Consider the following 52,645-nt stretch of genomic DNA (forward strand, 5'->3'; position numbering starts at 1 on the left):
ATTTTATTTCTCCTGGTGTTTCACAGAGTCTGTGGTTCCATGTGTCCATGTAAGGATCAGATTAGCTTCTTTTCCTTCTTTTTATGCCAAACTCACCGTGTGTTTGTTATCAAATTCATTTACTTTTGTTACCTTTGACCATGCAACCAGATTATAGAAACAGTGCCAATTTTATATCTAGCTTAAACTTTTGGTTAGATAAAAGACCTTCTTCTGCCATGTGTCCCACCATGTGCTGGGATGTGGTAGCTTAGTGGTTAAGGTGTTGGACTACTGACTAGAAGATTGTGAGTTCAGATCCACCACGCTCCCAGTTCTGGTCCACAACCCTCAACTGCTCACTTGTATGAATGAGATAATATAAGAGATAAATATAATCATGTCAGATTTTAAGCATTTTAAGACATTACCTCACATTTGCCTCGAGTTAAGGCACTCTAGGCTACACCTGCTGGGTTGAACAAGGCCCTTAACCCTCAATTGCTCAGTTGTGTAAAAATGAGATAAAATGTAAAGTTGCTCTGGATAAGGGCATCTGCCAAAATGCCAGAAATGTTAATGTTCCATAGCTTGCTGGCATGAACAGAGTGAGAAATTCTGAATTTGTGACAACAAAATGTTACCAATCTCTAAACCTGATTGTTGGAGAAATTCATGCCCTTCAAGCATCCTCTTTACTGTCCATTTGGGCAGGCAGGTTCTTGTTGACGTGGGCAAAACCACTAATGGATTAATCAATACTCGACACATGAGGTTTATCATAGAGAAGGGAAAATGACAATCGCCTGTGTTCTTTATACAACTGAGATATACTTGGAACAATAATAGTCTGAAATGCAGACATGCGAATGTGCTTCAACAGAGAAGTATTAATCAGCCCTAAGCAGGGAGGGAGTAATGTAGTGGTGGAGGCTTAGTGATATTTGGGACAAAGCCATTGGCTTGGTTTTTACAGCAGATCTGGCGACACCCCACTAATCATACACACAGCTCTTGTGCTGTTTTGTCAAGGCTGTCATTTGTTTGGCAAGTCACAGCCTGTCTGTCACTAGAACACACAGTCTGATTAAAAAGAGACATAAAAATGCAGTAATGTTTCTGGCACTGGTGTTTTTCTCTGAAAGTAGTCTGTTTAAACAAAGAATTATCTGATAATCCAAACAGGACTGTTTACTTCAAGACAAATCTTCCTTTTAACTTTTATGTGTTATTAGGGCCAGAAAATGACAAATTTCACATAATACCAGTGATAAAATGATTAAATTACTTCCTGTGATCTACTTACTTTCGTATTTAGATTAAAGCTGTGATATTCAGAGTTATATTTCCCCTAAAGTATAGTACAGTTTAATCTTTGGAAATGTGAACCATAAAGTTACCATATTTCTTACATTTGTGTACACACACACACACACACACACACACACAGACAGTTGTCTAACCAACCTTGTGAGGACCTTCTAGTTATATAATTATCAATGCAGCTAATTAATGCTATGTCCAAACTTTAATCTAAAATAAATGCCCCTACAAAATGCCCCTACCATATTATTAAGAAAAAAAAATCTATAGTAATGGTGTGGGCCAATAGGACCTAATGTTGTTTATGAATAAGTATAAGATTATCAATGAGACCCCAACAATTTGAAATAATTGCTAATTACCTGATAAAACTTAAGCACAAATCCAGTTTATTCAAAATCAACAAAAGCAGCAATGCCTACAGCTTCCATAAACAGGCAAAGATGATCAGAAAACTCAACATAAAGTGATGACTCAATTTACAGAAGTGTTTCATTTTGTCACTGCTTGCTATTATAATTGCTTGTTTATTTTGCTTTGGCTTGACTAGCTTACGAGGAAAATCACAGTATTTGACATTTGCACAGCTTTTAAACCGTCTGTGTCAACCACTACACTTTCACTTCGTAGATATGAAAGTAATATGATGTACTGAAAGGCTCTTATTTATTACCCTTTTGTCCTGATCTCCTGTGTAATGCACAAGGATAATGCACAGACTGAAACTTAAGCTTGTTTCTGTAAACGCAAAACATTTATATTTCGTCTATATATGAGGACATGACCAATTATCTATGGACATCTGCACATTTTTTTGTCTTGACATTAAATCTGTCGACTAGTCACTAGAATACTCATATGGCTACAGAATTTGAAGTGGGGTGTATTTGAGGAAAATAGTGAGACATGGGAATCGAAGTGCATGTCTGTTATGTCTATCAGATGCACAAATATTACTAGTGTACTGTTATTTAAAAATTTTGGAGCGTGTTTCGCTACTTCCCTCTCTGTCTCTCTGCAGTTTATCAATCCCAGTGAATCAGGCACGTCTTCACCCCTCAAAGTTAAACTGGTCCATTTGTAATACATTAAAAGACATTGAAACAGCACTAAATCAGAACATGCTGAATTACCATCAGCTTTAAATGTAGTTTTTATCCACAGGGTTGTTGATTCTATTGAGATTTAGATTGAGAGGTAGATTTTTCCACTTCACAACGTATAAAACATTCCGTCAGTTAATTATTCCGACTTAACCAAGAGCAGTTTCATTGGATTCCATTTGACTGAAGTCATGGAAAAAGCTGCAATTTCTTAACCCACTTATCTTTGTAGCTTTCTGTGAATCATACGGAGTAAACTCTTTTGATTGATTTGGAGATTTTTTTTTGTTGTTGTTGTTGAGATGGCTCCTGCTCAAGCATCCTCAAACAGAATTTCATCAATAAGTACGTCGCTGTCGTCCACAGGAACCTGTTCACACAGCTGCTCTTTAAAGGCCAGTGCGATGGTGTAGGGTTTGCCTTTAGGATGCTTCATACAGCGCTGAAGGTACAAGTCGTAGAAGCCTTTACCTCGGCCCAAGCGATTGCCATTTTTATCAAAGCCCAGTCCGGGCATCAGGATCAGGTCTAAGCCACCTATATGAGGGTTGGAGAGAAAAGAAAAATCTTTAACATTTAACATAAATATTTATTTATTTAGATTGATTATATTATTGGGAAGTAAATGGCCTCATGTACAGTTTAGTTAATGAAACAAATACACCCCCATAAGTGGAAAAAAACCTGAACTATGAAACTATTTATTATTAACAGCATTAGAAGCATCATTCCAAAGGTCAGATTTCTTAATCCCATGACCATGTTGCCAAGAGAAACATTTGGATCTGTGCTGACTTTTGCAATTTGCAGTTTCTAAAGCCCTCTGCTGTTCACGAAATGTACTGTGATAAAAACATTGGCATGTCCCATCCCTTTCCATCAAAAGCTCCTATCCACTCTTAGAAAAATAGAGTGAGGTATTTGAGGGAATAAAGGTGGCTATTTAAGCAGATGTAAGTGATTTAGGTATAAATTGCGAGACTTAAACCTGACAAAACGCCTAAAACCACACACATAAAAATTAAATAATGTTAATAATCAAGGTCATTGTCTAGTATGAAATATGAATAACACAAAAACGTACACAATATAAATAACTCTCATAAAAACATGTCAAAATGCTTGATGTTGTGATGAAATAAGAATAACCCTAGTGCCAAAAGTCAGTCATAAAATATTTAAAGTTCTATTCCACTTGAGAAATTTCATTTCAGTTTAAACGCCTCTTTTACATTCACTGTTTGCTTTCAGTCTGATCTGGTAACACTTCAGACAGATTCCCTCCCTCTCAGCCAAGGTGTTCTCCTCTCTTCTGTTCCGTTCAGAGTCTGCCAATGTTTACACATAATGCGCACAATATTAGGAGAAGTATACGAGTAAACTGGTTGAAAGTCATAAGAAGACGTTGAGATACTAAGGGCTTTATTACATTTGGGCCTCTATAAAAAGCACTTTATGTAATAACCTGCCCAAATTAGAATTATTATACTTTAAGTTGTTATAGCAGACTTATATCCTGCTAGTGATGAAAGTTATTACATTTTGGACTTTTGTGACCACACCATTATGTAATAAACTGATTGTAATGCGATGCGTTTTGTACATCTGCCTGCTCAGGGGTACGTTATCATGCTTTTGGGAGGCTAAACAAAACCTGTTATGTAATAATCTGCTCAGAATGGACTAAGTCATTGCATTTAAGGTGAGACATTCATCCAGACAACCAACCATCCATCTATGCATCCATCTATGCATCCATCCATCCATGCATCCATCCATGCATCCATCCATGCATCCAGCCAGCCATCCATCCATCTATTTTCTGAACTGGTTATCCTACTCAGGGTGACTGGGGGAACCTGGAGTCTAACCCAGGGGAGTTATTCCACAAGGCATGGGACACACTGGACAGGGTGCTCATCACAATCAGGGTATACAGACAGTGTTTAAAAATCAGTTGATTATTACAATATAAGGACTATACAGTAAATGTACAAAATATTCCTTACTGAGGAAATCTAAAATCAGGGAGCTACCTAATGGATTCTTTGGAAGCTGCCGTGCAAATATTTGAAGGCCAGTTTTACAATAAGCTCTTACAATCCAAGAAATTCACATGCCTATCACACACCACATGCCGATCATTTGTGGTTTTGTAATGGATGATTTTGTGTTTAAGGTGTGAGCCTGATATTGACCAACATCGTTAGCAATTTGTTCATAATGAGATGAATAAATGGGTGACAAAATAAAAGTATGCTATGGGAGCATACTGCAATGATTTACTGCAATGTTTTGTATTTCCTTTTCCTATTAGAAATTTTTCTGATTGATCACCTTTATCTTATGATGAAACATTTCTATTCTGATGACCCCATCCACACGGTACAAGGGTTCACTGAATGGTTTGATAAGAATGAAAATGATCTAAAAATCATATGCTACACCTAGTTACAGTCAGCAGGTCTCAACCCAATCAAACACCTATGAAAGATTCTGGACCAACATATTAAGACAGTTCTCTTAAGCTTCATCTATATACTTTAGAAGAATCGTGTTCATCTGTCCAGTGCAGTTCCAGAGATTTATTTATATAAATCCATGACAAGGTGTATAGAAGCTGTTTTGGTGGCATCAAATTGGCTTAACACTTACACTATATGTTGTGTTTAACTTAAACTTTCTCAAAAAAAAAAAAAAAAAAAAAACCCACACAAATTGTGACCTTCACTCTGATGTAGGCATTTTTGGCAGAAGCATTTGTGCTGCCAGAAAGGAGACACGTCAGGAATATAGCATGAAGACAAATGTCTTCTGGAATTATTTATACTTGTGTCCTTCACAGAGAAGACAATGCCACCATTTAGTTCACTGGATAATCAATAAAGATAAGGGAAAAAATATCACACTATGGTGATGTGGTGTAATGGTTCTGTTTAAGCCATGTATTCTAAAATGATGATATTCCAAATGTTGTGCTATCATAAATGATAAAAGGCCAGACAACTTAATATCAAAGACAATTTAATATCTGTGTTTTCCAAAACACATATGAGAAGATCTGACTAAAGGCATTCATTTGTACTCACGTCTCCCATACCCTGACAATGAAAAATGCACGGCAACATAATTCGCTATGCAGTCAGACTAATTCATCGGTCTCCATCAAACAGCAGGATGACATATGAGTCAAGATTTCAAGGCAACACAACCTCATTAAATATTGATAAACACAAGAACATCATAAAAGCAATGCAATAACGATCAGCAGATGCCCTCACTGGCCCCTTGGTTTAATAATACACTCTACTGTGACATTCATTTATAATGTATAAATGATGAAGGCAGAACCATTATGTATACGTTTTTCGCCCCAAACCAAATGAATAAGTATGGACAATCATGAGACTACAGAAACTTCCTACCTAAACACAGTTTCAACAAAGAAATCACTTATAATGCATGTTGTGAAATAGTTTACAGCATTTGGCAGATGCCCTTGTCCAGCTTATCCTACATTTATCTTATTTATACAAATGAGCAGATGAGGGTTAAGGGCCCAGCAGTGACATTTGGAACTCACAACTTTGTGATCAGTAATCCAACATCTTAAACACTGTGTACTAGTAAATCTTCCCCTCTTCCTGAACTAGGCAATTTATTTACAATGAAATCCTGTTCACTAGTATTTGCCATTATGTTCATAAACTAAAGCAACAGTTTGGTCACTAATTAGCTTCAAAGCACGCAATGTTCACCATTTAAACCAAATAAAACCCTACACTAGCAAGCATCTTTGCTAGTGTTGCTCGTGTCCTTTGTAGCTCGTGTCCTTGTGGTCAGTTTTTTAGAAAACTGTTTACAAAATTACATAGCATAGTGATATTTAAAGTAAGTATATGAAGATTTGTGAATGTATTTCATTCACAGTATACAGAATACAGTGACAAGTGAAGTGAATAACACTGATTATCTCCTCATCATGGCACCTGTTAGTGGGTGGGATATATTTGGCAGCAAGTGAACATATGACGACTGGATCAGAGCATCTCCAAAACTGCAGCTCTTATGGGGTGTGCCCGGTCTGCAGTGGTCAGTATCTATTAAAAGTGGTCCAAAGAAGGAACAGTGGTGAACTGGCAACAGGGTCATGGGCGGCCAAGGCTCATTGATGTACGTGAGGAGTGAAGGCTGGCCTGTGTGGTCTGATCCAACAAGAAGAAGTTAATGCTGGTTCTGATAGAAAGGTGTCAATATACACAGTGCATGTTGGCACAGAATGCCAACAATGGGCATGTGAGTATCAGAACTGGACCATGTAGCAATAGAATTAGCCAGGTGGTCATAATGTTATGCCTGATCGGTGTATATATTTATGTGCATTACACTCAATAAAAAAAGAAGCAAAACATTAGCTACTGAATACAGTGTGGCTGATTAACTATATATTTTGGTGATGGGAACATACACTATATTGCCAAAAGTATTCGCTCACCCATCCAAATAATCAGAATCAGGTGTTCCAATCACCTTCCATGGCCACAGGTGTATAAAATCAAGCACCTAGGCATGCAGACTGTTTTTACAAACATTTGTGTAAGAATGGGTCGCTCTCAGGAGCTCAGTGAATTCCAGTGTGGAACTGTGATAGGATGCCACCTTTGCAACAAATCCAGTCATGAAATTTCCTCGCTCCTAAATATCCCACAGTCAACTGTCAGCTGTATTATAAGAACGTGGAAGTGTTTGGGAACGACAGCAACTCATCCACGAAGTGGTAGGCCACGTAAACTGATGGAGCGGGGTCAGCAGATGCTGAGGCGCATAGTGCGAAGAGGTCGCCAACTTTCTGCAGAGTCAATCGCTACAGACCTCCAAACTTCATGTGGCCTTCAGATTAGCTCAAGAACAGTGCGCAGAGAGCTTGATGGAATGGGTTTCCATGGCCGAGCAGCTGCATCCAAGCCATACATCACCAAGTGCAATGCAAAGCGTCGGATGCAGTGGTGTAAAGCACGCCGCCACTGGACTCTAGAGCAGTGGAGACGCGTTCTCTGGAGTGACGAATCGCGCTTCTCTATCTGGCAATCTGATGGACGAGTCTGGGTTTGGCGGTTGCCAGGAGAACGGTACTTGTCTGACTGCATTGTGCCAAGTGTAAAGTTTGGTGGAGGGGGGATTATGGTGTGGGGTTGTTTTTCAGGAGCTGGGCTTGGCCCCTTAGTTCCAGTGAAAGGAACTCTGAATGCTTCAGCATACCAAGACATTTTGGACAATTCCATGCTCCCAACTTTGTGGGAACAGTTTGGAGCTGGCCCCTTCCTCTTCCAACATGACTGTGCACCAGTGCACAAAGCAAGGTCCATAAAGACATGGATGACAGAGTCTGGTGTGGATGAACTTGACTGGCCTGCACAGAGTCCTGACCTCAACCCGATAGAACACCTTTGGGATGAATTAGAGCGGAGACTGAGAGCCAGGCCTTCTCGTCCAACATCAGTGTGTGACCTCACAAATGCGCTTCTGGAAGAATGGTCAAAAATTCCCATAAACACACTCCTAAACCTTGTGGACAGCCTTCCCAGAAGAGTTGAAGCTGTTATAGCTGCAAAGGGTGGACCGACGTCATATTGAACCCTATGGATTAGGAATGGGATGTCACTTAAGTTCATATGCGAGTCAAGGCAGGTGAGCGAATACTTTTGGCAATATAGTGTATGTAGGGTATATGTTTTTATAATTTCTGCAGAACTGTTCCTTTAACCAAGCCTCTGCATTTAGAACATTCAGTCCTCTCTTTAGTCCTTAGTCCTGTCTTAATCATAGCAAAAGCATCTCCCCAGGGCTATTTACCTGCACAAAATATCTGTGCAGATTTTCTTTAAGTCTGCCTCAATCAAAAATCTGATCCATCCTCCCTGAACATCATCTCCTCTTTCTATGGAGGCGGTTCTCCTACTTTCGATTGTAAGGTGATGAAGAAGAAGGGAAGGCAGCCAGGAACCACTTTGAGAGGCACACAGCAGGTTGCTGATCCAGGATCAGTGTGTAAAAATCGCAGACGCAGTAGGACAGGTGAGCACTTTCACTGTTAACTGAATCTCTATGGTAAAGGCCTTTGCTGCACTACGCAGTATGTGAAAGGAAGCAGTGGTGTCGTGCAGCGCTAGTCACCGTGGGTATTAAATCTGAAATCTGATACATCTTGGATATTCTGCGGCATGTACTAATACGGGTAAGAACTAAAAAATAAATGCTTTACAGCCTGGGGATGAAACAGATATCATATTCATCCATTCCTGGTTGGCTGCATTCACTTTTTAAAAACAGCTAACCAGCTTTGTGTGTGTGTGTGTGTGTGTGTGTGTGTGTGTGTGTGTATATATATGTGTGTGTGTGTGTGTGTGTGTGTGTGTATACATAAAAGAGAGTCATAGCTTCCAATTTACAGAGATGTTACATGCTGTAATAACCAATTTTGCTAATTAGTTTCACATTTAATTGAACACTTAACCACACAATTCAGTGGTAAAAATATACTCAAGACTCTTTGCATGTCCTTGTAAATTTAACAAAAGACAAAATGAAAGAGAAATCTACCAAATTCTTGTTCATTCAAGACATTGAGAACAACTTTTCTATAAAATCTCTTACAATTTCCTTTACATTTTTTCTTTATTTTTTCCTGCATGTGACAGCAGCAAACAATGTCCTGAGGGGAGTATGTGATGAAAATTTAGAAGAATGCCAGACACCAAAAAAAGCAAAGAAATAAACTGCACCACTAAATATACACCATACGTTCAAAGGGTTTGTTCTCAGCTGACCATCACACCCATATGTGGTTCTTCCCCAAACTGTTGCCAAAAAGATAGAAGCAAACAATTGTATAGAATGTGTTTGCTGTAGTATTACAAATCCCCTTCACTGTAAACAAACATTTTCCTGCATCACACTGCCCCTGAGCATAAAGAGAAGTCCATGGAGGCATGAGTTGCCACGATTGGCTTTGTAGAAATGGAAGTCTGCACATAGACCTGACCTCAACCCCAGTGAACACCTATGGTGTGAATGACAGTCCCCAGGTTTTCTAGCACAACATCTGCTGCCTGATCTAGACTAATGCCCTACTGCTATTGTGGCAGTGAATAGGCAAACATTCCAAAATCTAGTGGAAAGCCTTCCTAGAAGAGTGGGATGGTGAAATAACAGCAAAGAGGGGACTAAATCTGGAATGGGATGTTAAAAAACACATATTTACATTTCTGACATATGGCAGACACTCTTATCCAGAGAGACTTACAATTTATCTCATTTTATACAATTGAGGGTTAAGGGCCTTGCTCAGGGGTCCAACAATGGCAGCTTAGTGGACCTGGGATCCGAGCTCACAACCTTCCAATCAGTAGTCCAACACCTTAACCACTAAGCTACAACATCCCCATGTGAATGATAGTGAATCATGGGCCAACAGCTTCCTTTGAGGTAAGTGGAAAATTGTGTACATTTCAATTTTGATGAACACTTCCAAGTGCTAATCTGTACTTCTTTTCATCATTTCATTCATTCATTCATTCATAGGAACTGCATTATTCTTGTCAGCAGCTGGGTGGATCCATAGTTTATCCTAGAAACACTGGGCTGTAATGGGGGCCACTGGTGTGTATGTTTTTTGGAGATAGGAGGACATGCGAAACTCGTATACTCAACCAGGAACCCTAGAATTGTGAAGCTATCCCGCAATACCACCCCAGGGCATGCCATCTTTGACTGGACTGACAGACACAGAATATGTGCAATATATAGGAAGGGTTTTATGCAGGCGCTTGAATATATGTTGAAAATATGCTAATGTTTAGTGTAAATTCTTCCACATGCAGAGCAGATGTTGGTATGTGATGAGTCATATCAGCACGCTGCTGAGAGTCCTGTCTTGTGATTTGTTTTAGTACAGAACAGAGTCTTGTCATTTGGATACAGCCCTGAAAAGGTAATTACAGTTCTTTATTTTCAGAGTGTTTGGTGTTTGTGTGTGGAACAGCTTTCCTCATTTACAGCTTGCTACATAGCTAACCACACATGCCTATTTAGTGAAATGACAAATTGAGCTTCTATGTCCTGTTTCTAGGATAGGTTCTATGAGGAAAGTCTTTAAAAAATGGGACCGTATTAACAAATATGGCCCAAATATCAGCTGGTAGATACTACTAAATCAAAATTGGGGTTCAGCTAAGTCCAGATATTGAAAATGAGAAAGTGGGATTGCTGCATCAGTACATCCCTAAGATACACTCTCAGAGTATGTGATTAGATCCGGACACATACACCGACCAGGCATAACATTATGACCAGCTGGGCACCCTGACTGGTCTGCAGCTATGTAGCTCCACACGCAACAAACTGCGATGCACTGTGTATTTTGACACCTTTTTATTAGAACCAGCATTAACTTCTTCAGCGTTTTGAGCAACAGTAGCTCGTCTGTTGGATCGGATCACAAGGGCCAGCTTTCGCTCCACATGTGCATCAATGAGCCTTGGCCGCCAATGACCCTGTCGGTTCACCACTATTCCTTCCTTGGACCACTTTTGATAGATACTGACCACTGCAGACCGGGAACACCCCAGAAGAGCTGCAGTTTTGGAGATGCTCTGATCCAGTCGTCTAGCCATCACAATTTGGCCCTTGTCAAACTCGCTCAAATCCTTACGCTTGCCCATTTTTCCTGTTTCTAACACATCAACTTTGAGGACAAAATGTTCACTTGCCGCCTAATATATCCCACCCACTAACAGGTGCCATGATGAGGAGATCATCAGTGTTATTCACTTCACCTGTCAATCTCAATGTTATGCCGGATCGGTGTAAAAAGAAATAAGCAACTACACCTTCACTCTCATATACACAATTAGGCAAACACCTCTATGCACATGCTCAAACAAACAAACACCCCTAACTTGTACTAAATACCTAAACTTTTATTTCACTAGTCTAGTCAAAGTCTGCTAACACTGGGGGTACTTAAAGGCAAACTGTTTCAGTGGCACTGAAGCAGATAAACAAGTCAAGCTCAGTGGGAATGTCACACTCAATGTGCTCAATGTGAACACCACAGATGCACTCTCTTACAAATTCCTTCACGGCTACACTCGCTTTTCTTACATCCTGTGGAGCCTGGTAGAGTAAAACTAGCTCATAGGCCACAGTGTTGGTCAATTTATTCTTAAGTGTCTTTTTCTGTTTGTCCTTGTCTGTCCTCTGACCTGAGTCATACTGTTAGCATAAGGAATGTTGGAATATTTGCATGACCATACTACACAGCTTCAAGATAATGTTTCTTGAGGAAAAATGAACTGAGTGTCTGGGAATAACACAGTAGTAAAGTAGTATACTCATGTTTAAAACTGAGCCATCATTAGGAAAGGCCACCCATCCCTCAATGATCATTTTTCTAAACAGTGGATAATGGAGTATGGCTCCCACAGGATGATGACTTGCCTGACTCAAAAGAGTGGAAGAAGAGGTGGAAATACCAAAATTACACCTAAAGGCCATACAACTCAGATTTCCAATTTCTTAGATCTTTTATTATGGGGTCTGTGTATTAAATGACAGTCTTTAGTGAAAGTGGCTGATGAGGTGCCGATGAGGAGATGAGAAGTGATCTTGGCCATTTAAGGAAGAAAGAAGACTTTTCTTTCTTTGGACAAAAGGCACGAAATAGTGGTGGTGGTGGTGGTGGTGGGGGGTCATCGTTCTTTTGGCTGGCACTGAAAAGTGTCTTGTAGGTAATTAAATAATGGTCAGCAAGGATGGCTGTAGCTGACTCCTTTAAGTATGGGTGTTAAAGGAAGGTTTAACATGGTGGGTGACAAGTTGATGAAAATCAGATGGGACCTTGCTTCTCTGGCTGGGCATTGGGATGGAAGCTCTATTTCCTGCATTGGATCAAGAGTCTATAAAGAGATTATGTAGCAGAATCAGAGTGTAGATATCTGAAATACTGTGTGCTGAATGTAGATAGTGAGATCTGACAGAGAGAGACATTGTGGTGGTTCATAGTGCAGGGAGTAGAGAGTACTGCAAGTTGGGGTATATGGGGGGGTTTGGATAATTAGGAGAATGGTTTCAATGAATGAAACAGTAAGGGATGTGTGAAGGATGAGGAATGCGTGTGTGGGAAAAGGAAAATGTTCCATAGAGTTTATCTTACATTGTTATGCCCACACAAGTAATTTTATCACGTCTCAACCTGTCGGAAAAATAAGAAAATGCAAAGCACAAACAACACCTATCAGGTGGGACTTCAAGACTGCTGTGCATTGTTTTTGAGAAGGGTGCTTCTAAACATCTGTCTAATCACATTGTTGAGCAAGACAGTGCATCTGTGATCCATCAAAGAAAGGGCGAGAAAGCGCGCCTGTGATCCTTCAGAGAGAAGACATCTGGGGTTCTTCAGATACAGAGTGAGAGTACATCTGAAATCTTTCTGAGAAAGGCAGAGCTGTGAGCTCCAAGAGACAGGAGGAGCTGCGATCCATGAGAGAGACTGAAAGGGCTCTGAGCACTGAGGGAACAGGAGGGCCTGTAGTACCAATACAGAGGGGCAGACAGAAGGGAGCAGCTGCAAGCTCCAAAAGACAGAAGGGGCAGCAAAGAACAGAATGAAGTGGCCAAAAGAGGGCAAGGTCTATGGCACCAAGACTCAGAGGGGCTACTAGCACCAAGATATTAGATGCTGCAAGAATGAGAAATTTGGGAGTCGGGAAATATGGGGAGGAACGGAAGGGGTTTGCTAGCACCAAGAAGGAGAGAAATTAAAGAAGGGATGGCTTCTAGCACCTAGGGGCCGAGACAGAATTTAATGAAATCATTAAGAAACCTGTTTTATGATTTTGACTTCAGCATAATTTAACAAATCACTTTGAACTGAATGTTTCAAAATATTATTATTACTCATCCTTGCAACATTTTACAGTGATCCATATTTAGGTGCAAACACCACTTTCTGTAGTTGGCTTGAATGTAAAGTAACGAGACAGCACCATCTGGTGGTCTAGGCCACACGGTAACTTGGAAAAAGTAGTTCACTTAGTCATTTTTGGGGAAAATAACACTTTTTCATCTTCCATTAACTTGAAGTTAGAGAATCTACAGGCTTTAAATAGACCTCAAAAAGGCATATAGGTCACATATCTCCAGCTTCACCCACAAAGGTCTAGTGTGAGTGCAAGCAGCAGCTACACCACAATCGATGTTGGACTGCGTTGTTGAACAATTATTTAGCACTTTAATTTTAATTTTAACATTTTAATTTTCCCGTGTACTATAACATATAATGGACATCTTTTATAGTCAAATAAAGATACATAATAAAATTCCACTTTGACTTTAGCTAAAGATCTGTTACTATTGTATTCTTTCTAATTTACATCTCTGGTAAATGAACTTGTTTTAGTTACTTTTAACATGGGTCCTCCAGTAACTAAACTTAAGCAATAAAGAATTTGGAAGTAATGAAACAGGCCATTTTAAGCCATAAACAATAAACAAACAAATAAATAAATTACTCACACCCTATGTGATGCATTTTATATGAAAGTACCTGTTGCGAGAGCTTCCTCTCTCTCTGTGTCATTGTCAGCGGGCTGCCGGATGTTCCAGCTGGTGAGGGGTAGCGAGTTCATGTCCTCCATACTGTTCAGCCGCAGCATGTCCATGTGGTTGCTGTTGCTCTGGTACCTAGGGATGAAACAATCCTTGCCGCTGCTAAACATGTGCCGAAGTATGGCCTCAGTGCAAACTTCATCGTGCATGCTCAGAAACACGGCGACACGATGGCTGCTTGTGTAATTGGGATGTTTGAACAGCTGCAGAAACACAGAAAAGGGTGTGATTGTTTTAGAAATGCAATGCGATGCTGAACTGTATACAGTTAGTTCCTTGTTTCATCCCTCTGTATCTGTCAGTCATAGAGAAAGAGGTGTGACCTCTTCACCTTTCAGTCCCTGAAAAGGACATGAGGCTTCTACACCGTCAGTCCCAATCAAGGAGAAATGTGTCTCCTTTGTGTGAGACAAGGAGGAGTCATGGCACTCTTACTTTTTCCTACACAGCAAAAAGCTGATGGTGCAACAAAAAGTATTGGCCGAATCTGTAAGGATTCATGGCCTGAAAAACTAGAGACAAATGATAGTCTGGATTTGTTTACTTGGGAGCTAAAGGGGCCAATTTCAAAATAAGTAAGGACCTTTGGATTTGCCCAGACAATCAATGCCAGGTCAGTTATGTGAAGCGTTATCCTGTAGATATTGGCAGAAGACAGAGAAGTAAAGAATACTTAAAAAATACTTTTTATAGTATAGTACATTAAACGTTTGTATATAATAGCTTGCAAACAATGGTCCAAGTCTTTCCTTATAGATCACTTAAACTGTTCACAATCTTGGTGATATCTACAATAAACTGTTTTATTTAATACAAACATTCTTATATCAAAACAGATAAAAATGAACAGAGCATGAGTGAGCTTTTTTTTTTTTTTACCAGATTTCATTTTCTATGTTTCATGTTACTATCACACACTGCAAAATAAATACTTTAAAAAAAATAATTAATATTATTAGTATTTGTATTGGCATTACTTGCAGAAAACTGCTATTATGAAATTTTTACAAATTTGGATATAATTTTTGAGGCTTTAGACTATTCTTTTAACAGAAAAAGAAGCCCTCAGTGAAGCCACAATGTTGAAATTCTTCCAAAGCAGCAATTATTCTCTGAGTTTTGGAGAGGTTAAAAACCTTGTGTGACTTAAACGCAGGTCTTAAAGATTAAAAAAATGTTTTTCTGTAAGACGTGTAACACAGATGAATAGAAAAGCTCCAAAAAAGTTTTATCTGCACATCAGCTGGTCTCTAATTGATTACTAAAGATTTTTAGACCCTTTACTATTAATGTCCCTTTTCAAAACAAAGTGGCTGAAGATCTTTAGGCCAATTGAATAAGAATGCAGGAGAATACAAACTGGAAGAATCACTGGTTTCAATCATTAACGGAGGCCAAATATTGAAGATGTAAGGTCTCATCTTACATACAAACTCAGAGAAGGAAGTGTCAATGAAGCTGACGTAAAAGGCCTGAGACATGTGGGAGTGTAAAGTTGCATCATATTAAATCATTAGCTGTAAACTGATGCTCTGTATTCTTGATTATTGTGGCATCATAGCACACACATTGTTTAGCACCCAATAACTCCATGCATGGAAGAAACTGACAAACCCTGAAGAAACCCACATAGAAGAACATGCAAAACTCCACACAGAGAATAACCTGAGCTCGGGATCGAGAACACAACCAGGTAATTGAGTTGTTTTGAAAGATTTTGCAAATGCATTTCACAGCTTCACACATTTGAAGGATCACCTGCCTGTAATTAAAAAATATCCATACATGGATATATAGTATGTGGGCTATTTAAAGTATAGTTACAGCCACTCTGCGGAGCATGTGACAGTAATGTGTATGAGGGGTGTGTGTGTGTGTGTGTGTGTGTTATTCTATAAACACATTGCCCCTATTTACAGAGCATACTGGAGCAGATGTGCAGCGGTGTAAACATCTCTGAGCCACAGCTGCATTTACCTTTTGTGATACAATCTGAGCCTGGCGAAGTTTCTCCTCGTCACTCAGAGCAGCCACTCGCTTCTTGATGTCTTTCCTGAGCGCCTGTTTAGCTGCTCGCAGGGCTGCCATAGCGCTGAAGTGTCTCATGTAAAGAAAAATACAGATGCGTAGCTTTCTATACACTTATTGCGTAACCAATATTTTAGAAGGAGTGTCAGAGTTTAAATATGTTAGATTGTTAATCATTGACCGATGCGCACTTTCCCATTGCCCACATGTCAGCGGCTAAACGCATGCGCAGTCATTACAGCAAACCTATAAGGACTACATTTACCGGCGCGCGCAGCTGAATGAAAGCACTTCCGGTGAACATATTTAAAAGGCAAACAAAATAAGGTGGATTTATTTATTAAAAGAAAGAAAGAAAGAAAGAAAGAAAGAAAGAAAGAAAGAAAGAAAGAAAGAAAGAAAGGTTGTGGTTGTATATAGCGCAATACCAGAATAACCAGAATATTTGCATGACGTGTTTTTTAAACTAAATTTCGTAATATTTTTACTTCGTTTTTCCCCATAAGAAAGGTTTATAAGTTATTTTTTTTCCGCTGGCTGGTGTCGGATCTCTTTATAAAAGTTATTTTAATGCTTTACGAGGTAATGAATGAAAGCTATTAAAAATGATAAGATTTATTAAGCCCGTATCTGGTTCTCTTCCAGATCTAACTGTTGAGGGCCTTTCTATCAGGGATAAAAAAAAATCAACAACCTTTATATTAGGAAAATCTTAACCAAAGGAAAAAAAAGTATTCTTCCTAAGGCGTTGATGAAGTGGAAACAGGATTATCCTTCATTTATTTTTCAGAATCCGTGGTGAATAAATATGTAATTCCTAATAAAGTCAAAGAAACTCATTTTAAAATAATGCATAGATTTGATCCATGCAATGTTTTTATTAGTAAGTTTAAAGAAGGGTTCTCATCATTATCTCTTTACTTAATTTATCAGTTGTAAGTATACCAAATTATTCTGGTCCCAACTTTCTTTGGCTCTTTTTGAATTGTTTCACAAGTTTGTCACTATAACGGGTAATAGTGGTCTTGTTTTTGGATTGTGATACTGGCATTTTGGAAATGGACAATATAATTAAAATTCTTGTTTTATTTGGGGAAATATCACATACACAAATCAAAATGTTTGTTAACTGTACCAAATGATAGACTGTTTTCTATTGATCTTTTAATAGAAATTTTCTACTGAAGTTTTTTTTTGTAACCAATACAGAACAATCGTAAAGACATCTCAACTGTTGAAGAGGATACTCGATGCATCAGACGTATAAGTGATCTTTGATGTAAAATGTGGATTTACTGTAATATTATATCTTTGTACGAAAATTAAAAAATAAATAAATAAATAAAAATGAATGAAAGCGATACATCCGGGAGTGGGCGTCTCCTGCTCGCACTCGCTGACTGCAAATCGGCCAATTAGGAAAAAAGTGGGCGTGGTTTAGTCGAAACATCTTCCGCTGTTTTAGGATAATGAAAGCTGTTAATGTTAAGAGTTCAGACGCTGGAACGCTGGCATGTTGTCTTCTTCTTTTTTTTTTTTTGCTGATGTTGTTGTTGTGATTAATTAATTAATTAATAAATACAGGACTAAATAAGGACGTTCCAAACAAAATGGTTTGGTGACATTCAATATTAGTGTACGATATTGTTGCGGAGGCGCCGCGTTAATAATGCAAATTTAATCAATTAAACATAGACTGATGGCCAATTAAACTTGTAAAGAAAGACATGATTGTGGCGAGGTGTATTACATCACCGCACAGATGACAGCGAGGGGAAGGTGTGACGTCACGTTGGGGGATGGAGAGTGACGAAAATAACAAACAGGCTGTTTCTGGGTGTGGGGGTTGATAACTGAAGGACGAGCTTCGACTCTTACTACATTTATTTAACTTGTGTCCTGTTATTATTATTTTTGGGGGCTTTAAGTTATTATTTCGTGCCTGTTGAGGCTGGGTGAGAAACTTGTCCTGTAATTTCTCGCAACAGAGCTGTGAACTGAGGGGACGGTAAGTTTTTTGGGTTTTTTTTTTTTTTTGTCTCCCCTTCCCTTTAGAGTTAACAGCAAACTAGCCAGGTTTGCTAAGCTAACCAAGTTATCTCGGGGAAAGCAAAACCGAAAAAATAAGCGTGTCTCGGTTTAAAGTCCCTGAAGTGGTGGTAATTTGACGCTAATGTTAACTAGCCATGAGCTAACTCCTTGGAGTCGGCGAAAAACAACTAGTTAGTTCACCAACAGTTAGCTTGCTAGCTCGTTGTTTTCATTTTCATAATGTTGTATTACTTCTTCTTTTGCTAACCTGCTAACTCTTTTTTTTTTGCATATTCTAACTAACCGGGGACTAAGCAAAGAGATTAGCAAACGAGCTAGCTGGGGCACAGAAAGGAAAACAGTGTCTAGTATAATCTGCTTTCAAACTTATCCAAGACTATTCACATTTTAACGTTGATTGATCTGAAATATGGACATGAAAGTCGTCAGGATTTCAGACCTGACTCAAGAATGACGCTTTGATCTGTACTTCCTATTTGTTATTATTATTATTATTATTATTATTATTATTATTATTGTTGTGTAATTTTAGGTTTAACAGAAGAGAAGTGGAGGATTGTAGGGAATAAGCATGATGCAATTTGAATTTCTTATCAGTCTTAATCAGCAAGCCAAAAAGTACTTGTATAGTATCTATCATCATTGATGCTCCTGTTGTCACAGTATGGGGGTATGAAATTAGTTGATACTCTCTTATTTGGTGCAGAATGTGTGTAGAAATATACGGTTCTATATCCTGTGCAACTCGCTGAAAATAAAGAATATAGTTGCCCTAGACTTTAGTCTAATATGTCAGCGGTCAGTCATGGTTCTTATTGTATAAGCTGTTATTTAAAATGGTGGACATTTACAGACAAACGCTGTGCAAATCACCTTGCAATAACGCCTCCACTGCAATTATCTGGTCAGTTACATCAGGTGAGTAAGGAAAACCAGTCAAATGTGAAGGGCATGGGACCACAGGTTGTTCAACATGTGCAGAGGACATACAGTTTTCAGGATTTTTAGGATTAGATGCTAGAAGACGTGCAAGTGTGAACTCTCTAGCTGGTGTAATGTGACAGCTGTCCGAAGAGAATTTACGTGTTGGTATTAGGTCTGACCATCCACCCAAACACTGACCAGCAACACTAACATTTGCCCATCTGTCAAACTATCTATACATAGTCTATCCTGTAACCATCTAACCATCCAGCCGATTATAATCCCACCTGACCATTCATTCATCCACCTATCTAGGTGACCACACAGCCAACCATCCAACCATCTCACTGTCCATCCATCCATCCATCCATCCAATTTATGATTCTTTCTTCTCTCTGTCCATCTATCTGTTCACCCAAGTTCCCATCTATTCATATGACCTTGCCAGCCAACAATCCCTCTATCCACATCCGAAGGTTCATCCAACCACCCATCCACCTCACTATGTAACCATCCATCAGACCATCCAAGCATCCATTTGACCATTCTTCAGAACACTCACTGAACCATCCACGCATCTAACACTTCTATCTATCTGACTACACAAACATCTGTCCGTTCATCCATCAGACCACCCAAAACAACATTCTAACAAATAGTAGTTGATTTCCTAAGCCTTTGATTTGTTTTCCTAGCACTCACACTGTAGTGTGTGAGCATGCAGTTCTTTTCATGCACATGGACATGCACATGGTCACATGGACATGCACATGGACTTAGCTTGTGGTCCAAGAGCTTGTTGTGTTGATCTGTAATCCTTCTTTAACTCCATTCACAGCCAGTGTCATTGTGTGTGTGTGTGTGTGTGTGTGTGCCAAGACATGAATCTTTCCTAAGCCAGTCACAGGACTCCCATGTGAGAGTTTGTAAATTACCTAGGTAGCCTACATACAGGAATACGGTATGACACAGCATAGGGCCAAACTAGGGACTGTAAGAAGGGCTTTGAAACCTTTTACATTTTTGTTATGTGTTATTGAACTAGTCATGCAGTTCCATTAGCCATTAGTGTGACTGTAGTTAGGCTTCAACATTGACCAAACTGCACTAATAAGACTCGTTTTCATGTTAAGTTTTATTGCTGTCTTTATCCCCCAATATATGTAGATGTGGGTATATTTGTGTAAATTTGTTAGGCTAGCTACTCAGTAGACGGATTTCTAAATCTTCACCGATTTTAAAAACATGGGAGACAACAAACATTAGAACAGTTTTAACTGATTTTTAACATTATAATCCTCCGAACACACACATTAAATGATTTGACAACAAGAGACTACACACCTACTGTTTGTAGTAACAGTTTCACGTTGGTGATTCCACGCATTTTCCTTATCGGCCTTATTGTGGTACGTCTTGCACGATACCTTAAGGAGACACTTGTGTTGTTGCCATAATTCAACTCTGGTTATGTTGTGATTTACTGAGATGTTTGTGAGCTGTGAAAGTACACAACATCCTGTTGATGATGCTTCCCATGCTGTTCACTCTCATTGGATACTGTGGAAGCCTTCCCGATCAGGAATTGTAAATATCAAACATGTTTGGCTCCGACTCAATCAGATCAAATAATTGTATTGAAACCACACACATGAAGATTATTTGGACAAATAATCAAGTATGACAAGCCTCAATTTGGGCCATGCCCCAACGATCACTGGAGGTCTAAAGATAATCTGAATCAAACTTAGTTCTAAGGCTTACTCAATAAAATGCGGGAAATGGCTCTACTCCAAAAAAAACCCCTGTTCTGATACAAACAGTAATTTTGCTGATGTGTTGTGCTGATATTAGATCTTTATAGTGTTAATACATTACCATATAACCAGAATGTTGTCTGTATCTGAAGTGGAACACGTGTCTTTGTGGTGTCACCATAACTTGAACACATTACAAGCAGTCCTGTCTGTGTTTGTAGCCTAGGTTAAATTAGCACATAACCAGAGTTTAGCACTAAACACATGCCTTGTGCTTTGGTGTTGATGGATTAACTGTTTTGAGAAATGAGATTTACAAGAACCACAATTATAAATGACGGGCAAAATCAGCAGTTTTGCTTCTTTATATTTGTAGTCCTTCTGCTTAAACACTTCCAACACTCATGAGAAGATTCTTGTGAGCTCATGGGTAATTCCTCAGGAGTCTACCACCTCCATACTTCTCTGGTGGAATGGTTAAAATGGCTTTTTGCTGAAATGCTGCAATATCACAGGAGCAGGAGTGTTGTACCTCATCACCCTATGACCGAATCACAGCCGGAACTAATTGTTGTAAGACTTCCATAAAGCCCAGGTCTGTGGAATAGTTTTAACCGTTTGAGCTCTGGATCACTCCAGCATGCATTAAGGTGTATTTTGACTGTGTTGGAATGAAATAAGCCTTGTAAATAACATCCTGCTAAGGCCAACTTCTTAGGAATTATCTTACTAAAAGAGAAGTTAAGGTTTACGTATTATCAGTAAATTCACCACTGCTAAATTTACCACTTTAACATTTTTCTCCTTATCCACAGAGTCTTGTTTCTTTTCCAGATGTAAATTTTTACTGGCAGTTGTAGCTTGCACAAACACAAATGAAACTTGAGCCAACGTCACTCTGAATTTATCATCCCTCTGCTTCTGTTATCATGACAGATGTATTCAGACATGGAGTGCGTGGGTATGTTTGATAGCACTTTTTTATTTATCGATGATACAGAATACCAGCGTTCAGTGTTTGCGAAAATAAAGTGCGGACCGTTGGGATCTACTTTAGGTTACGTTGGGAGAAGTCAATTCATAGTAATTTAACATGGCCCAAAAATGATAATACATCTTAAGCTCTAGCAATTACTTGGTTAATTATCTGATGTAACAAACTTCATCAAGTCAAAGTCAAAGAAGCTTTATTGTCATTTCAACCATATATAGCTGATGCACTACTCGGTGAAATGAAACAACGTTCCTCCTGGACCAGAGGTGCTACACAGAACAAAACAAAGTACAGGTGATGTGGACAAACATAGAGCTAAACTATACTTAAGGTGCAATTCTTTAAAAACTAAACATACAACATAAGTGCACAGGATGACAAGACAGTGCAGACTAACAAGACGCTTAACACCGACTATGTACAAAAAGGACAGTGTTTGACACTGTTGGACAGTGAGGAAACAGGTTTGGGGACAGTGAATAATAGCAGCAGAGGTTATTTTAGTTATGACAGATACAAATATACAAATACCGATATTTAAAGTGATGTGTGCCTGTACACAAGATCAATGTAAAGTGACGTGTGCATGTAAACATGATCAATTGTGTGTGTGCCCAACTAAGTTCAGTTCAGTTCAGTGTGTGTATGTCTCCACGTCCAACTCAGGGGTGTGTGTGTCTGTGTGTCCAACTCGGTTCAGTTGTCTGTTGAGACACATGATTGCCTAAGGGAAGAAGCTGTTCAACAGTCTTAAGTTGTTTCATTTGATTTCCATTCCTGGTAAAAAGAAGAATCTCTTTTTAGTTTTTGTTAAATTATAATTCATAGCAATTATTTATTGCCTATTTCTCAACTGCTTTATGAAACCAGCTGGACTAATGTCTGTTTTTGGTTCTTAAGGAGAGACATGGCTCAGGAGACAAATCAGACCCAGGGGCCCCTGCTGTGCTCCACTGGCTGTGGTTTCTATGGAAACCCACGCACCAATGGCATGTGCTCCATCTGCTACAAAGACTTCCTGCAGAGGCAAAACACCAACGGCAGGGTCAGTGAGACAGGTGAGACCTGTGTGGTGCTGCCACACCTGTAGAACTGTTGGTCTGAGCTTGTACTACATTTTAGTTCTGTGCATTTCAGGAGTGTTTAGTTTTTGCACATGCACATCGAATTTTTATTTGCACATGTAGAATAGAAATGATTTATGAGCCATTAATAGATGGTGTATGTAAGAACATAGTCAGTAGCTGTGTGATTGTACAGTCTGGGCTAAAAAGAAATATCAAACTTAATATGTACAGTGAGGAAAAGAAAGTGATTTTTTTTTCAGGGCCTAATTATCAACTGTGCTTCCTTATTTATAGACCAACCAGCCATAACATTAAAATCACCTGCCTAATATTGTGTACAGTGAGGGGAAAAATTATTTGATCCCCTGCTGATTTTGTACGTTTGCCCATTGACAAAGAAATGATCAGTCTGTAATTTTAATGGTAGGTGTATTTGAACAGTGAGAGGCAGAATAACAACAAAAAAATCCTGAAAAATACATTTCAGAAAAGTTCTACATTGATTTACATTTTAATGAGTGAAATAAGTATTTGATCCCCTATCACTCAGAAAGATTTCTGGCTCCCAGGTGTCTTTTATACAGGTATCGAGCTGAGATTACAGTAGGGAGTGCTCAGGGAGTGCTCTTAATCTCAGCTTATTAACTGAATGAAAGACACCTGTCCACAATCAATCAGATTCCAAACTCTCCATCATGGCCAAGACCAAAGAGCTGTCCATGGATGTCAGGGACAAGATTGTAGACCTACACAAGGCTGGAATGAGCTACAAGACCATCGCAAGCAGCATGATGAGAAGGTGACAACAGTTGGTGCGATTATTCCCAAATGGAAGAAACGCAAAAGGACTGTCAATTTTCCTCGGTCTGGGGCTCCATACAAGATCTCACCTCATGGAGTTTCAATGATCATGAGTACGGCGAGGAATCAGCCCAGAATTACACTGGAGGATTTTGTCAATGATCTCAAGGCAGCTGGTACCATAGTCACCAAGAAAACAATTGGTAACACACTACGCCGTGAAAGACTGAAATCCAGTAGCACATGTACAGGCTCATCTGAAGTTTGCCAGTGAACATCTGAATGATTCAGAGGAGAACTGGGTGAAAGTGTTGTGGTCAAATGAGACCAAAATCCAGCTCTTTGGCATCAACTCAACTTGCCGTGTTGGAGGAGGAGGAATGCTGCCTATGACTCCAAGAAGACCATCCCCACCGTCAAACATGGAGGTGGAAACATTATGCTTTGGGGGTGTTTTTCTGCTAAGGGGACAGGACAACCGCACTGCATCAAAGGGACGATGGACGGAGCCATGTACTGTCAAATCTTGAGTGAGAACCTCCTTCCCTCAGCCAGGGCATTGAAAATGGGTTGTGGATGGATATTCCAGCCTGACAATGACCCAAAACATATGGCCAAGGCTACAAAGGAGTAATTCAAAAAGAAGCACATTAAGGTCCTGTAGTGGCCTAGCCAGTCTCCAGACCTTAATCCCATAGAAAATCTGTGGAGGGAGCTGAAGGGTCAGCCATAAAACCTTAATGACTTGGAGAGGATCTGCAAAGAGGAGTGGGCCCAAATTCCTTGAGATGTGAGATGTGTGCAAACCTGGTGGCCAACTACAAGAAATGTCTGACGTCTGTGATTGCCAACAAGGGTTTGCCACCAAGTACTAAGTCATGTTTTGCAAAGGGGATCAAATATTTATTTCACTCAATAAAATGCAAATCAATGTAGAACTTTTTTGAAATGTGTTTTTCTGGATTTTTTTTGTTGTTATTCTGTCTCTCACTGTTCACATAAACCTACCATTAAAATTACAGACTGATCATTTCTTTGTCAGTGGGCAAACGTACAAAATCAGCAGGGGATCAAATATTTTTTTCCCTCACTGTAGGTCTCCCTTGTGCTGCCAAATCAGCTCTGAGGCATGGACTTCAGATTACCTATGAAGGTGTTCTGTGGCATCTGGCAGATCCGAGCACATCCTACAGATGCTTGATTAGATTGAGGTCTGGGGAATTTGGAGGCCAAGGCAACACTTTGATCTGTTTATGATGTTCTTCAAACCATTTGTTCACTCTCCATGTGAATAAATTTTGCTGTAGAATGGTGAATTTTAAATTGTTTGGAGATGGCCATCTAACCCTTCCCAGATTGATGAATAGAAACAGTTGCTTTTCTTGGGTCATATCTGATGTTTCTTCTTGGCCTGATTGACACATACGGAAGTACTTCAGAACACTAAACTAGAAAGGGTTTACTTATTTTTTTTTATGTATTGAAATCTGCTGTGGCTTTTGTCCTGTTGTTGATATTGATTGAGATTTGTTTGGTTGTAGAAGTTCTTCTTTCTTATCCCACAACTGTATAATTTTTTTTTGTTTTATTGTTGGTTTCACCAAAGTAAAATTAAGCAATGGGTTAACTTAGTGCGTTAACATTGTTTTAGTATCGGTGCCTGCCGTGTCGCCCAGCCTGAGCAGTTTAGAGGAATCTCTGTCTGCATCGTCCACCTCCGTTACTCCCGAAGTAGTCACACGAGAGGATGAAGCTTCAGGAGCTGCAGTCCAAGAAGAGCCAAAAACACAAGAAGTAACAGGTACACCCCCCCCTTTATTTCCTCAAATACTTTGTACTGACAAGTATGGAACAGTGTTTATAGCAGTTTAGTACACACTCACTCACACAAGTTTAGTACACACACACACACAATGAGAGAGTGAATGATTCAGCTGATAGCCATACAAATGCCTCCCTGTGTTTCCTGTACCCTTTCCCACTCACAATCTTCTGTTTGTTTGGCTTGAGGACAGTCCAACACATGCACAAAGTCCACTAGCAAGCCTCAGAATCCCTCTTTTATCTTTCTGATAAAATTCCCTAGAATTATTGGACCTATTCACAGTAAACCTACACCAATTCAAAACAGTTTATATCAGGCAAATGTTAGGAGGTGATCGTGACTGAATAGTTACTGCCATCTCTGTACTGATGAAATCCGTTGTCACACACTCCGACTCTGCTATTTCTGTCAATCCCAGACGCTTACTCAAGTTTTAAGACCATGCCAGTTAAATAAGTTTCTTATTGCAAGCTACAGCTGTGGTAAATTGAGTGTCGGTGGCACATTAGGACTTGGTTTTTCCATGTACAAATCAGAATTAGAAATAGGCTTATCTCAGCTCAATGTCTCACTTTACCACGACTCATACCCTCCCTGAAATATGACTACAGTTTTGAAGTGAATAAATTTAGCCTAATTGTTGAAGCTCTTCAGTTTCTCGTACTTTCATGTAGAGGGTCAGCTTTCAATTAATTATGAGTTAATGTCTGGCTTCATTCTATGCAGCAATGTTCCATGTATTTTGTACAAGTCGTGCTTCTCCTTAAACCTCAAAATATGTGTACATAGACAAAAATGTTTCTCACACTGGCTGTTTTATTCTTGTCCTCAGCCTCGGGATCAGACACATCCACACAGTCAGCCACCCCCGAGCCAGACAAATCCAAACCCAAAAAGAATCGCTGCTTTACCTGCCACAAGAAAGTTGGCCTGACGGGTAAGCGACATTTATTGTAGCAACTTGTTAAAGCAACAAAATGCTTCTTGTTTCTGAATCAATATTTGGAATTTATATTGTATACATCTCCCGTTTCTCTCCCAAAATATTTTATCCATCAGTGGCATCATCAGCAGACTGATGATTCCTTTTTCGTAAATATATACTGTCTTAAAATATGAAAGCCTGTCAATTAAAGATGAAAAGAAAGAAGAGACGCCAGTTTCATCATTCACACCTTTCATGGGAATACACGTGAGCTAGCTAGGTAGCTAGCAGATGTCCTATAAGTGAGTACGGCTTTTTTGAGATAGCAAAAATAAACATATTTCATATACTGTAAACATATAGTATCTGAAATGTCAGTTACTTCATATTAATTTTCTTTTTATAAAACTGTTGTATAAAATCAATATCACACTTATCATGAATTTATACTGTACCTTTGGCCTCAGGCCAGTATTCAGTATAACCTCACCCTTGCTCCTGCTAGTGTGATATTGCTCAATAGTATCACATCAGTGGTTCCAGATTTCTTGTTGGCAGTAAATGCTGAATCGCCTGGCTGCCACAGAACTACTATTGGGTCCTTGAGCAAGGCCAAACTGTCTCATATGTGTGTGTATGGATGTATGCATACACATATATACACCAATCAAGCATAACATTTATGACTACCAGCCTAATATTGTGTTGGTCCCCTTTTTGCTGCCAAAGCAGCCCTGGCCCGTCGAGGCATGGACTCGATGTTGGCATCGGATCCATTAAGTCCTGTAAGTTGTGAGGTGGGGTCTCCATGTAATGTCCAGCACATCCCACAGATGCTTGATTGGACTGAGATCTGGGGAATTTGGAGGCCAAGTCAACACCTCAATCTTGTTGTGCTCATCAAACCATTCCTAAACCATTTTTGCTTTGTGGCACGGCGCATTATCCTGCTGAAAGAGGCCACAGCCATCAGGGAATACCGTTTCCATGAAAGGGTGTACATGGTCTGCGACAATGCTTAAGTAGGTGCTACGTGTCAAAGTAACATTCAGATGGTGCATCAGTGAGCAGTGGCTGCCCATGACCCTGTCGCTGGTTCACCATTGCTCTTTCCTTGGATCACTTTTGACAGATACTGACCACTGCAGACCGGGAACACCCCACAGGATGCTCTGATCCAGCCCATTTTTCCTGCTTCTAACACATCAACTTTTAAGGACAAAATGTTCACTTGCTGCCTAATATATCCCACCCACTAACAGGTGCCACGATGAGGAGATAATCAGTGTTATTCACTTCCTGTCACTGCTCATAATGTTATGCCTGATCCTTTGTCTCTGTGTACTGCAGGTTTCGACTGCCGTTGTGGAAACATGTTCTGTGGTGTTCACAGATACTCTGACGTCCATAATTGCACCTTCGACTATAAAGCTGATGCTGCTGAGAAAATCAGGAAAGAAAACCCAGTTGTCGTTGGCGCAAAAATCACAAAGATCTAAAACATGGCTCATGGACAACCCTTAGTCATTTTCCCCTACTTCCCTTCTACCTTCACCCCACATTGCACAGTGGACCTCTGAACAATACCAGCACAGACCCTTGAATCGTACATACCACACAGGAGTACTTTTTTTTTTTTCCCCTTTTCTTTTTTTAAGCAAATATGTTTTCCTTTGAATTTATCATTATTGTTTTGTGTGAAAATGTTACAGAAATCTAGATTTATACAATTGTATTATATTTTAATTTCAATGACTAACAGGGCTATGGTGAGACTACTTGAGGGGCGGGTCTTTTCTCAAGTCTATAAACAAAGATTGCATGTTAAACAAGCAAGGATATTTTTCTTTAGATAAAGAATATAAACACGAGTGGCAGATTTAGTTTCACATTAACGGCTTAAAAGCATGCGAGGAACATTTTATCAGCTGGCTTTGCCCTCTAAATTTTGTTAAATGATTTAAGAGTTTATAATCAATAATATAGAAAGTGGCATGAGTGTGTAAGCATGTGTACATGTATACTGAGTTGCCTTTACAGATATAGAGTTAGAGGCTGTATCACATCTGTCAGGCACAATTTGTCAGTTCCCTGATGGTAAGGAACTTGAAGGAACGCTTCATGACCACATCTGATCAGATACTTTTTTTGGGTAGTTGATCCTTCTCAGCACAGCACTGGCATGGTAGCCATACTGGTATGACTGTATTAGATCATCTCCATTGTTGGGGTTTTGAACACTGTTTACATTGATCTTGTCAGTCCATCATACAGAGAGACTGAAGCTAATCCTTTGTGTGTTAACTGTTCAGTGAATGTTGGTTTTTGACCACACTTCCACTGTTTTTTTTTAATTCAGCAGGAATATTGAACAATGCTGATGCACCTGATACACTCATGTCATAGCATGTATATGTATATGAACACACAGATCTGATCAGCAGTGGTCCCGTGGTGGTGTGTTTCCTCTGATGGATGAATCAGAGGGGGCCTGTATACGCAAACTGTGCTTAGTAACAGATCAGGTACAATCTGACTTATATGGTAAATAAAATAGCAACTCATTGTGTGTGTGTGTGTGTGTGTGTGTGATTTTGGTATTATGAAGCTGGAGATGTTAATTAATCTGTATTTACTTTATTAGTGACCGATTGTTTTCCCTTAAAGACTATGACTAATTCAGTTATTATTCAAAATTATTGTAATGTGACCACTGATGATGATGATGATGATGATGATGATGATGATGATGCGTGTTATTTTATTTTCACTTTCTTCAGCCTTGATCTGAATAAAGCAAAACAAACTAAAAAAACTCTGGGTTTATTTGTGCTGAGTCATTTGCAATCTGTTTTAAATTAGAGGCTGAATCCCAAACGGTGTACGTGGTGCACTACACAGTGCAGAAGGCATTATTTTGTACTCTATGGAGTGCCCTTGTGTATGCAGGCCAGAGTCGTTTGGTTTCAGCCAATCAATGAGCTCAATTTGAGTAGGGAGGATGTTCGAGGGAGTCTGTGATTGGCCCGGTACTCTTAGTGCGCTCTGGGTTGCCAGATCACTAAATACTACAGGCGTCTATTTTTTGTAATATCCGTCCGAGATGGATAAATGTCCGTGGGATGGTGTGTGTGTGTGTGTGTGTGTGTGTGTGTGTGTGTGTGTATCATTCTGATTATTCTAGATTTATTTCATGATTTAATTTGAATTGTTTACGGGTTTGTTACTGTGGAAACTCTTGAAAATCGTAAAATCCAACCTGGCAACTTTGTTCAAGGAGGCGGAAACTTCATATGGCTGCTGGCAACATCTGGAAAGCTTTATTAACACTACTGCTTACTTTGAAGAGTGCTCGAGAGTTGAACTGCAGAGCCAACATGTCTTTCATAAAAGTAGATGAAAACTCTGACTTTTCTTTCCACAACCTCCCTTATGGAGTTTTCTCAACCACGGATAATGTAAGTAAGAAATGCTATGTTCTTAAAAAATATTATTATTATTGTTATTATTATTTTGCACAATTAAACTCTATGGAGTGATTAACCGATGATGGATGTTGGATGTTGAGGCTCGGCGGAGGCTCGGAGTTGCTATTGGAGATCAGATCCTGGACCTGAGCGTCATTAAACATCTCTTCACCGGACCGGAACTTTCTCAGCACCAGCATGTGTTTGATCAGGTCGGTTTTATTGGACTGTTTTGACTGTGCATGCAACGTGTCAGCGTGTATTAAAGCTCGTGTGTGTGTGTGTGTGTGTGTGTGTGTATTAGCCCACTCTGAATGCGTTCATGGCTCTGGGTTCGGGCGCGTGGAGAGAGACTCGCGCGCTCTTACAGACACTGCTGCGCGCGGACGTGCCGACTCTGAGAGACAATCACGAACTCAGGGGCAGGTAAACACACACACACACACACACTTTTGTCTTATGAGGACCGTCCATGTGCATGGATATACATTTTTATACCCGAGGAACAAGGGTTAATTGGAGAAACTGGATGAACTCAACAGGTGTGGGAACAGTTTGGGGATGACCCCTTCCTGTTCCAACATGACTGCGCACCAGTGCACAAAGCAAGGTCCATAAAGACATGGATGAGTGAGTTTGGTGTGGAGGAACATGGTGCACAGAGTCCTGACCTCAACCTGATGGAACACCTCTGGGATGAATTAGAGCGGAGACTGCGAGCCATTCCAAAACTGAGACATCTGCCTTTACATGCACATGAATTTAATATGAAGTTGGCCCATCATTAACGCTTCTGGGAAGGCTTTCCACAAGGTTTAGGAATGCGTTTATGGGAATTTTTGACCATTCCTCCAGAAGAACATTTGTGAGGTCAGGCACTGATGTTGGACGAGAAGACCTCTAGTCTCCGCTGTAACAACACCTGAATTCAAAAACGTAGTGTACGTTAAGTTAGAATAGTCAAGAAGTTCATGCTTAAAGTTATTTATCTTGTGCTAGAATTGTGCAACAAAACATTTGAATGGATGCAAATAATCTATACTAAAATAATATATAATCAGAATTATTTGCATTAAAATATATTAATATCTTGTAAAATTTTATGCTTATATTAAAAAAAGGGTGGCACATCTGTCTTTGGTGTGGTTACGTCTGGTGCCATATTTATAATTATGTAGCAAAGATCTATAGGAGAATATTTAGTGCCACTTAGGTGCTCTATTAACAAGTTTTATGTAAATGACCATAGAATTTCATTCTAAATTCATCCTTTAATACTGTGTTTCTCCTCTCCAGAGCTTTTGTTGATCAAAGCACTGCAGTGATGCATCTCCCTGCTGAGATTGGTGAGTACTGAGCAAAATCTCAAAGCTGGACTGCATTACATTGTCACTCTTCCTTTCACCATTTAATCATCTTTTTATGGTTTTTCCTTTTCAGCAAAGCTGTCAATGTTTTCTGTTCTTTAATTCCCACAACTGTCAGGCACAAAGAGTTTAATGCTAGCTTCACACTTACAGTGATTATATTGCTAGTGATTGACAGTAGACATTCCTTTTACTGGTTGCTAGTAATAACGATTCTCAGTGGGTGGTTCAACTAGCATACCAAGTCAATTTTCTTGCAATTAAAATGAAACAATTTGGCATTTGTATAAAGAATCCAGCAGTGTATATATGCACTGTATCATTTATACAAGATAAAGTGTCCTCTTTACCACAGATCACATGCTCTCTACTGTCTTCACTCCTACTGGTATTCACTGTGCCATTCGTATTTGCACAAAGTTAAACATTTCTCAATTGTCTCATGTCACTGGACACGCCCACATCTAATCTCCAACGGTTGTTGTCACTCATGTCACCAGCTTTCTTTAAATATGAATGATCTCTGTGTGCTTTGTCACTGTGACTCACTGTGTGTGTGCATGTAGCATAAGAGAGCAGGAAAGAAGTTACTCTAGTTTCTGTGGTTAGGTCAAAAGGGGAGCTCAGTCTGATTTGTAGCCTTGACATCATTAAATGGATGCCAAGGTATGGAGGATGTGGTAGCTTAGTGGTTAAGGTGTTGGACTATTGATCAGAAGGCAAGAGGTTGTGAGTTCAAATCCTAAGTTCACCAAGCTGTTACTGCTGGGGCCCTTGAGCAAGCTTCAATTGCTCAGTTGTATAAAAAATGAGATATTTACTCTGAATAAGGGTGTCTATCAAATGTCAGAAATGTAAATTAAATAGAGTCCTGCTTAACCTAAATTGGCTGGATGAAAAAGGAAAATCAGAAATTTCTTAACAGCAAAACCCACCAACTTTCTTATTTGCAGCTGGTGATAATTTCACCAAAGCATCATGACACTGAGATGATGGGAGCTTTAGCACAAAATTTATCTCATGCAATCTCAGAAACGATAATAAAACATATATTAGTATATATAGTTATTCAGTTGTATTTAGGCGAGATTTTAAATACAAGTGATGATGTGTAAATGCACAAACATCCTCCTTGATAATCACAGTCATCAGTTCTCCACACGAGGGCACTGTACCCAGCCTTTCCGTGGCCTTTCCTAATGCGTCTTTCTTCTTTCATAAGATCATTTGAAGATCATTTTGGGCTGATTTTATCATTTTTAACATTTGGACAACACAACTTCAACTGTCTGTGCAAGTCAAGTCAATCTTGTCACATATTTAGTTTCAAGTCCTTCTTTCCTATAGTGTATTTTTTCTTTTCTCAGGTGATTACACTGACTTCTACTCATCCAGAGACCATGCCACTAATGTCGGGATCATGTTCCGCGGCAAAGAGAACGCACTGATGCCAAACTGGTGTGTAGCATGCTGATAACACTATAGATAGATAGACAAACAGACAGACAGACTGAATTTATTGAGCTTGTGAGGGAAAGTTTTATGTTAGAGCAGCTTAACACTAACATTAACCTCCTTCAACCTGGCGTTCACATACATGGACATCACATTTTTTGGTTGTGTGCACCATAATACTTAATTCTTTTTAACTGGAACCTGTTGTACACAAAAGAAGAGGCTTCATGATCAAAGATAATATCTGGTTATTATATTTATTCGTTCCTCCTAACCCCAAAAAGGTAGAAGAAATCTAAAATGCAAGCTCAGGTCTTAGGAGGTTAAAAGCAAATACAGACCTACAAAACACACTGGATATTAAATTGGTATATATTCAAAAATAGTAATAATAATATTACATTCATGCTTTGCTCAACTTTATTTTTTTAGTGGCGTTTGACCCATAAAAACAGGAAAGACAGCAAATTCTTTCATTATGAAACCAAACGATGGTTTAAAAACATAGCCATTATCTCAAATGACTGAACTGAAGCATTACATCTGCAGCCTGATGGTGCTGTTATGTCCTGTAGTTCTGTCTATACCGGCTTAACAACCAGGACTATGATAGCAATGTAAAACAAGCATGACTAGTAAGCAAATAAGAAAGGCTTCTAAGCAACAACTCATTAACATAGATACAAACAAAATGCATTTGTACCCACTGAAATCTTTCTGCACTGCTGCCTGAGTTTAAAGCTTTAAACATTTCTGCATTATAGGCAAATACTGGCACAGCAACCCAGACCAATTAAAAGCCAATTAAGTTACTTGCCCATTTGATCAACATTTGATGGGCTTTCCTTTCAGCCGTTTTTTCCGATCTAACACTTTGATTTACTGTACAGTACTGTATTGCCAATCCATTTAATCTTTCCTGAGACATGCTGCTCCTTCTTGATAAGTGTTTTGCTGTTGGCTGGCACACAGTCAGACATGAATAACTTTCAAAAGCAATGTAAATCATCTGATGAAATCTGATGCATCCTATTGGATATACACGGATACACAGCACATAATGTGTAAAGAAAAAAATATTTAATTATATATTCGTGCAATAAAAAAAAAAAGGATCTGAGTGACTTTGACAAGGACTGACTGTGATGGCTAGACGATTGGAGCATCTCCAAGACAGCAGGTCTTGTAGGTTGTTCTTGGTATGCCGTGGTTAGTACCTAATTGCGGCCTCACGTCAGTTACAGAGTCTTCTGATAATGTCTAGGCACCAGATAGCACAGCACACCTTCAGATGACTTGTGGACTAGGAAAAAAAAATCACCCGATCTTTTTCGAGTCTTAAACTGTTCAGATTTGTGGAGCAAATCTCAAAATCAATGGGATGTATAAATGACAATTTGCTTTGTGCTACTGCTGCCAGCCTCTAGATGGGGTCAGAGATATGGTAGGCTTTTATCTGCTGTAACGTCCATCACACACAAAGTCCCAGTCACAGGACTAAAAGTATATAAGAATAAGAAATAAACAGTTAAAAAATATGTAGAAATAAATGAAATTAATCTTATAAATAAATTCATATATATTTATATATGAAAATAATTTTTAGATCTGTAGGTTCTATCATTTTGTTACAGACATCCTAAACAAGAAGTTGTTAAAAAAGTTATCATTATTCTGATTAAACCTTGCTATTTCATGATATTATGATGTTATTTTGATTTTTAAATTTTATTTTTTTCATAATATCTTGTTATTTTAGATATCATGTACTTTCAAGTTCTTATCTCATTATTTCACAATGTTATTTTTTTTTTCTTTATTTTGACTGAAGTCATTATTTCTAGTTAAAATCATATTTGATTTATTTTCTCATTATGTTTGATAGAGTATCACATTATTCTGACTTAACATTTGGGTTGTTGGGTTGGTTTCGTGCTCTGGTCTCGGTCACTGAACATCTGATGGCTTCAGCAGAAAGGAATTTATATTAAAACTATAATGAGTTAATGCTCATACCCATAAGTTGCTCAAAAGCTCCTGATGGCACTATCCGAGGTGTCACCCTGATGAGGACGAGTTCACTTTTGAGTCCTCACAAGGTTTCTTCCTCATATTGCCTCAGGGAGTTTTTCCTCGCCACGGTTGCCTCTGGCTTACTCATTAGGGATAACTTTAAATTTGAAACTTTAGCATTTTTATTCTCGATTTTTTTATTCCTGTACAGCTGCTTTGCGACAGTAACCACTGTTAAAAGCACTATACAGATAAAAGAACGTTGTATTTAACACTCCACATCTATCAACATGACTACTTTATTGAAAATTTGCTTATAGTAATAACTGTTGTTATTCCATTAAATACAACAGGGATACATTTCTAAATTTAAAATAAATATCCTAAATTTATATATGTCTGTAAAGCTGCTTTGTGACAGTGGGACAATTGTTAAAAGTGATAAACAAATAAAATGGAATTGAATTGAATACAATGCAGCAGATCTTTCTGGGCCAGAAAAATCCCCCCCTCTCTGTATTTGGCATGCTCCAGAGCACTGCAGTTCATGCTTTGTTTTGAGTTCCTATAACTGTTTCTTTCATACTGTGTTATGCCATGTGTTTTATTGCTTTCTTTGTATCCTTGTCTCTGCCCCTCTCCTGTCACTGGTTTATCTCCCTGTTGTATCATGAACATATCGAAATTTGTCTATTTATACCCTCTAGTGTCTTTGCTTTATTGTAAAGACTCCTTGCTTTTAAGCCTTTGTTTCCAGAGCTTCCTGTTTCCTCTGTTTCCTAGTTACTTCCTGACTTTGAGCACTGCGTCTCTGATCATAGATTCTTCTGCTTGTGTTTTTGCCTGTATGTGCTTTAACCCTGCAATGGACTTTGACAGTGATTTATGGATTGCTCTTAATAACAAGCAGCTGATTTTCCACACTTATATCCTGCCTTTCATCAACACATGTTACAGCATTAACTCACTTGTTTACTGTCTGCGTAAAATTATGCAGATTAATAATTATTGTTCCTCTTAATAAGTTATTTTTTTTTTCACATTTTGAAGTTCAGGGCTTTTGGAGTTTAGGGTTTAGTGAGTTTTTGAGAGTTGTTTCTTGAAACAACCACACTTGAAAGATTTCAAACATCCTTGCAGCCGTGTGTGTGTGTGTGTGTGAGTGAGTGTGTGTGTGTGTGTGTGTGTGTTCCAAATAATTTACTCACACATTTTCCCTGCTGTGACAAAATGTCACCCTGCTGTGACTCATACCCAGGAAAAGTGCTACACATTTTGGTGTTATTTACATGCCCCAGAGCGCTTTTGCAGTTATTTGATGTAGACAGAGCAAAATTATGAAGTGATGCAGGAACAAAGGTTACTGAACTAATTTCAGTCTCTCTTGGGTTCTCAACACCCACTGTGGCACGCTCAGGGGCCAGTAAACCTGCCACAGTGTTTTCTTAAAGTGCAGTGTTTCATTTGGATGGAAAAAGGCAAGGCATGTCTGAGTATGCCAGTAGATATTTGTTCTTTTTGTGTACTTGCTTTTACACTGTCCAGGTTCAGTCAGGTACCACATGTATTTATGATACTCCAGTTGAACAGTGACAGATGGGAAAAAGCTATGCTTTTAGTTCTAATTGTAACCGTACAGTATTTTATACAACCAATAACATTTACTATAAGCAATGCTTAACTGGTATTTATTCTTAAATTCTTGTTCTGTATTACACTATATTGCCAAAGGTTTTGGGACACTCCTCCAAATGATTGAATTCAGGTGTTGTTTTCCAGGGGTTGGGCTCAGCCCCTTAGTTCCAGTAAAAGGAACTCTTAATGTTTCAGCATACCAAGACATTTTGGACAATTTCATGCTCCCAACTTTGTGGGAACAGTTCCTTCCTGTTCCAACATGACTGCGCACCAGTGCACAAAGCAAGATCCATAAAGACATGGATGAGCGAGTTTGGTGTGGAGTCCTGACCTCAACCTGATAGAACACCTTTGGGATGAATTAGAGTGGAGACTGCGAGCCAAGCCTCCTCATCCTACATCAGTGCTTTATCCCACAAATGTGCTTTTAGAGGAATGGTCCTATAAAAATTCCCATAAACACACACCTAAACCTTGTGGAAAGCCTTCCAAGAAGAGGTAAAGCTGTTATAACTGCAAAGGTTGGGCCATCTTCATATTAAATTCATGTGCATGTAAAGGCAGACGTCTCAGTTTTGGAATCGCTCGCAGTCTCCGCTCTAATTCATCCCAAGGGTGTTCTGTCAGGTTGAGGTCAGGACTCTGTGCAGTCCAGTCAGGTTTCTCCACACCGAACTCGCTCATCCATGTCTTTATGGACCTTGCTTTGTGCACTGGTGTACAGTCATGTTGGAACAGGAAGGGGTCATCCCCAAACTGTTCTCACAAAGTTGGGAGCATGAAATTGTCCAAAATGTCTTGGTATGCTGAAACATTAAGAGTTTCTTTTACTGGAACTAAGGGGCTGAGCCCAACCTAGCTAAATAATCAGCATTGACATATTTGTGTTCATGGTTCATGAAGCTGGAAGTTGCTAGAGCTTAAGCAAGTACAGAGAATATCTCATACTCTAACTTTCTAGTCCCTGTGGGTTTGTTCTTACAAGGAAACCTGCGATCATTTGCAATCACTGATGACACCCGTAATCCGTTTTGTCTTCTAATAATCTCTGGAAATCCAGTCACACTGCAGTCTTTCCTTCAGTGTTCTTAGTCAGTCACTGTTCTTTAGTGTTCTTAGACAATCTGACAAATCCCTACCGCCTCAGGCAAAAGCTGTGAGATTGGTACAGTATTTACTGCTTACAGAGACATGAAGAGGAAGATAAAGGGCATCAGATAAAGAGAGAAAGAATATTGGAGTGCATGGCCCTATTCTTTGAAGAGTGGAAGATAGAAAGATAAATAAATGGATGATGAATGTGTGGCTTAAAGTAGCAGGGTGGGATGGATGGATGGAGGGATGGATGCAGTGATGCTGTTTCTGCTTCTCAGGCTGAGGCTGCCGGTTGGCTATCATGGTCGAGCTTCATCTGTGGTTGTCTCAGGAACTCCAATCAGAAGACCTCAAGGGCAGATGAGGCCAGACCCAGGTACACAACACACACACACACACACACAAAAAAACACACCAACATGCACACACACACACACGGTATGCTGCCCAGTATATAATTTACTATCATGAATCATGATATTCATAGAATTTGGCAATACAGTGGAACCTCGGCATGTGAATTTAATTCATTCTGGAGGCGAGTTCTTAAGGTGAAAATGTGTATTGCGAAACAAATTTTCCCATAAGAAATAATGTAAATGCAGATAATCCGTTCCAGCCACCCAAAAATATTACCAATATTACCAATACGAAGCGTATGTAAACTGTATGGCTGCTTTCAAAGAACTGACCCAAGCCAAGCATTCCATGTCAAGGGTCCTCACAGGAAGTCATGCCACCAAGCAACACATGAAAAATCATGAAGCTTTTGAACCCTCCCCAAAGGCAACATTGGAATCATGGGTTGACTCTTTGAAAACAGCTTTAGCTGACAGAAAAAATAAACTCAAAATTTGTAAACTGGCTTCGGTTGGCTTTGCTTGACTTCCCACTGACGCAAACAAGTTTTGAACGCCTCCCAGACATACACTCAACTTAGCCAGCGTTTGGGTCAGTTCGTATGCCGAAATGCTTCGTATGCCGACGCAAATTTCTTTCAAAATATCAATTCTTAGGGCAAAAATTCATAAAGGACTTTCTACTGTCTTAGAAAACTGTAATATTTTCCAGACACCTGAGTGATTTCTCTAGTTTCACTCTGGCATTTTGACAAAGCCTATGGATAAGTACAAGAAACAACAAAGCCTTCAAACATCTCAGTCACCTGAAAATGGTCTGACCAACCAGGCAGATCATTTATGAACATGAAGACTATCAAAATGTATTACAGTATAAGTAATAAATTTCAGTAAAGCATTTCCTCCAGATCATGAGCTAAAAGACAAACTCACTTTAAAATATTAGGCCTATTTTGCAGGTTCCTAAATGAATTCTATTTAACATTCATCACAAACTGTTGTCTTGTCATTTATATTTTGGCATAGGAACCCATGCCCTAATGATATTTCAATGTAATAACTTGTCACATTCAGGGATGCGGTAGTATGTAGACAGAATAAACAATCTACAATGTAGGAAATGTTTCATCTTTTTTTTTAAAGTGTGCAGAGCCAATAATTTACCCCACACAGTATGTATACTCTTAAACAAATGTGTAAACACTATTTCACATATATACTAAGTTACATAAAGAGTATTTGCATGTGTTTGTTGATCAGATGATATTCAGTCACTAGAGAGAGTGGCTCTTCAACAGCTTTATATTTGCAATTGTCAATCATCTGGATGCAATGAATAAAGGTAACTGTAGTAATGATAAAAGGTTGTGACTGTTATCTGATTTTAGCTTCTCTGATGCAGTACGGTCGAGCAGCATCTACATCAATAGACTGTAATTGCAATTATCGCAGTATTGTCAGACTGCAGCCCTGAAACACTGACTCTTCACAAAAGCCAAAAGGACATTTACTCAGATCCCTTATATCAAGGAGGTTTCTGAGGGGATTTCATTCATTACATATCATAATACTTTCTTTTGATCATTTTTGTTATCCAGTCCATTGTGCTGATCATTAAAGGTATCCTAAAACTTCAGGATGATGGAGTGGAGCACAGAGATCCAGTGATGAACATTAATGTAGAGGAGATCTACTCAACCAAGCTTACTTAAATAACAGAAATTTTTATCATTTTTTCTCTCTCTTTCTATTTTGTTTGTCTGTTTTTCAGCCAAGCCTCCTGTATTTGGGCCATCAAAGCAGCTGGACATTGAGCTAGAAATGGTGAGAGTGCTTTTGCTCCAGGTTCTGAGTGTTTGACTTGGGTACTTAATAAAAAATACTGTCTGATAGTGTCTACTTTTTCTGTCAGGATGACATTCTTACAATGTGACACATAATGTAATAATTTGAAAAAGACTAAACATCAATGTTTTTTAATGCAACGATAATCTGGATTTTCTTTTGCTACTTAATTATCATGGATACATAATTTTTACTGGAAGTGAAAACAGCTTACTTATTATAAATAATATAATTTAACTTTTATGTACTGGAATATGAAGTGCTTTATTTCAGTAACAGCAATAGGCGCTTACAGACAAGTCATTTCTATTGTAATGAATAATGTTTCTAAGCTTTATTATAAAATAAATAACATTTAAAGCTGCAAGCCACATTTTTGTAGCAAATTTTGTGCAGTGTATTTAAAGCTAATGCCAGGATAAAAACTGTTTAAAAAACTGATTAAATTTGCTTTATAAGAGTGACATGACCAAGAATGCAGCAAAAATAAAACAGCAATTAAAGACACAATAAAAAAAAATTGTAGTCACTGTGTGTGTGTGTCTGTGTCTGTGTCTGTGTGTGTGTGTTTTAGGCTTTCTTTGTGGGTCCCGGGAACAAGCTGGGAGAGTCGATTCCTATAGAGAAAGCACATGAACACATCTTCGGTATGGTGCTGATGAACGACTGGAGCGGTGAGTAGCGAATTTCCTTCTGTTTCTTACCATGAAGACTAGGCTAGACTATGGCTAGTTTATTAGGCCCACCTACCCTGTAGCTACTCACCATAACCTCTAAGTAACATCTGGTCTGTCGTGGTCCTGAAGTCCCCTTTCACTGAATTGTATCATCAGATTAGTAACAGATGGGCAACAGTATGAACTGTATACATACACAGTGACCTACTTTGTAGCTGTACCTGGGTTAAAAGACCAATAAGTGTAGCTACAAGGTAGTATACGCCTTGTATACTAAAGAGGTCAGAGGAGAATGATCAGACTGCTTCAAGCTGACAGGAAGGCTACAGTAGCTCAGATAAACACTCATGGCGAGCAGAACAGCAGGAGTGGAATCTGATATGAGGTGCAGGTGTTTCTATTAAAGTGGCCGGTGAGTGTACATTATGTTTGTTCACACCAGAATATGTAGTATGTTTATATATTTTTAGCCTTCATCAATCCTCTTGTCTTCAGGTGAACCACACAGAAGAGGAAATGTCACCTCACTTTGGCACTTGAAGTATAGACACAGCCTCCTTCTTTTATAAAAGTTTAGAGAGAGCGTCTGAGTTGGCACTGACATGGGCTTGATTTAGTGGTGTTTCCCGGTCATGGCAAAACAGCCATCCAGAGTAAACACTGCTATCAATTTTCTTTATTATTCTGTCACACTGCTAGCCCCTGAGTCGACCAAGGTACCTTCCGCAGCATACAGCGACCCATATTGCTTTTTTATGAGACCGACACCAGGCTCTGTGGAGCATCACATTTCTGATTGCTTGGCTTCTGTCCATAGCAGACTGACTAAAGTTGAGTCCAAACATTCATACAATGTTGGTTCATCGAGATGTTTAGATGCTTTTTATTATTTTATTTTATTTTATTTTAGCACTTACCTACAATCTTGCTCCATTAGTCTGCCTGCGCAGCATGTTGTAACACCTGCTTTAACACACCAGACTCAATTAATCTCATTCAAGATACTAGCACCAGATACTAGTGGCCTAAAAATGTTCTTCTTTGTCCTCATTTAAGTGTTACAGGACATCCAGTGTTTACAAGACAAGTCAGTATTCTGTTTTGTAACAGAGGTAAACAGTTCCTGGAAGTTTTCTGACACAGGAAAGTCTTCAAGATAAAGGGCTTAGCAGTTTCCCAGTAACGTGACAAACGTAGGTTTTTTTTGTCTTATTAACTTCAAGGCAGAAAAAATGAAACTGGTGAGGGAGTGAATTTTCAAGATCATCAAGTTCTCTAGGTTTGAATCCTAGCATTGCCTGTGCCAAGACCCCTTCTACTGGTCAAGCAGTCTAAGGCACTGTAGTTGGTTACAGCTTGCAGCCTCTGTAAGCATGAGTATAAAGCTCATTTCTGACAGACGTGCAGTGTTTTACATTAAGGCTCTGGGTTACTGAGCAGAAGGTTGTATGTTCAAATCACAGCACTGCCAAGCTGTTGGGCCCCTGAACAAGGCCCTTAATCCTCTCTGCTCCAAGGAGAGTGTATCACAACTGACCCTGTGCTCTGACCCCAACGTCCTAACAAACTGGAATATGTGCTGCAATATAGTTTGTGACAAATAAAGGCTTCTTCATCTTCTGGTAAATGGCTGGTATAAGAGGAATAAAACACTTACTGTTATATGAAAATTATAAACATCACCCCTTTATCCAGGAATAACAAATGCGTATGTTATAAAATTAACCAAGGCAGAGATGTGTCTCTTTTTAATTTTTTTTCTTTCATGAAGGTTTTTCAGGATTATACTACCTCCACTTCGTTCACCAAGTTGTACATTCTTCTTCTTTATCACTTCTTCTGTTTGTCCATCCATCTCTGCCTCCCTTTTTCTTCATTCTCTCCTTTTGTCCTTCCATCTGTTTCTCCATGTCTCTGTTCTTCCCATTCCATTTTTTGGGTCTCCCAAAAGGGATTTTTTAAGGTCCTATTAATTTCTTTTTCCCTTTAGTTTTTTTTCTTTCCTTCCTTCCATTATTTTGTCCATTCATCTACCCTTCTTTCACCAATTTCCTTCCTGCTACTTTTGTTGCCTTCTTACTGCCTTCTTACTGTTTTATTTTATGGACCAACTCTCTCTCTCTCTCTCACTCTCTCACACACACACCACAGCGAGAGATATCCAGGCATGGGAGTATGTGCCATTAGGTCCTTTTCTAGGGAAAAATTTCGGGACCACCATCTCACCCTGGGTGGTTCCTATGGAGGCTCTGATGCCATTTGTGGAGCCTAACACAGTGCAGGTAAGTTGGATTGAGCTGAATGTCTTTTACACTGCTTGTGTTAATTAGTTTTTAGCCTAATGTCACTTTCTCTATTTAAGTTTGATAGAGTGTAGTGTCTATATATCGGTAATTTATCCATCCATCCATATCTCCTTTAACTGTACTTAATTTCTCCTTAACTCTTTCATTCCTTGCCTCCAGCATTCTGTCCATTCATGCATCCCTCTATCTTATGCTCCTCTGTATTCCATCTGTCCTTCTCTCCATCTGTCTGTTTTTCCTTAGTCTTCTCATTTTCCTGTCTTCTGTCCATTCTGATCTCCCAAAATACTTTTTCTTCTCCTTTCTTATTTCATCCTGTCCATATATTCCTTCTTTTCATCCTTTTCATCTGTCCATCTCCCTATCTTTTTTCACCCCCATTATTTTGAAATCCATATTAAACAGTAGCTTTTAAACTTAATTAACCATAATTATGAATCTGAATGAAGATTTTTTTAAGAGAAAAGTATACATTGATTGAAGTACATTTGAACAAGCTGAAATGCTTCCTTTTAAAAAAATTGAGACAAACATGATGCTGTAACTCTCAAAAGTACTGAAAGGTGCCTCATATTATTTTTTAAAAATCATTTGTGCTTTTGGTTTGATTGTGCCATATCTCACTGTAGTACATACACTTGTTTTAGGACCCAGAGCCACTACCATACCTTCGCCACCAGGACCCATACACATTCAACATCAACCTCTTTGTCTACATTAAAGGTGGGCAATAAAAGTTTATTCAGCACAATAAACCAGTCAAGATAAATAAAGTTGGCCATGCCATTTATCCCAGACTAAATTTAACTAACCTATTATCAGGTGAAGGCATGAATGAGGCAGCCACCATCTGCAAGTCTAACTTTAAGGTAAGACCCTCAGTTTATTTAAAATTTTAAATAACAAATCCCAGGTTTTCAGTGTGGCGTTGGACTTTTTACACTATGAGTTTAAGGATCAAAAGTTAGCTAGAGAAGCCAGAAAATCTATCAAGAGAGAGTTTACCAAGACAAAGCACCAGAATTCATAACCAGCTAAGAACTGACCACCAGCTTGATGCAGGTTTATGCCAGACTGAGCACTGAGTGAGCAGAGAGCTCTACTTAAATAGACCTGTCATGAGAGAGACACTGAGACAGATGCAAGGGCAGGTTTGGGCAGTTTAATGAACTGCAAAGGCAAACTTCAATAACCAAAACAGGCACAGGTCAGGCAAGAGCAAACATATACAACAACAATGTAAACGCTTGGTTAGAAATTCACTGGGCATATAGTGCGCAAAGTGTTTGCATCTGAAGTCTTTTTGTAAGAGTATTAGCACAGATGTGCTTAATCAGAAGCTTAGTGACTGTGGTAGTGTGATTGTGTACTGGAGATTGTAGTCCATGACCACAACATCTGTAGGCTGTGGAACTGAAGTTAGCTGGGAAATGGAGTTTGGAGTTGGCAGTGATCTGATAAGTTGCAGGGCCAGGTGGACCTGATTGCCACTGATTATAATTGCTCTCTGGCAAGACAGTGCTCTTTGGTGGCTGAAGCCAGTCTATTAATGATTATTGTTTCTGGTAATGGCACAAGGCCATTGCCAAAAACACCAAGCATTTTATAGCCTTCCAAGGTAGCTGAGTGGAGTTGCAGTGTCCGCTCCAGTTAGCAAGGAATCACTATTGTTCTAAGTGATACAATCTGATAAGACTCGTTATATGTTTGAAGCTTGTTTACTTTGGGATTTGGTTCCAAACTGCATCCTGTGTACACAGGGTTTGCATATTCTCTTCATGCTTCAGGGGTTTCTGTAGGTACTCCACTCCCTCCACTAGTACAAAGATATTCATTGTAGGCTGAGTATCATCTCTAAATCGCCCATAGTGTGAGAATGGGTGTGTGAGGGTGTGTGCGATTGTGCACAAGCACTGGACTGGTACCTTGTCCTAGGTGTCTGTTGCCTTGTGCCCCATGTCCCCTGGGAAAGGCTCCAGGCTTACTACAACAGTTCTGAAAATGGATGGATGGGGACAAACTTTGGGCCAAGAAAAAAGCCTTAAGAATTTTAAAGATATATTCTTATATCAACTCTATCAAATGCAAAAGTAAGATCTTGTGCTATAGCATATAAAAATAAGTTTCTCTCTACACAAAGTCTTAAACTTGGAGCAGCCTGGGATGTAGCAGAACTGATCAGCATGGATAACTTTGCCAAGACCATTCTCAAGCAGTTTGTTAGAACTAAAACTGTAAGTGCAAGTTTCTCTAACATCACAGTTCTCCCCAGACTCACCATAACCCTCCTGCTGTTAAGTTGAAAAAGGACAGAGTATAGGTCAGCTCCAATTAAGGGCCAGAAACCGTTGTAAAACTCTGCTGTCAGTCCCTCCAATCCTGGTGATTTACCAAGAGACAGTTTTTGGGATGGGGTTGTGAGTTCATTAAAGGATACAAAGCTCTGCATTTCAGTCCTGATAGGCATGGTAGATGGACTGTTGTTGCCTTGTCCGGGTGTTCTGCTGTGTTTAACAACAGTAAAAGACGTGATAATTTCTTGTTCTTCTGATGTCTTCCTGACATCTGGGAAATTTACATTTGCTTAAAACATTTTTCAACACTAGGTATGTATTGAATTTTGTCTAAGATTTAGGAAAAACACATATTAAGAGCAAAACAAAAAGTAAAGGCTTTATTTTGAGAAAATGCATACTCTCACCTCCCTCTACCCAAGAAAGAGAGAGAGAGAGAGCTGTGTGGTGGAAAGAGGGCTGGAATTCCTAACACACTGCCCCAGATACACTTGAATTAGACATACACACTACCAGACAATATACAGGATCGTGACTGAATCTTAGGAGTTCACTAACAAATAGACTTAAATTTACAGTGGGGAAGAAATAATTCTACAGGCAGCCAAATTTTTACCAGTTTTTGCTAATTATTGATTAGCAAGTTATTCCTTCTTTTCATCTGTTATTCTTTATTTTTTTTGCTAATGTCCATTTATGACCAATAGCTTTATTTTTACTTTGTCATATTAACCTAAAATTCACAAATGAACTGACATTCATGCCAAGAAAGCATTGTTGAACTGATTTGAGAGAGAGAGAGAGAGAGAGAGAGAACCACACCAAGATGGCATGCTACAGGACAGAGAAAGAAGAAAAGAAAGGCATGAGTGCACTGCAGAAGTGGGTGTGCTGCACATGAAAGAAGAAAAAAGGAAAAACAGACAGACATTGTGCATGCCATGCACCCATAGCGCATTATATCCCAGCACGCAACACAGTCCAAAAAACACAATTATAATCTCATCAGAAACAGATCATGTTCCATTGCCAAAAACAATCATTTTAGGTCAGCAAGACATTTTTGTTGTTGTTATTCTAGGAACTTCTCAATCACATTTTCCCAGGATTCAAAGAATAAGTTCATGTAATACCTTGAAACATTTCTATAATGTAAAAATGCCGATGTATGAAAAAGTTTGTAGCATGATAGATAAAATTTAGCAGTCTCTTCAGTTCAAATCACTTTATCGTCACTACACCATAACCACATGGGTGCATTTTCCGCATTCTCTGTGCAGTATGAAATACACATTTATAGATCACAATATACACAATAACACCTGTGCAGAACGTACAGTATTCACATAACACAATACATACATGTAAGACAAGGTACACAGTACACATGTGCAGTAGTCCAAATGTAATGGCAAGGAGTGTAGAATTGCAGTCAGCATTGCTGGAACATATACTGTGCAGGAGGCACATTAGAAAGCTTAAAAATCACATCCCCCAAGTGATTTAACTCTCATAATATAATGCAGCTGTTTCAGGACAGCATTAACAGCTGTTTTCCCCCATTCCTTCACACCTAGTTGTTTATTGCCTAGGATCCACACTGATTGATTAGAGTATAGGAAAGGCAGTGGGTCATTAGAACCATCACAGGAAAAGGAGTTTCAAACGCTCATTAACATAGAGAGTGTAACCTCATTTACATTAAAAGCTTGCATCATGATTCAAACAGAATTTTAGGTTTGTTTTCTGAATGTTCTGAAGCACTTCTCCATGCTTTGCAATTGCGATACTGCAAATAAATAAAGACCTCTTCATCTTCACACCAAGAACAGCCAGAATCTGTTTTTCTGTTAACCGCAGTTTTGTGTTATTTATGAAGATATCTGGCTGTGTACTGTATAGACTTTGTATTTGGCTTTAGATAATACAACATATCCTCAAAGCCAAAAGTAAAGCTTGTAATATCCACTATGATTGATGAAACTCCCACATAAGATTGCATAATGGCTTAGCTTTCCAACTATGTGGGCAAGTTCTTGAAAAAAAAGTTGAAGAAAAGGTTGTATCTGGCATTCAGCTTTGTGAAGGCCATGTTCATCATCTTTGTAATTATATCCTGGTTATTAATCTTTGCTGAATTGACAGCATGTATTACAGTTCAGTCTGACCTCGGAGTGTGTGTTGTACGCTACATTTGTTGTGGTCTGTTTTCTATGGTGAAAGCCATCTTATTCCACCAGTTTCAGACAGACTTCATTTAATGTAGCGTAGCAGAGGACAGAGTAAGATTAGACTCCAAGTCCATTATCAAAATAAAACAGTGCGAGAGATGTTGTCTAGTCAATGGCCTAGCCCTTGTTTTGTAATGTAGTACAGCTTAATATTCTGTTGGTTAAAACACTCTACATAATATTATAAGTAAGATATAAAGATTCCCGTGATGATGAGTGAATGGATCTGGGTGTCAAATACACAGCTTTTTTATTGTACCAGCATTTTACTATTTGCTGCTGTCTGTCAGTCCTAAATGAAGGTAGCATGGCCTCTTTGTCAGGCCCAGTGTGGCCTTTTATGCCCTTGTCATGGTGTGGCCTCTGTGCTTGTCAGTTCTACTGAAGGAGGCGTGGCCAGTAAAGGTTTCATGGTCTTTATGCCCTTGCACAGATGAAGGATGTGTGGCCATTGTGCCTATCAGTCACAGTAAGCATGATCTGTAAACACCCTAACCCTGTGACATCCATTTATCTGATTTATACAACTGAGTAGTAGATGATTAAGGGTCTTGCTCAGGGGCCCAGCAGTAGCAGCTTGGTGGTCCTGAGATTTAAACTCACAACCTTCTGAGCAGTATTCCAACAGCTTAACCACTGAGCTACCACAATGCTGTCACTCTAATGCAGCTGCAAATGGAATAACATTCAATTACATCAAAAGTGTTGTCAAATACAGTAGGACAATACTAAGAGGTGCCTTGTTAAAATACTTTTCTCTGTGCTGTAAATATTAGTTTTTACATACGTGAACCAAACATTAAGGTGATTGTTATTCTGTGCAATTCAAAATCTGGGCCTTAAAATTTCATTCCTGCATTTTTAAAATCAACTTTTAAACATATCCAGTGGCCTGAATTAACAAACAGTAAATCATTAAAAATAACATATAAACATTAACTAAACATGGAAAGGTTATTGAACACCACATGCTTATTGCTGATATGTTGTGCATCAATCAGAAAAATATAGAGCAAGAGGATGATTAAGAGGATGTTAAGTGTTAAATGATTCTCCCAATGCTTTTATCTGTGCTTATCTTTGCACAGCATTAATGAGTATTAGAACGCTGCAAACCCGCCTAAAGGAAGGTTATTAAGAAGGTTAATGAGAAGAAATAGCTGAACATATAAAGGTTATTCAGACGAAATAATTACACCTCACTGTGATCATACAAGTAAATTCTCATTAAGCCCTCAACTAGATAACAGACTGAAGTGCAGTTCATTTCCTTTTGTGATTTAATGCTATTTAAATCATCCTCACATGTTTAATGTCACTGTATGTATTGTTTATCTCCTCAGTACATGTACTGGACCATGAAGCAGCAGTTAGCGCATCACACTGTGAATGGCTGTAATGTCAGACCTGGAGACCTGCTGGCATCAGGCACCATCAGCGGACCGGTTAGTGTTTGTTTGTGTGTGTGTTACATTACGTTATTCATAAAAGTCTGCAGTTTTGTTATTTCCTGTTGGGTAGAAGTTTCTGGAAGCAACTAAAAAGAGGATATCATTTACACAGGGAGGAGTCAGACACACACTGTGATTGACAGGCTGCATCCAAAACCATATACAGTACCATTCTACCAACATTAACAGAAAATAATCTTTCTGCTTAGTTAAGTAACATGGAGATTAGAGGCTAGCTCACTAATTCTCCATGGCATATTAAGAGTATGTGGTATTTTGGTACTATGCAGTATGCTGTTATTCTTCTCCTGAGATTGCTTAAAAGCCTATTTATTGGGTGTTTAAAGAGGTTTGGTCTTAATCCTCTAATCTCTAATCTCTTGAGTGGCTACACACCTGCTTATCTCTGAATACAGCTCACTTGACAGGACATGTTGTGTTTCTAGGATCCGGAAAGTTTTGGCTCAATGTTGGAGCTTTCATGGAGAGGGTCTAAGGACATCAAGCTGAGCGGAGGAGAGACGAGGACATTCCTTAAGGACGGTGATGAGGTCATGCTTACAGGTAGGACTAAAGAGTGTGTTCAGAGTATTTGGATGTTTTTATCTCTATATGAGGCCTCCATAGCCACATAATGAGAGGAATATTTAACCTACATTATATGGCTAAAAGTACATGGGCACCTAATCATGTGGTTCTTTCACAAACTGTTGCCACAAAGATGGAAACACCCAATTGTAACATTGATTTTCCTTTGTTGAAATGAAGGGGCCAATGTTTGTTCCAGCATCTCTTTTGCTATCTTCATTTTTTCTTCTTTTTCCTCTCCCCAGGTTACTGCGAGGGTCGGGGATACCGTGTTGGTTTCGGATCATGCCAGGGCAAGATCATTCCTGCCCTCCAGCATTGATTCCACATTCTTCTCCTTCCCCCAACATCTATCCGTATGACCCAAAACCAGCTGGGATCTTCACACACCAAATAATGCCTTATCAGTCATGTATAATTATTCATGACCTTTTCAATGATAACTAATGAAGTACACACAAGCTGTTTTTATTAGCTCATTGGAGTTTCACTTAGCCGAAGCTTTTCTCTGGGCAGAAAAGATTATGATTGATTGTGTGTGTGACAGCCGGGGAAATTGAACGGAGATTGGATTAAGCACAGTGACTTTTCTTTAATAATATGAGTGTGACCAGAAACATTCCATTGGATTTTTTTAAATAAGGGAAAAAATGTAAGCAAAGTATGATATGAATAATTGAGGTATTGCTTCTTAAATCGTTTTATGTTAAATGTATTTTTGTTTATTACAGGAAATTCAGTAAGGCAAATTCATATCCATGAACCAGAGTAAAATTGAATTGAGGTTTGAGTCTGTTAGAGTGTTAACTCCATTAGCAATGTCCTCCTGTATCGTAAGTAGAAACTCACTAAGGCAATCGCGTACTTGTCACGTGAATACAGCACAAGCCAAAAATTAGCACAAGAATCAAAAAGCATGTTTCATATAAACATATTTAATGTGTATCAGGACTTTTGCTTTAGGGAATTCAGTAAGTAGTTAATTAGTGACTAAAACAAAAGGTCAAAAAGTTAGCTATAGAAAGCAGGAATGCAGTACAAGCTAATTATCTAAACATTGATCTCAAAAGAAATAAAACAGTACATGCCAGCTGGCTTTCTAGCTAAATACCATTCTACAGAAACTAACAGAAAGTTTTATTTCCTGAGAGCAATAACACTGTCGCCATTTCAGCAGGTTGTAATAGAAGCTAAAGGCGTTTGGATTTATAACTGAGAACACAGCTCCGAGTCTGACACCTCTCTATTTTTTTTCTCAGTTTCATCACGTAACAATAATGACCCAGATAATATCATATAAAATGGCACAATGTGTGCAAATTACGTCTCAATCACATCGCGACAACCTCAACTGCTAATTGGGAAGATGCCAAAACAGCTTTATTTTAATGATGATCTGCTTCTTTCACTTAGTCAAATGTGTCATTTAACTCAGACAGTGTTGTGAGACAGCATTACTTTGGTCTTAATTTTTTATTCATCATCCTGTGATGAGCGGATTTGTTAAAAGTTCTTGAGGGATTCATCAACCAGCTGACAAAGAAAGTTATACGTGCTCAGCCGGTGTTTTGTAAACTGGTAGCTGGTTAGACTAAGCTGGATTTTTTCATCATTGCAGCTGCTTACAAGCAGCAACGGTATAAATATTCCAACTCCGATGTTGTGCAACACCTTGACTAAAAGTGTGCGTGCTGTCTCTCTTCATACCTTTTCTGCCTTTAGAAAAAAGTCCGATTAAGTAAACTCCTGAGCTTTTCAAAATAGCCTCTCGTGCGTAAGTTCTTTAAAGATTAAATTTTGCAAAGGAACTACATGTTTCTCAATGTTGAAGTCTAATTACCAAAGGCAGTGTTATGTTTATTTCTGTTTGTTACCCACAAATTGGTAATTAAAGTTACTGATGTCTGTTAACGCTGCATGCGTGTGTTTAATCCATCAACACGCAAGGCGTAAAGGAGCTGTGTCATTTGATTAATTACCCTGTCTGCACTCTAAATTCACCTGCTGTGGTTTAATGACTCGTAATGATCTAGCAATCGCTGTTTCATCTCAGCACTAGGCTGCATTTAAACACACCAACATCTCATTCCTCTCATTTCAACATCTTTAACTGTGATTTGGTTTCTGCTCACACTGCATAGAGGTCATACAGGTTAGAAATCTTTCCTTAAAAAAAAGGAGTAAAAGAGACTACTGGCTAGTATGCATGTCCAACTTGATAATACAAGTATAATCGTTTACATTTAGATTTAAATTTATGGCATTTGGCAGACACCTTTATCCAGAGCGAGCTCTAAAGCATCAGTCAAAAACTCCGTTGGGAGAAAATATACTGTAGCACTTTTTAATATATATAAACAAGCCAGGAAAAAATAAGTAAGCGTTAGTTTAAGTAATTCAGAAAGAGGTAGGTCTTCAAGTGTCACCTGAGGACAGTCTATGCATCTGAAGTAGCCTGAAGTCAGACTTTGCATCATTTTACACCACCACATTATGTATTGTCTGGAATACAAGCATTTTTGGCAACGGCTCTCATTTTAAAGCTTTTTTTATGGTGACATGGTATAATAATACTGTCACAATACTTCAGATGTTTATGTGACACTTTCTGGTTTTACTACTAAGTCGATGTCCCAAAGAATAAAAAGATAAACAGAAACACAAGGGCATAATAGGCATTTAATGCGACACTTTTTTTTAAAAAAACATAATTTCACCTTTGAGTTAAACAAAGGTTATAGCTTGTAAAGCTGTGTACATTTATATTGTATAGTATGCTGACTGTGAGGCCTTGGTAGGGGTTTGGCCTTTAATTTGGTCAACAGATGGCACTGAACTTGAGGTGGTGATGATTGTAAGGTCATAGGGGGCACTGTGGTTGTGCCCTCTCTCTCTCTCTCTCTCTCTCTCTCTCACTATAAGAGTCAGCACATGTAGAGAGCTCACAGTGGGTTTAACCTTAAACTCACACAACAGACAAAGAGAAGGATGAACTACAACCAATAGTGGGGCACACTAGAGCATGCACACTGATATGCATTCATCCAACATACACTGCAATATGCGTGAGAAAGTACTGGAAATGTCATGCTGTCCACAGCTGTGCATTTCACTTAGGAGTATGACAATGTATTGTGGAAAGGAAACATAAAATGAATTTAAATGCATAGACCGGTCAAAGGGCAAAGAAATTGTAATTCCAGTGCTAAAAAGTGTCACTGAAAAATCAGATGTAATACTGAACATGTGACAGGAAAGGTTTATTTATTAATTCATTCATTCATCTCTAGTGAACTCCTAAGTCAATACTGCCTTTGATTGCAATTGTAGCTGCATGTCTTCTGGGATATGTCTCTGTCAGCTTTGCACATCTGCATCCTGATATTTTTGCCCAGGTGTCTTGGCTAAATTGTT

The 52,645-nt window shown here is 38.9% G+C and overlaps 3 protein-coding genes across 4 annotated transcripts; 2 read left to right on the top strand and 1 right to left on the bottom strand.

The window, feature by feature from the left end:
- Window positions 1–1,674: 1,674 nt before the first annotated feature.
- Window positions 1,675–16,331, bottom strand: mthfs (5,10-methenyltetrahydrofolate synthetase (5-formyltetrahydrofolate cyclo-ligase)). Its single transcript, XM_058401784.1, has 3 exons — window positions 16,050–16,331; window positions 14,011–14,275; window positions 1,675–2,942 (listed from the first exon to the last, which is right to left on the bottom strand). Exons 1-3 carry the CDS (start codon window positions 16,176–16,178, stop codon window positions 2,719–2,721), a joined length of 618 nt encoding a protein of 205 aa, XP_058257767.1. The 5' UTR covers window positions 16,179–16,331; the 3' UTR covers window positions 1,675–2,718.
- Window positions 16,332–17,879: 1,548 nt separating this feature from the next.
- zfand6 (zinc finger, AN1-type domain 6) lies at window positions 17,880–29,203 on the top strand. Its single transcript, XM_058401207.1, has 5 exons — window positions 17,880–18,108; window positions 22,728–22,885; window positions 25,347–25,496; window positions 26,353–26,457; window positions 27,796–29,203. The coding sequence occupies exons 2-5, from the start codon at window positions 22,735–22,737 to the stop codon at window positions 27,942–27,944; spliced, it is 555 nt and encodes a 184-aa protein (XP_058257190.1). The 5' UTR covers window positions 17,880–18,108; window positions 22,728–22,734; the 3' UTR covers window positions 27,945–29,203.
- Window positions 29,204–29,579: 376 nt separating this feature from the next.
- On the top strand, window positions 29,580–51,142 carry fah (fumarylacetoacetate hydrolase (fumarylacetoacetase)). Of its 2 annotated transcripts, XM_058401095.1 has the most exons (14): window positions 29,585–29,903; window positions 30,014–30,124; window positions 30,217–30,338; window positions 31,209–31,258; window positions 32,647–32,737; window positions 37,759–37,856; window positions 39,611–39,663; window positions 40,259–40,358; window positions 42,513–42,643; window positions 43,315–43,390; window positions 43,490–43,536; window positions 48,536–48,637; window positions 49,090–49,207; window positions 49,477–51,142. In XM_058401095.1, the coding sequence occupies exons 1-14, from the start codon at window positions 29,739–29,741 to the stop codon at window positions 49,551–49,553; spliced, it is 1,341 nt and encodes a 446-aa protein (XP_058257078.1). In that variant the 5' UTR covers window positions 29,585–29,738; the 3' UTR covers window positions 49,554–51,142. The 2 variants fall into 2 exon arrangements, with proteins under 2 accessions (XP_058257079.1, XP_058257078.1); XM_058401096.1 differs by lacking the exons at window positions 43,315–43,390; window positions 43,490–43,536 and having other exon boundaries at window positions 29,580–29,903.
- The last annotated feature ends 1,503 nt before the right edge of the window (window positions 51,143–52,645 follow it).

This window comes from Hemibagrus wyckioides, linkage group LG10, assembly GCF_019097595.1.
Source record: "Hemibagrus wyckioides isolate EC202008001 linkage group LG10, SWU_Hwy_1.0, whole genome shotgun sequence".
In the NCBI taxonomy this organism is placed as follows: Eukaryota; Metazoa; Chordata; class Actinopteri; order Siluriformes; family Bagridae; genus Hemibagrus; species Hemibagrus wyckioides.

What these genes read in the sequence shown, in the direction of transcription:
- fah (XM_058401095.1), top strand. Translation starts at nt 29,739, where the DNA reads ATGGCTGCTGGCAACATCTGGAAAGCTTTATTAACACTACTGCTTACT. An exon ending in AATCACGAACTCAGGGGCAG is followed by an intron (nt 30,339 to 31,208) that starts GTAAACACACAC and finishes TCTCCTCTCCAG; the next exon opens with AGCTTTTGTTGATCAAAGCA. An exon ending in GCTGATGAACGACTGGAGCG is followed by an intron (nt 40,359 to 42,512) that starts GTGAGTAGCGAA and finishes CACACACCACAG; the next exon opens with CGAGAGATATCCAGGCATGG.
- zfand6 (XM_058401207.1), top strand. Translation starts at nt 22,735, where the DNA reads ATGGCTCAGGAGACAAATCAGACCCAGGGGCCCCTGCTGTGCTCCACT. An exon ending in CGGCAGGGTCAGTGAGACAG is followed by an intron (nt 22,886 to 25,346) that starts GTGAGACCTGTG and finishes ACATTGTTTTAG; the next exon opens with TATCGGTGCCTGCCGTGTCG. An exon ending in CAAGAAAGTTGGCCTGACGG is followed by an intron (nt 26,458 to 27,795) that starts GTAAGCGACATT and finishes TGTGTACTGCAG; the next exon opens with GTTTCGACTGCCGTTGTGGA.
- mthfs (XM_058401784.1), bottom strand. Translation starts at nt 16,178, where the DNA reads ATGAGACACTTCAGCGCTATGGCAGCCCTGCGAGCAGCTAAACAGGCG. An exon ending in CTCAGATTGTATCACAAAAG is followed by an intron (nt 14,276 to 16,049) that starts GTAAATGCAGCT and finishes GTGTTTCTGCAG; the next exon opens with CTGTTCAAACATCCCAATTA. An exon ending in AGAGGAAGCTCTCGCAACAG is followed by an intron (nt 2,943 to 14,010) that starts GTACTTTCATAT and finishes ACCCTCATATAG; the next exon opens with GTGGCTTAGACCTGATCCTG.